Below are 72089 nucleotides of genomic sequence, written 5' to 3'. Positions count from 1 at the left end.
CACGAAGGGATCCATCGGGAAGACATGAACACTACGCTCTCACCGGGCTGGGGACTGGGAATAGCCTGCCTTTGAGTAGGCAACCTATGCAGAATTTCGGCGGTCAAGAACTTAGCCTCTCTCAACTTTAGCACGTCCTCCTCCATGACGGAAGAGGGCATCCATCGGCCTTGAAGGTCGGAACTGGACATTGTCGAAGGTCCGAAGCGCCTGGAATTTGGAGCCTAGGGTGTTGGACCTCGAGGCGACGGGCGAACTCGTTTGAGATTGGAAAAAAGGAGTAAGGCCTTGGTCTCTTTATAAGAGGTTGAATACCAGGAGCCCTCCCCGTAACCGTTTGGGACTCGCCTTTAATCGAGAAAACATGCTAACGGGCACGATTGGGTTACCCACGTCCGTATTGATGAGAATCCCGTAAAAGGGGGGTACACGATCTCTGCTTTGATAAGACGTCCCAAGGAAACCGCCTCGCAAAACATGCTGAGGTGGAAAAGTAAAAACGATTCGAGTAAAGGGCTTGGCCGTAGTGTGATGACGCACTGCGGAATACGTCGGCAGATTTGATTTGTGTCAATATTATTCTCTCTATGGCAATATGTGGAAACTTATTTTGCAGAGCCGGACACTACTCTTGGTTTTTACAATCTTCTATGAAGGACTTGGAGGAGGAACCCGCCTTGCAATGCCGAAGACAATTTGCGCGCCGGACTCGTCGTCATTGAAGCCTGCTTCAGGGGCTACTGAGGGAGTCCTGGATTAGGGGGTGTTCGGGTAGCTGGACTATACCTTCAGCCGGACTCCTGGACTATGAAGATACAAGATTGAAGACTTCGTCCCGTGTCTGGATGGGACTTTCCTTGGCGTGGAAGGCAAGCTTGGCGATGCGGATATTCAAGATCTCCTACCATTGTAACCGACTTTATGTAACCCTAACCCTATCCGGTGTCTATATAAATCGGAGGATTGTAGTCTGTAACATCCCAAAATTCTAAATTTTTGGAATGTTATAATAAATAGATAGATTTGATTGATTGTTTGAGTGACTGTCTGAAAGTGAGTGAAATTCGAAACTTTTTGAAAGTTAATTGAGAGGGAATAAAAGGACTTTCCCAAACTTTCATATTTGCTTTTTGATCTCCATGAATTCAAATTCTTTTCAAACACAAAACCCCAGAGAGAAGATGACATGACTTCTTCCATTTATTTAAATGACAAGGGGTGTTGAAAATATTTGAATTTCATTTGAAAATATTTTCAATTCTGAAACTTTATGCAACTCAATGATTTTCACGAGAGAAGATAAAATGACTTCTTCAAATTATATGAAATATGAGTTGGGAGTTTCAAAGAATTAAATTCAAAGTTCTTTTGAATTTATTTTTCAATTTGGAATGTTATACATTAGATCATCATGCATCTCTTATTTTCTTGCATTTGGTCGATCCTAGAAATTTCACACAACTCAAGGACCTTCGGAGAGAGTTGGAGATTTCGTTATTTTCATATTTGAGAGTTTTCTCGAATTTGAAAAGAGGATCATTTGATTTATTTATTTCATCTTCAAACAATTTTCCGTTATCCAAAAATATATAAGAGAGGGAATAATATGACTTTCCCAAAATTGAGGAAAAATGAAGATTTAATAAATAGATCAAGTTTTGGTTTTGCCGGAGTTTTATTTGCATTTTATTCGGATAGGGAAAAATGCGTGTTTTCAAAAATTGCATTTTAGGTCCGGAGAAAAGTTCATTTTGTTCGGCTCATTTTTAGGAGTCGGGGAAAATTTACTTTAGAATTTTTGGAGCCCGTTTAGATTTTCTTTTCTGTGTTTTTCTGCGCGCGAAACCATTTAAAAAAAAAACCCCGCCGGGCCAGCCGGGCCAAAGGCCCAGCCGCGCGCGCGCTAGCGCCAAGCGCCAGGCCGCCGCCGCCTTCGCTCGAAGCCGAGTCCCAGCGGGACTCTGGCCACCGTAGCCCCCCCCTCTTTCCTTTGTTTCGTTTTCTTTTTTCTTCTAGGACTCTTTTTCCTTCTCTTTTTCTTGTCCCCTACCCCAAGTAATCTCTCCCCTCTCCTATATAAATACCCCCATAGACCCCCCCCTCTCCTCACACCAAAAACCCAAACCCCCTCTCCTCACACCAAAAACCCAAACCCCTTCTCCTCCCCAAGCCGCGCCCCACCCCGCGCCACTCACCCGCCGCCGCCGCCCCTCACCCGCCGCGGCCCCTCACCCGCCGCCGCCGCCCCTATAGCGCCGCCGCCACCCTAGCACGCCGCCGTCGCCACCGTTCGCCCCGCCTCGCCGGAGGTTGCCCCGCATCTCTTTTCCTCGGATCGTTTTCTTCTAATCGTTCCGATTCTTTTCTTCTCTTCTGATTCGTTTTCTAGATCGGTTTTCCGTTCTTTTTTGTTTCTTTTCCCGAAAACCCTAGATCGGTTTTCGTTCTTCTTTCAGACCGTTCGTCTCAACGAACGTGATCACCGATTATTCCCGGTTAACGACGCCCGTTCGTTTAACCATTCATCTATTTCTTTTCGTCGGATTTATTCCGCGATCGCGATCTCAGATCCGATCTTCGTTCTAGTTTATCTTCTCGCCCGTTTATCGGAATCAGGTGATTCAAGCGCCTGGAGTTTCGTCTCGAAACCACCGTTCCGTCTAATCAACTTGAACAAGTTTTGCTATGGTAAAATTTGACCTAGTTTCAACTTGCTAGAACCGAGTTGTTTTCTTCCGCCGTTTGTTTTCCGTCGTTTGTTCGGTTCGTTCTTTCTTTGCAACCGGAGTTCTTAAGTTGAACTTTATGGTTCGTTCTCTCGTTCGAGTTTTACTTGTGCATTAGATGAGTACTTATTGTGTGGTTACTATTGATTGCTTACGATAGATTGACCGGAGTGTGACGAGTAGATCTATCAAGAGTTTTGAGTGCGAATCATCTTCATCAACATTGCAGGCAAGTTCACACTTTGATCATACCTTTTTTACAACCCAGTTTTATTGCATTAGATCAATCTTCGCACACTGCATGATTAGGATCTAATTAAATTGTGGGATGGGATGTAGATGAGGTAGTACCTATTACCTGTATTACTATGAAACCTTTGGGAGTTACTTCTACGTTTGCTTTTATGCCATGCTATGCTAGTAGACGTGGATTGGGTGAGTGATATCCATGACAGGTGTGAGTTGATAATTTTAATGGTTTATCTAAGGTGGCAACTTAAACACACATCTGGGTGGATTGAGGCACCTGATGTCTATCAGGACTTGCCTGTTTTATTTTGGACCGCCACCCAGGCTCAAAGGGATCATAAGATCTTTCATGCTAGAAACTTCCGTGTGCAGCCACAAGCCATTATGGGCTCTGGCATAGTTGACTAAGTTGTGCGAACTCTTATAGTGGTAGACTAGCAGATGTAGGGGATGTAGGTGTACCGGTCTACCCATCGTAAGGTGCTAGCGCTTCTGAAAGACTGTGTCTCGGTCATCCGTCTTCTCAAACACCCTGCAGTGGGAGAAACCAAATGGAGGCGATCGAGTCATGTGGGGAAAAGTGCGCAAACCTCTGCAGAGTGTACAAAGTAATCATGATTAGCCGTGTCCCCGGTTATGGACAACTTGAGTATCTAGTACTTGAATATCATTGTGAATCTCAACATGTTACTTCTAATTAATGTTGTTGGGTTTTAATTATTTTTAATTGGGATTGAGTGTCGGTGTACTAGAGTAAGGGGTACCCTAGTATCCCGAACTTGTGCACGGGCAGTCGCAGCATCCCGCGGCAAGGCTTGCCGGGTGACCGCCAAGATCCTCCGTGGTTCCTTTGGAGCCATTCAAGAACAAAGTGTCCAAGTCAAGAAGACAAGACCCCGGCAAGAGGAGCTTGCCGGGAAGGCTAACAAAAGCATACCAAGACCCCGGCAAGAGGAGCTTGCCAGGAAGGCTAACAAAAGCATCCCAAGACCCCGGCAAGAGGAGCTTGCCGGGAAGGCCACTCAAGGCATTTCAAGGAACTTGCCGCGGCGCACCATGCGTCCCGGCAAGGCCCGGTGAGCGACAAGCTCCCGGGCGCGACAAGACAACAACCGCGGCAGGCTGCTTGCCGCGGCAAGCCACCTCTCCGTGCCCGCGCTCTAGCGCATCCACCAATGTGTCGCTCTGGGGCCCCTCCAGGCGTACGTGGCGGAAGGCTGTGCAGCCAGGGGCGTGCGGTGGCAAGCGGCGCTGACAAGATCGCCATCGTGGCGAACGGTGGCGTCCCTGGCGGTCCCTTTTCGCACTGTTTAGGCGACACAGACGGGCATTTAAGGCCCTTGTCCCCTGCCGTTAGGGTTAGGTATGATACACTGTAGCAGGTAGCTGTGCCTACCACGGCACCTTTCCATTTTTGCCCTTTACCTCCGTTGCCACCTGTCGGTAACCCCTTGAGCATATAAAAGGAGGCCCGTGTGCAACGTAGAGGGGGGTTCGAACACTCACGCTCGGTCTCGCTAGCTGTTGGTGTGTACTGTAGCACTCCGCGCTCCCGAGCAAGAGATCAATACAAACCACAAAGCAGGAGTAGGGTTTTACGCATCCGTGCGGCCCGAACCTGGGTAAATCTCTCGCGTGTATCACCTCGATTTGCTCTTTGCACGATCTCCGCCCCCGCCGAACCGAAAGGGATCCGGTCCGCAGGTCCCATAGGTGTTCGTGGATCAGTACCCCGACATCTTTGGCGCGCCAGGTAGGGGGCGTCGAGGTTGTGTGAACCAGATCCGGCGCTCTCGCGAGCTAGATCTTCATCATCTTCATCGACATGCCGCCGAAGAAGAAGGTTTCGGAGGCAGCTGCTCCGTCCGCGCTGAGCCAACCACCGCCGGAGCAAACGGTTGGTGGGGCAGACGGCGGCGGAAGAACGGGCGTCGACAAGGAAGCTTGCGATGCTGCCAGGTCCAAGGACAAGGCTGCGCTGCCCATCGGCGGCGTAGCCGGCTCCCACAACGACCGGGCGCACTCCAAGACCTCGACGTCCGTGCATGCACCGCGCCCGTCTCAGGAGCCACGGGACCGGCAGCGTCATGGTACTCACGGTACCATGCGTTCGCTAGACCAAGATCGAGCTGGTGGCTCTCGGAGCGCTCAGGACCACCACGCACGTCAACCTGCTGGCGCGAGCGAGACTCGGTCGCCCGGACAGGATACTGCTCCTTCTAACGTGGTTAGAAGTCCGAGCATATCCCGCTCCTCGCACCGTTCGCCACCGCCACCCGCCACTGCAGCGGAAGCTTTGGCGCGAGCTCAGCTGCTCCTAGATTACCCTCCAACGGCGGACAAGATCGACGACTGGAGGGCCGCTATCCAGAGTCTCATCGGCTTCGCCAACGGCGACACTCCTCGGCAGCCGAGCACGTCGCAGCCGTAGCGAGTCAGCCAGGCACGAGCCGGTGGCGACAAGACCGGTGGGGGTGCAACCTCTGTGCACTCCCCACCCCGAAGGCCAAGATCGCCGACTCGCCGGATCCACCTCGACAGCGACTCCACCGCGTCGTCAGATCCGCGAGCTCGTCGCGATCAGCGCCAAGTTCTTCAAGAACGACAACAAGAAGACGCTCGTACTCGCATCGAGCGCTGGAGAGAAGCGCGGCGTCAATCAGACCAGCGCGCTGGGCCCTCTGTTGACATGCATGCGCCAGGGGAACCAGGCGACTTGCCGTACGCGGTAGGTTGCCCTGCGTTCACCCGTGAGCTGCGGCAAGTCCAGTGGCCCAGCACGAAGAATTTCAAACCAGATGTACCCGAGAAGTACGACGGCAAGACGCATCCGTCGGAGTTCCTCAGCATCTACACCATCGCGGTGCAGGCTGCTGGGGAGCGAGACGACAAGATCCTTGCCAACTACTTCCCGTTGGTGCTCAAGCCCAACGTCAGGTCCTGGCTCATGCACTTGCCGGACGACTCCATATCCTCCTGGGCAGACCTATGCCATCAGTTTGTTGGCGCCTTTACAGGCGGCCACAAACCTCATGGCCAAGAGAGTGATCTTCATCTGCTCGCCCAGAAGGAAGGAGAGCCCCTGCGCAAGTACATTCAAAGGTTCAGCCGGATATAGTATAACATCCCAGACGTCCACCCCGCCGCGGTCATCAGCGCGTTCCATCAGAACGTGCGTAACCGCAGGATGAGGGAGGAGATGGCGATGTGCAGGATCAGAGACGTCAGTGAGCTGTACGCCCTGGCCGACAAATGTGCACGTGCTGAGGAAGGGAGGAGACTCCCCGGAGAGAAGACCGGAGCGGAAGGATCTGACAGTGAGGATGCTGCCCCGGCAAAGAAAAACCGGCGGCGGAACAGGAAGAAGAAAGGCAAAGAGGTGCTAGTCGTTGAGCAGTCCGGCAATGAAGCTGGCGCCAAGAAAGCCAAAGTTGGTAGCTCCGGCAAGGATGTTGCCGTGTGCACCAACTGCCAGGCTGTGGCCGTCGCCGACAAGCAGGACGGCTCCGACAAGCAATATTGCAAGATTCACCGCACCAAGGGCCATGACCTCCAGAGCTGCAAGAAGGTCGAGCAGCTTGTCCAGCAGCAAAAGGCTGAGTACGAGCGGCGAGACAAGGAGAGGGCCCAAGGTGGTGCTGCAGAATCTGGCAAGAAGCGCGCCGGCCGAGGAGGACGCCGCGGCAAGGCCAAGCAGCGGCAAGGAGATAGACCTCCCCGCGGCCGCGACAACGATGAAGACGACGACGATGACGAAGACATGGATGATGTTGAGACCAGTGAGCAGGAGTTTCAGAAAGCCACAGAGGTCTTGTGCGTTGACGGCGGTGCCTCTCTGCATACTTCACACCGCCAACTCAAACAGTGGGTGCGGGAAGTAAATGCAACAGAGCCACCTGTCGAGTCCCGCAAGCTTCTGAAATGGTCCAGCACGCCTATCATCTTTGACATTGAGGACCACCCTGATCGCACAACTGTAGTCGGGTGTTTGCCGATGTTGGTCTCACCAACTATCCGCAACCTCAAGGTCACCAAGATGCTAGTTGACGGCGGGGCCGGCTTGAACCTGATCTCCTCCGTTGTACTCCAGAAACTCCAGATCCCTGACAGCGAGCTCGAAGAGACCGGCACATTCCAAGGAATCAACCCGGGAAGGAGCAAGCCGAAGGGGAAGGTCACGTTGCCAGTCACATTTGGTAGAGAGCTGAACTTCAGGACTGAGAGGGTCACATTCGACGTTGCCGATATTCCATTGCCTTACAATGGGATACTTGGCCGTCCAGCACTCGCCAAGTTCATGGCGGCCTTTCACTACGCATATAACATGCTGAAGATGCCAGGCCCAATAAGCGTCATCTCTGTCCCCGGCGACAAGAAAGATGCCCTTATCTGTGCCGACAAGATCTACCGGGAAGCAGCAACCGCGGCAGATCACAAGTCACTTGCCGCTGAAGCTCCTGGGGGGAAGAAGAAGACCAAGTCTGGCAAGAGTTCTGATGCCCAATCCGGCAAGCGCACCTCCTCGGAGTGCTGCGCTGCCGTCGAGGACGCACCATCGAGCTCCACCGGCAAGTGTAAGAAGACGATGGCAGCTCCACCAGAGACGAAGAAGGTGTCCACCAAGGAGGACGGCACTGGTGGTACCTTCACCATCAATGCCACTCTCGACCCTAAATAGAAAAGCGCGCTCGTTGCTTTCCTGCGGGCGAATGTCGACGTGTTTGCGTGGCAACCGTCTGACATCCCCGGTGTTTCCAGGAAAGTAATTGAGCACCACCTTGCCGTTTGTCCTCATGCGCGGCCCGTCAAGCAGAAAGTTAGGAAGCAGGCAGTGGAGCGCCAAGAATTCATTGCAGAAGAGATCAAGAAACTGGAAGCAGCAGGCCTTGTCAGAGGAGTGCTCCATCCCACGTGGTTGGCCAATCCTGTAGTCGTGCGCAAGGCAAATGGGAAATGGAGACTTTGTATCAATTTTACTGATGTTAACAAAGCTTGTCCCAAAGACCCATTTCCTTTGCCACGCATTGATCAGATTGTTGACTCCACAGCCGGATGTGATTTGCTTTCATTTCTTGACACATACTCAGGATACCATCAGATCTTCATGGCAGAAGAGGATGAGGAGAAGACCGCATTTATTACTCCATGTGGCACGTATTGTTTCGTACGGATGCCTTTCGGATTAAAAAATGCTGGTTCAACATTTGCAAGAGTAGTCCATGTCGCTCTTGAGCCACAAATACACAAAAATGTGGAAGCTTACATGGATGACATAGTGGTTAAGAGCAAGGACAGAGCAACTTTGATCCAAGATTTAGACGAGACCTTTGCAAATCTGCGCAAGATCAGCCTCAAGCTCAACCCAGAGAAGTGTGTGTTTGGAGTTCCCTCCGGCAAGCTTCTCGGGTTCTTTGTGTCTCAGCGGGGAATTGAAGCCAATCCCGACAAGATCAAGGCCATTGAGCAGATTGAAGCACCAAAGCGCGTCAAGGATGTACAGAGACTTGCCGGTTGTGTGGCTGCTCTCAGCAGGTTTATCTCTAGGTCTGCTGAGCGCGCCCTGCCATTTTTCAAACTGTTGAAAAAAGCAGGTCCAATGAAATGGACTCCAGAAGCGGAGGCTGCGCTGCAAGACTTGAAGAGATACCTGTCCTCCCCTCCAATACTTGTCGCACCTAAGCCACAAGAGAAGTTGCTGCTGTACATAGCAGCAACCAATCAAGTGGTTAGTGCTGCGTTAGTAGCGGAAAGGGAGGCAGATGACGAGCCTGCAACCACGGCAAGCACATCCAGCGACAAGCAGGGGGCTTCCCCGACAAGCTCCGGTCCTGACAAAGATGGATCTGCGCAGATGCACGAGGAGATACAGAAGAAGATGGTGCAGCGCCCAGTTTACTTTGTCAGTTCCCTTCTCCAGGGGGCTAGGTCAAGGTACTCTGGCATGCAAAAATTACTTTTCGGCCTTCTCATGGCCTCGAGAAAGCTGCGCCATTACTTCCAAGCGCATGAGATCACAGTTGTCACTCGCTTTCCGCTGAAGAGGATACTACAGAATCCAGAAGCGACAGGCAGGATTGTCGAGTGGGCACTGGAACTGTCAAGCTTTGGCATCAAGTTTGAGAGCACTTCAACTATTCAGAGCAGAGCATTGGCAGAGTTTATAGCAGAATGGACGCCAACGCCAGATGAAGAAATTCCAGAGACGAGGATCCCCGTCGATGAAGCTAGCAAAGAGTGGCTGATGTACTTTGATGGTGCCTTTTCGCTGCAAGGCGCCGGCGCTGGCGTGCTGCTTGTCGCACCCGCCGGAGAGCACCTCAAGTACGTAGTCCAGATGCACTTTCCCAAGGAGCAAGCAACAAACAATACTGCGGAGTATGAAGGCTTGCTTGCCGGTCTCCGGATCGCGGCAGACCTTGGGATCAAGAAGCTTATTGTCAGGGGTGACTCACAGCTTGTCGTCCGCCAAGTAAACAAGAGTTATCAGAGTCCGTTGATGGAAGCTTACGTTGACGAAGTGAGAAATCTAGAAGAACGCTTTGACGGCCTACAAATGGAGCATGTTCCAAGAGCTCAGAACGCCATTGCCGATGGCCTGTCAAAGTGCGCCGCACTTAAGTTACCTGTGGAACCAGGGATCTTTGTGCTCAAGCTGAGTAAGCCATCCGTAACGCCATCAACTGGACAGAGCAAAAAGAGGAAGTTGATCACTGGTGACTATTTGCCGGCAGAGCTTCCCGAAGCCGCCGCCAAGAAAGTCCCTAAGATCAACACCAAGAGTGCTGAGGAGCAGTCTGCTCCGGCAAGCCCTAGGGTTTGTTCCATTGTAGCAGAAGCTCCCGACAAGTTTTGCTCCGGCAAGCTTGCCGGGGAACATCAAGCTCCGGCAGAGGCCCAGGTTCTCGCCGTAGAAGCGGACGTTCCCACAGCCGCGGATTTGCCTTTAGTCCTTGTTGTCGAGCCACAAGCTCCAGCATGGGCACAGCAGATTGTCCATTTCCTTCAGACAGGAGAACTTCCCGAAGAGCAAGAAGAAGCGGAAAGAGTAGCCTGACAGTCAAGTATGTATCAGTTTGTCGACAAGACACTGTACAGAAGAAGACTGAACGGTGTGAAATTGAAGTGTATTCCCCGGGAAGACGGACAAAAGCTTTTGGCAGAGATATATGGAGGCATATGTGGTCACCACATTGGCGCAAGAGCACTTGTCGGCAAAGCATTCCGGCAAGGTTTTTTCTGGCCAACAGCCCTCCAGGATGCAACTGCACAAGTAACCAAGTGTGAAGCGTGCCAGTTTCATTCCAAGCAGATACACCAACCAGCTCAAGCTCTCCAGACGATTCCTTTATCCTGGCCATTTTCGGTCTGGGGGCTCGACATCCTCGGCCCCTTCCCCCGAGCTGTCGGGGGCTTTGAGTACTTGTACGTCGCAATCGACAAGTTCACAAAGTGGCCGGAAGTGGAACCAGTGAGGAAGGTGACCGCACAGTCAGCAGTCAAGTTCTTTAGGTCGATTGTTTGCCGCTTCGGGACCCCTAACAGGATAATCACCGACAACGGCACACAATTTACGAGCCGCACCTTCATGCAGTACGTCCAAGATCTTGGCGGCAAGGTCTGCTTCGCTTCTGTTGCTCACCCGTGAAGCAACGATCAAGCGGAGAGGGCAAATGCTGAAGTGCTGCGCGGGCTCAAGACCAGAACTTTCGACAGGCTGCAAAAGTGCGGAAGAAACTGGATCGAGGAGCTGCCGGTGGTTCTTTGGTCGATCAGGACGACGCCAAATCGAGCCACTGGCCAGACACCTTTTGCTCTAGTCTATGGAGCAGAGGCAGTTATCCCCACGGAACTCGTATACGGGTCACCTCGAGTGCTCGCTTATGATGAGCTCGAGCAAGAGCAGCTGCGACAAGATGACGCGCTGCTCCTTGAGGAAGACCGTCTTCAGGCTGCTGTGCGAGCTGCTCGCTACCAGCAAGCTTTGCGCCGCTACCATAGCCGCAAAGTTAACGCCAGAAGTCTCGAGGAAGTCGACCTTGTTCTTCGGCGTGTTCAGTCCGCCAAGAATTCCAACAAGTTGACGCCAAAGTGGGAAGGCCCTTACCGGGTGAAACGAGTCACAAGGCCTGGGGCTGTCCGCCTTGAGACCGAAGATGGCATTCCGGTGAGCAACTCCTGGAACATTGAGCATCTTCGCAAGTTTTACCCGTAAGGCGCGGTTGTCGGAACCTGTTCCGGCAACCACCTTTTGTACAAGTCTTGCCGCTGTTGCATGTAATCCTTTGTACAAAGCCGGGCGCAGACCCCGTGCATAAGTAAAGCTCATGTGCTCCGCACATTTTGTCGATTTTATGCTTTCTATTTTCTGGCATATATGATCTGACACTTTGTGCAGCACCTACCCCACGGTAAGCAATAACGAGCCGTAAAGCTCCATATCTGTATTGTCTCTTATTCCTTTTGAAAGCAAGGTTCCCCTCGCCCACAAGTTTGCCGGGGGGGAAAGGAGAAGACGATGGTATGGACCAAGCGTCGTTCAAGAAAAGTTTGGCCTTGTCGGGAAGCAAACAACAGAAAAAGTTAAGTTGCCAAAGTTTGAGCAATCAAATTTTTTAAATTTTAAGTTATCTCCCTTGAACAACCGCACTTTGTATGGAAAACCTGTGCGCGGAGGAACCGACTCGTAGCTAGTAGCGCCCTTACTTTGTTTTGAGTCCACTCAATAACTTAAGTGAGCTGCTAGGGCCCTTACTTTGTTTTGAGTCCGCTCAACAACTTAAGTGAGCCGCTAGCGCCCTTACTTTGTTTCGAGTTCGCTCAACAAATTAAGTGAGCTGCGACTAGCTGCGACAAGGTTTCTTGTCGGCTGCGACACCGCCAGCAGGCTGCTGACGTCCCGCACTCAGCGCTCGCGGCTCAGGTGCCTGCTCCGGCAAGTTCCCTAAAAGCGTAGGGTAAAAAGGCATACAAAGCAAGGAATCAAGTAAAGGGAATAGCATTGCAATCATTCCATAGAACCAAGCTATATTACAAAGATAGCTTGTCGCAGCTCTAATAGACTGTTTTCATGACATGACAAGCAGCGACAAGGAAAGAAGAAATGGGCGGCCTAATCTACGCGATCGCCTTCGACCCGCTTGATCCCGCTCACCTTGTCCACAATGGGTGCGACAAGGGCCTTGAGCTCCTCCAGATCAGCCTCCGGCGGCAAGGTCCTGAGGATGTTGGTGAGACGGAGGCCAGGATTGCGGAAGGCCACCTTCATCAACACCCTCTGGAGGGCTCCTGCGCAGATCTTGCGCGACTCGTCGGCCAGCTGCTTAGGGATCCTCTCCCGGAGTCGCTGGAGGGCTGTCGCCACGCCCTTGAAGAACAGGACGAGCTTGGCGCTGGGCTGGAGGTTGTCGTCGGAAGGATACCCAAGATCTTCCATCCCCAGCTGCGCCAGCTCCTTGTCGATGTCTGTGGCGGCATTCACCAGACTCTCCGTCCAGTGCGTCACAGTCTCCCTGAAGGCGTTCTGGGCGGCGGCAGCGCTCTCCAGCAGCGCCTTGTCGGCCTTGATTTCCTCCTTCAAGGCCGCCTCCCGCTTCTTGGCGCTGTCCAGAGTCTTGGTCGAAGTGGTTAACTTCAACTCAAGATCCACGTTGGAGACCTTGGCGGCGCTGAGCTCTCTGCCCTTCTCGGCGAGATCGGCTTCTAGCTGCGCCACCTTTGTCTTCAACTCCTCCTTGGCGGCCTCGGCGGCGGCGGCGGCATCCTCTGCTTGTTTGAGGGCTTCGCCGAGTTTTCCCTCGCGCGCGGCAAGCTCCTCCTCATGGGCATCGAGGTTGACCTTCCGCTGCGCCAGCTCGCCCTCCTCCGCGGCTAGCTTCACAGCGGCAAGACGTTTCCGCTCTTCGGCTTCGGCCTTCTCAAGGAGGAAGGCCTTCTGCGCTTCAGCGAGCTGCTCCCGCTCCTCCGCCAGGGATCGGAGGGCTTCCCGATGGAAACCCCCAAGCTCTTCCGCATGCCTTTCGATGTCAGCTCCCGCCTTCGCAACAAGTGCCTCGCGGGATTCCAGCTTGGCTTGCCGCGCGCGATAGAGCGACATCAGCTTCCGCAGCAGCCGCTCCTCTTCGGGCTCATTGCTGCTGTTGCTTGGCGCGTCGACCAACTTCAGCCCCGCGGAGGCAAGCACTTCTCCGTCGAAGACCTCCCCCTCGACCGGCGCTCTGGAGCTTGATGCCCAGGGAAGATTGATGAAGACGTCGTCGCCGGCCTTCAAATAAACGCCCGGCTGGGGCTCCTTGGAGCTTGGCGCTGCGGCTTCGGCGGATGGGTTGGCGGTCGGTGTAGCGCCTGGCGCTCCTGCGGCCTCTGGGCCGTCAGTACGACCGCCAGACTCCTCGCCGGTTGCTGCGGCGGTAGCCTTGGCGGTCTCTGCGCCGGCGGCGTCTCCAGCACCAGCTGGTTCGTAGGCGGCGACCTCGCTCTCCATCTGCTCCGCAGCGGATGGATCTGACGGCCGGAAAGGGGGAGAAGAGTCAAACAAAATCCAGCAAAAAACCAACAGAAAGAAGATCAAAAGAAGAAGGATCCAAGAGAAGTTTTGAAGCAAGGGGAGTACCTGCACCAAGCTCTGCGGTCGTGGTTTCCATCGTCGGGGGGCCGCTGGCGCTGTCCCTCACCGGAGAACCCTCCCTTGCCGGAGACTTCTCCCTCACCGGGAAGCCTTCCCTTGCCGGAGAACTCTCCCTTGTCAGGGGATTCTCCCTTGGCTCCTGGTGGGGCTGCTCGGCTCCTACACAAGTCAACAAGCAAATATTAGCAAAGACAAGTACCCAAGCGCGCCTCGCAGCAGAAAGTAAATCATGCACTTACGCTGGGGGCTGCCCTGGAGGAAAGTCGCCGGGTCCGGCAGGATTGTCTCGGGCGCGCCACCTGTTGTCGCAGTGGGCTCGTCCTCGATGACGATCACCGGGACTTTAGCCCTCTTTGCCGCTCTCTGGGCCAGAGTCCTAAAAAGGAACAAGTTCAGAAGAAAAGAAAGTGAGAAGCAAGACCAACAGCAAGAATTGAAGAAACGCAAATACAGCAAGAGAAGCTTACTCTTCTTCTTCTTCCTCGTCGGAGCTGAACGCGGAGAAGTCGAAGTTTGGCCCACGTCCGGCGCGAGGAGGCGGAGGAGTGGCTTCCCTTGGCCGCTTGGCGGGAGCAGTGGCGGTGGTCTGAGACGACCCCGCTCCAGCTGTCGGCGCGGCGGGAGCAGCGGCAGGAACTGAAGCGGTGGTCCGGCTAGACTCCGCTCCAGTTGCCGTCGCAGCATGAGGCGCTCCCGCGGCAACGGTGTTTGCCGCGGTGGAGCGTGTCACGCGGCGCGGCGACTGTTGACCCGCCTGCCACTCCGTCACGTCACCCGCCTTGCGGAGGCGCCTTCTTGGTGGGGACGGAGGCTCTGCTTGCGGAGAGCTGCCCGAAGAAGAGGAGGAGGAGGAGTTGATTTCCAACGAGCCACTTGTGTCCTTGGCAGGCTCGCTCGGCTCGGCGTCACGCCCGGCAAGCTCCTTCTTGCTGGCAGACTCCCCTCGCTCGGCACGGCTTGCCGCTTCTGCTGCATCGGCCTCCTCCATAGTGAACCCGAACTCACCCGCGGCTGCGGCTGCCGCTGCCTCCTCGAGCCTAGTGGCGATGAGCGCCATCTCTGCATCCGTGGTGTCGCGGGTGAGGCCGTCCTTCTCGTCGGGGCGGATTGGCACCTCCACCAAGTCGTCGAAGAACTGCTGCACTACGTCGTCTGTGGGCTCCTGCCAAGTTGGCACAATTCCGTGCGTGTCGCACTCCGGCATCATTGCACGGATGCGGTCGAGCGCAGAATTGTTGCACAACGGGACGACGCCCCCCGGCAACCTGAAGACCTCGGGATGCTGGGGGTCATACTTGAACAGCTCCTGCAGCATTGCGTTGAGCTCCAAGACTGTGAAGTTGTAATTGAGGCCTGGCCGCAGCCTCATGATGTCTGCCGCGTTCTTGAACTCCCAGGTTGGCCTCCCCCGTTCCTGCAGGGGGGCGATGCGGCGGCGAAGGAAATCTGCGCCTACTGCGCCAACAGTAAGCCCGGCAAGCCTGAGGCGCAGGATCCTGGTGACGGCAATCTTCAGCCTGTCATCCTCTGGGGCCACGTCACTCCAATCGCTGCCGCGAGCTACTGGGGTTCGGCGGTGGGTGGTGAATGGCTGCGGGCTCTCCTCATCAATCCAGCACCAATCAGCCCTCCACTCCTCCCACTTCCCGCGGAACTCTCCCTCCAGATAGGTCTCTTTCTTGCTGGCCCTTGAGATCCAGGCGATTCCGCCGGATAGAGCCTCTCCTCTCTCTACTCGGGGTATGAAAAAGTGGCGGAAGAGGGATACGTTGGGAAGGACTCCGACAAAGTTTTCGCAGAGATGTGCGAAAACTGCCATTGTCAGGACGGCGTTGGGGGTGAAGTCGAGGAGGTGGAATCCGTAGGTGTTCATGATGTCGCAAAAGAAATCAGAGAAGGGCGGGCAGAGCCCGCAGTAGAAGAACAATGCGAAGAAGGGGTACCCATTCGGAGCCTTCTTCCAAGCGGCGGCGGGGAGAACCTTTGTGCGCGGATGCGCGCGCGTCTCCACCGACCAGAACAGGTAGTAGTTCTCGCTCAGCTCCTTCGCGCCGAGCTTGGGGGGGAAGACGGACCGCTCCTTCCACAGCGCCGCGAGCCGCTGCGCTTCAGTCGACTTCACAGCCTTCCCCTTGTCGGCCTTTGGAGCCATGGCGGAAGCAGTGGAGGAGGTTGACGGCGTTGGTGGTGCTGGCGGCGATGGGGGGGCGGAGCGCTGCTCTCTCTCTCTCTCTTCTCAGCTTTGGGTAGGCGAGGAGGGCAGCGGAGATTTTTGAGATTGGAGACGGCAACGGGCGAATGAGTGAACTGCCCCTGTTTCCCCTGCTTATAAAGGGGGAGGGGGCAGACGTTCCGCATTTCCGAATAAAGAAACCCCCACGATCTCTCCCACGACGCCGCATTCAACGCGTGCCGTTCAGGGAGGGCGCAGTGGATACGGAGTGAGATACGGCATAACCTAGGCCGCGTGTGCCCGTGCCCTGTTTTGGGCCTGGCCCAACAGCGCTCGGCACCGTGTATGGCCCAGGCCCGGGGGCTCCTGTCGGTGTACTAGAGTAAGGGGTACCCTAGTATCCCGAACTTGTGCACGGGCAGTCGCAGCATCCCGCGGCAAGGCTTGCCGGGTGACCGCCAAGATCCTCCGTGGTTCCTTTGGAGCCATTCAAGAACAAAGTGTCCAAGTCAAGAAGACAAGACCCCGGCAAGAGGAGCTTGCCGGGAAGGCTAACAAAAGCATCCCAAGACCCCGGCAAGAGGAGCTTGCCGGGAAGGCCACTCAAGGCATTTCAAGGAACTTGCCGCGGCGCACCACGCGTCCCGGCAAGGCCCGGTGAGCGACAAGCTCCCGGGCGCGACAAGACAACAACCGCGGCAGGCTGCTTGCCGCGGCAAGCCACCTCTCCGTGCCCGCGCTCCAGCACACCCACCAACGTGTCGCTCTGGGGCCCCTCCAGGCGTACGTGGCGGAAGGCTGTGCAGCCAGGGGCGTGCGGTGGCAAGCGGCGCTGACAAGATCGCCATCGTGGCGAACGGTGGCATCCCTCGCGGTCCCTTTTCGCACTGTTTAGGCGACACAGACGGGCATTTAAGGCCCTTGTCCCCTGCCGTCAGGGTTAGGTATGATACACTGTAGCAGGTAGCTGTGCCTACCACGGCACCTTTCCATTTTTGCCCCTTACCTCCGTTGCCACCTGTCGGTAACCCCTTGAGCATATAAAAGGAGGCCCGTGTGCAACGTAGAGGGGGGTTCGAACACTCACGCTCGGTCTCGCTAGCTGTTGGTGTGTACTGTAGCACTCCGTGCTCCTGAGCAAGAGATCAATACAAACCACAAAGCAGGAGTAGGGTTTTACGCATCCGTGCGGCCCGAACCTGGGTAAATCGCTCGCGTGTATCGCCTCGATTTGCTCTTTGCACGATCTCCGCCCCCGCCGAACCGAAAGGGATCCGGTCCGCCGGTCCCATAGGTGTTCGTGGATCAGTACCCCGACATTGAGAATGCTGTCAACCATTCTCAATGTTTCACAACCACCATGATAGTAATTAATTTTATTCCTTTGCAGTAGGGAAAAATTGGCTTTTCGCAAAAACCTTATAACCATAGAGCTTTTCCACCAGCCAAATATGCATATAGTGATAGCCATTGTTCATCATTCTCTATGGTGTGAATTTGCCAGTACATTCAATGTACTGACCCGTTTCAGGCTGCAACGTCTCATGTTGTAGGTTTCTTACGACGAGTAAGTGATACGTTAGGGTTACGATTCTACACTCAACTTGGCCGTTGGTGTTGATGGGAACCCACAACCTTGTTGCTTCCGCTATTTGGATTGAGGTAATAGTATTTACATTACTTTATACATGTGATTTACCTCTGTTATAAATCCTTTGAGTACTGTGTGTGTCAGCATACTGATCCAGGGATGACACATAAGCACAGAGACTTGATCCATTCGGGTCGGGTCGCTACATAGTCCGTAGGCAATCAACTCCATACACAACAATCATACCATAGGCTAGCTTCTAGGGTTTAGCCTCCTTGATCTCGTGGTAGATCTACTCTTGTACTACCCATATCATCAATATTAATCAAGCAGGAGTAGGGTATTACCTCCATCAAGAGGGCCCGAACCTGGGTAAACAAAGTGTTCCCTGCCTCCTTTTACCATCCGGCCTAGACGCACAGTTCAGGACCCCCTACCCGAGATCCGCCGGTTTTGACACCGACAACGTCCCTCTCCGGCGGAGCTCCAGAACAGGCCCCAAGATGGGATCTCGTGGATACAGAAAGTTGCGGCGGTGGAATTAGGTTTTTGGCTCCTGTTCTGATCGTTTGGGGGTACGTGTGTATATATAGGAGGAAGAAGTACATCGGTGGAGCATCGAGGGGCCCATGAGGCAGGGGTCGCGCTCTAGGGGGGGCACCCCCCACCCTCGTGACCTCCTCTTTTGTTCCTTGGCGTAGGGTCCAAGTCTCCTGGATCACGTTCCCGAAGATTTTATTCCGTTTGGACTCCGTTTGATATTCTGTTTCTCTGAAACACTGAAATAGGCAAAAAAAACAACAATTGTGGGTTGGGCCTCCGGTTAAAAGGTTAGTCCCAAAAATAATATAAAAGCGGAAAATAAAGCCCAATATAGTCCAAAACAGTAGATAATATAGCATGGAGCAATCAAAAATTATAGATACGTTGGATACGTATCACTACCTCTTGAGCATTGCCTTGGTTTTCCCTTGAAGAGGAAAGGTTGATGCAGCAAAGTAGCATAAGTATTTCCCTCAGTTTTTGAGAACCAAGGTATCAATCCAGTAGGAGGCCGCGCACAAGTCCCTCGCACCTACACAAACAAATAAATCATTGCAACCAACGCGATAAGGGGTTGTCAATCCCTACACGTTCACTTACGAGAGTGAGATCTGATAGATATGATAAGATAATATTTTTGTTATTCTTATGATAAAGATGCAAAGTAAAATAAATGGCAAAGGAAATAACTAGGTATTGGAAGATTAATATGATGGAAGATAGACCCGGGGGCCATAGGTTTCACTAGTGGCTTCTCTCAAGAGCATAAGTATTTACGATGGGTGAACAAATTACTGTTGAGCAATTGACAGAATTGAGCATAGTTATGAGAATATCTAGGTATGATCATGTATATAGGCATCACGTCCGAGACAAGTAGACCGACTCCTGCCTGCATCTACTACTATTACTCCACACATCGACCGCTATCCAGCATGCATCTAGAGTATTAAGTTCAAGAGAACAGAGTAAAGCTTTAAGCAAGATGACATGATGTAGAGGGATAAACTCATGCAATATGATATAAACCCCATCTTGTTATCCTCGATGGCAACAATACAATACGTGCCTTGCTGCCCCTACTGTCACTGGGAAAGGACACCGCAAGATTGAACCCAAAGCTAAGCACTTCTCCCATTGCAAGAAAGATCAATCTAGTAGGCCAAACCAAACTGATATTTCGAAGAGACTTGCAAAGATAACCAATCATACATAAAAGAATTCAGATAAGATTCAAATATTGTTCATAGATAAACTTGATCATAAACCCACAATTCATCGATCTCAACAAACACACCGCAAAAGAAGATTACATCGAATAGATCTCCACAAGAGAGGGGGAGAACTTTGTATTGAGATCCAAAAAGAGAGAAGAAGCCATCTAGCTAATAACTATGGACCCGTAGGTCTGAAGTAAACTACTCACACTTCATCGGAGGGGCTATGGTGTTGATGTAGAAGCCCTCCGTGATCGATGCCCCCTCCGGTGGAGCTCCGAAGAAAGCCCCAAGATGGGATCTCGTGGATACAGAAAGTTACGGCGGTGGAATTAGGGTTTTGTCTCCGTATCTGGTGGTTTGGGGGTACGTAGGTATATATAGGAGGAAGGAGTACGTCGGTGGAGCAACAGAGGGCCCACGAGGGTGGAGGGCGCGCCTGGTGGGGGTGGGAGCGCCCCCCTACCTCGTTGATTGCTTGACGTAGGGTCCAAGTCCTCTGGATCATGTTCGTTCCGAAAATCACGTTCCCGATGGTTTCATTCCATTTGGACTCCGTTTGATATTCTTTTTCTGTGAAACCCTAAAATGGGCAAAAAAACAGCAATTCTAGGCTGGGCCTCCGGTTAATAGGTTAGTCCCAAAAATAATATAAAAGTGTATAATAAAGCCCAATAATGTCCAAAACAGAATATAATATAGCATGGAACAATCAAAAATTATAGATACGTTGGAGACGTATCATAACACAGGAAAGAATCCTTTCTTTGCCTGATCCATTTTGAACTTCTTCAAAACTTTGTCAAGGTATGTGCTTTGTGAACGTCCAATTAAGCGACTTGATCTATCTCTATAGATCTTGATGCCCAATATGTAAGCAGCTTCACCGAGGTCTTTCATTGAAAAACTCTTATTCAAGTATCCTTTTATGCTATCCAGAAATTCTATATCATTTCCACTCAACAATATGTCATCCACATATAATATTAGAAACGCTATAGAGCTTCCACTCACTTTCTTGTAAATACAGGCTTCTCCAAAATTCTGTATAAAATCATATGCTTTGATCACACTATCAAAACGTTTATTCCAACTCCGAGAGGCTTGGACCATTCCATAAATGGATCGCTGGAGCTTGCACACTTTGTTAGTACCCTTTGGATCGATAAAACCTTCAGGTTGCATCATATACAACTCTTCTTCCCGAAATCCATTCAGGAATGCATTCTTTGCATCCATTTGCCAAATTTCATAATCATAAGATGCGGCAATAGCTAACATGATTCAGACGGACTTAAGCATCGCTATGAGTGAGAAGGTCTCATCATAGTCAACTCCTTGAACTTGTCGAAAACCTTTCGCAACAAGTCGAGCTTTGTAGACAGTAACATTACCATCAGCGTTTGTCTTCTTTTTGAAGATCCATTTATTCTTGATGGCTTGTCGATCATCGGGCAAGTCAACAAAGTCCACACTTTGTTCTCATACATGGATCACATCTAAGATTTCATGGCCTCAAGCCATTTTTCGGAATCTGGGCTCATCATCGCTTCCTCATAGTTCATAGGTTCGTCATGGTCTAGTAACATGACCTCCAGAACAGGATTACCGTACCACTCTGGTGCGGATCTTACTCTGGTTGACCTACGAGGTTCGGTAGTAACTTGATCTGAAGTTTCATGATCATCATCATTAGCTTCCTCACTAATTGGTGTAGGTGTCACAGAAACCGGTTTCTATGATGAACTACTTTCCAATAAGGGAGCATGTACAGTTACCTCATCAAGTTCTACTTTCCTCCCACTCACTTCTTCCGAGAGAAACTCCTTCTCTAGAAAGGATCCATTCTTAGCAACAAAAATCTTGCCTTTGGATCTGTGATAGAAGGTGTACCCAACTGTCTCTTTTGGGTATCCTATGAAGACACATTTCTCCGATTTGGGTTCGAGCTTATCAGGTTTTAGCTTTTTCACATAAGTATCACAGTCCGATTTGGGTCGGTGCCAGTGACGTTGGCATCCGCAGACATCATTTTGTTCTCGAAGACGTTGTTGAAGAGTTTCTTCTCCCTACCCTGGGTCTCTCTGGCCCTCGGTCCGAGGCTCGTGTTTGGTGGCGAAGTCTATTTTTGTTTAATTGTTGCTTGTATTGGTCATTGAGACTTTTTGCTCGATTGTCCTTTAATCAACCTTGCCGTTGTGTGGTTTTTGGTCTAGTTTGTCTCATAAACCGGGTTAACTCTCTTCTTAACGAAATCACATGAGCACCCTGCCCTTTGACGAGGTTTCGTTAAAAAAATACTGAACAATATTGTTTTGTTGGGAAAGACACCTGCACAGTATTTTCCGTACGGTCTTTGGAGCTGTATTGTAAAATATGAACATGCTTTCCTTTTGGTGCGTCAAGCCGTTCAAATATGTGTCCTTGTTCCAACTGCATATATTATGACTATCAGCAATTCGGTATGATACCTCAATTGCTAATTAGTAGGTTGTTCATTTTCCTCTTGCGTAAACTAGATGCATCTGTTTTGATATAGTACTTTTTCCTCTCCCCCGCATCCTCATTACATATGGTTATATAATAGACAACTAATCATCTCATGTACTTTATTTATAAACAAGCTGACACTGAAATTCAACGGTTTACACATTTTCAAACCATTTAAGAAATCCTTGCTTAACCCATCTTAAGACCAACTTCAATGCGCCGACCCAGACGTATGTGGGATTTGTCCCCTTTTGGCTGTTTGGGTTGGTTGTAGGCTTATTGTCCGTCTGCGTCCGATCGGTGCGCCCAACAGGCTGACCCATTTTCCGTACGTGTCCAAAGCAAATTTACCTTTAAAAAGACCATCGGGCATAGTTCATGTCAGTGGCCATATCAGCGTCCACAGTTCATGCTGGCGGCCCATGCTAGTGGTCGGCATACATGCCAGCCTACAAAAACACACCATAGTTCATGGCGGCGCACATTCCAGCGGCCGGCGCAGTTGCCAGCACACAAAAAGGGTGGTAGTTCAACCACGCCATCTTGGTCATGGTCATGCCAGCAGACTTGCCGGCATACAAAAAATATGTCGCTCTCGGCCATAGATCAATCATCAAGCTCGAGCATCTCCTTTTGCATCTTCTCGAACTAAGGCCTCCTTCTCGGGGGAAACTTGCTCAAGTCCGGTGTCATGATCTCCACCTCCTTCATCATGCAAGCGAGCGCCACTTCTTTTGCTTTGGTCTATGCATTGGTCGCCTCTGTCTCGGGCTTCTTGGCTTGCATGTCGACCTTCATTTGTAGCTTCTTCGCTTGGATTTCCGCCTCCATCTCTAGCTTCTTTGCCTGTATGTAAGCCTCCATCTCGAGTTCCTTCTTTTTGTATGTCGATGTAGGCCTTCATTTGCTCTTTTTTATCTTGCCAACACTTCTCCTCTCTTGTTTCCTTTTGGGTCATCATGCCTTGCAAAGTTCCTTGCAAGGAAAATGTCGTCGCATCATGCTTCTACTCCTTGTTGGCATTGGTCTTTCCCCACGGCCGCTTCTCTCCCTCGCCATGGTTGGCGACGGCCTCCGGCCGTCCATTCTTCTTGAGGGTGACATATTGGTCCTTGAATTTCTCATCATTGTTAATGATCGTTCAACAATGGGTAAGGGTGAACACGTATTCCCATGTTGGGCCTTGAATCCAAAGCTCGAAATACCTACAGAACAAAATGAAGAAACCAATGTACATTCATATGCAAATGGACATGCAAGCATAAAACAAACGGCCTGCGATGCTCTCAAGGGTAGCACAAAATTTTGCACTCCTTTTGGTTAAGCCCCCACCTTTTGGAGATGGACACCCAACCACGCTTGCTCTCCAACTTGAAGGGCGGGAACTTCGTGCATTCATGGAATTGGGCATGAACTCTCAACCAAAAGGTTGAACCATTTTGCTCAGCGCCGATCTTGGGATCTTTTCCAATATCTCTCCAACATTTCGCAAATGAGATTGTCATCATCCTTTGTGTATGCCTTTGTCTGAATGCTTCACCGCTTCTTCCTTTGCACATTAGCTTGGTGAGTGAGCTCGTCGGCAAACAAAGCCTCCCCCTTGTTGTCCACTTCCTATTCTTCCTCTTGTCCGTAGTCATATGGGAACTCCTAGCCTGGCATGAAGGTGTCGGCCATGCCCTCTTGGCCTTGCATGAAGGTGTCGACCATGCCATCTTAGCGTGGCGTGAAGGTGTCGGCCATGCCCTCTTGGCCTGCCGTGAAGGTGCCGGCCATGCCCTCTTGGTCGTGAAGTGGCAACAAACGTCTTGGCTTTGGGTCTCATCGAGATCAAAGCTCGCGCCACCCACGCCGCCCACGTCACCCTTGAAAATAATGTTCTCCATAATGAAAACATTGGCCGGGTCATCATCCATCAACGATGGCATTGCATCGAACTGTTGTTGGGCATCGGGATGGTTGCCAACGGGGATCTCATGCGGTCGCTTCCTTTGCCCCACGGTGGACGACCCGTCGGCCATAGGTGTGGCGTTGAGGTCGATGGCCATGCGTGCGGGCATATGCGGTGCGATCACACTACCTTCAGGCGAGCAGTTTGCGGGAGAGGTTGATAAGCGGATGGCTTGCGCGTGGGGATGAAAACTGGGCGTCCACGGCCTGGTTGACATGCCTGCCGACTCTGCCTGTGATGGACGCTCTGTTGACGAGCCCGTGCTGGCCGCGACCATGGTGACAGTGGCTAGAATGGTCAGCTGGTTGTGGCCATGGATGAACCCTAGCAATAAAAGGGCCTGCTGCATGGCCTTGGTGACGGGGTTCTCGTTATCCATGACGGCGGCCTCCTATTGGGCGGTGGCAGCAATGGTGGCCACGTTGGCGGCTTCCAGCTTGTCGGCCCGCACCTTCCTCCGGCCAGCCCTCTTGGCCGACCGCATGGTCCGCTGCGTCAATGTATGCTACTTCTTGGCCTTGCTTGCCTTTCCGCGCATGGTGCGTGGCTTGTCGATGGTGGAGGCAAGGGTGGAGGGGCGGCCACCGTGACGGGGTTTGGCGTGTCGGCCATGGCGAGCGGGTGGGAGGGTTTTGGGGAGGGGCAAGGGGCATGGCGTGGATGTGCCACTGTGTAGCAGGCCAGGTGGAGGACAAGGGCGGGCGTCGCGCGCGTCCGCGCCATGTCTGTTGATGTCTACTACACAACCTTCTTCTTGTTGATGTTGTTGGGCCTCCATGTGCAGAGTTTTGTAGGACAGTAGCAAATTTCCCTCAAGTGGATAACCTACGGTTTATCAATCCGTGGGAGGCATAGGATGAAGATGGTCTCTCTCAAACAACCCTGCAACCAAATAACAAAGAGTCTCTTGTGTCCCCAACACACCCAATACAATGGTAAATTGTATAGGTGCACTAGTTCGGCGAAGAGATGGTGATACAAGTGCAATATGGATGGTAGATACTGGTTTTTGTAATCTGAAAATATAAAAACAGCAAGGTAACTAATGATAAAAATGAGCACAAATGGTATTGCAATGCGTTGAAATAAGGCCTAGGGTTCATACTTTCACTAGTGCAAGTTCCCTCAACAATAATAACATAATTGGATCGTATAACTATCCCTCAACATGCAAAAAAGAGTCACTCCAAAGTCACTAATAGCGGAGAACAAATGAAGAGATTATGGTAGGGTACGAAACCACCTCAAAGTTATTCTTTCTGATCGATCTATTCAAGAGTCCGTAGTAAAATAACATGAAGCTATTCTTTCCGTTCAATCTATCCTAGAGTTTGTACTAGAATAACACCTTAGGACACAAATCAACCAAAACCCTAATGTCACCTAGATACTCCAATGTCACATCAAGTATCAGTGGGTATGATTATACGATATGCATCACACAATCTCAGATTCCTCTATTCAACCAACACAAAGAACTTCAAAGAGTGCCCCAAAGTTTCTACCGGAGAATCAAGACGAAAACGTGTGCCAACCCCTAGGCATAAGTTCACGAGGTCACGGAACTCGCAAGTTGATCACCAAAACATATATCAAGTGGATCACGTGATATCCCATTGTCACCACAGATAAGCACATGCAAGACATACATCAAGTGTTCCAAATCCTTAAAGACTCAATCCGATAAGATAACTTCAAAGGGAAAACTCAATTCATCACAAGAGAGTAGAGGGGGAGAAACATCATAAGATCCAAATACAATAGCAAAGCTCGCGATACATCAAGATGATACCACCTCAAGAACATGATAGAGAGAGAGAGAGATCAAACACATTGCTACTGGTACATTCCCTCAGCCCCGAGGGTGGACTACTCCCTCCTCGTCATGGAGAGCGCCGAGATGATGAAGATGGCCACCGGAGAGGGATTCCCCCCTTCGGCAGGGTGTCGGAACGGGTCTAGATTGGTTTTCGGTGGCTACGGAGGCTTCTGGCGGCGGAACTCCCGATCTATTCTGTTCTCTGATGTTTTTAGGGTATATGGACATATATAGGCGAAAGAAGTCGGTCAGGGGAGCCACGAGGGGCCCACGAGGGTGGGGCGCGCGCCCAGGGGGGCAGGCGCGCCTCCCTGCCTCATGGCCACCTCGAAGCTTCCTTGACTTCAACTCCAAGTCTCCTGAATCACGTTCGTTCCAAAAATCACGCTCCCGAAGGTTTCATTCCTTTTGGACTCCGTTTGATATTCCTTTTCTGCAAAACACTGAAACAAGGGAAAAAACAGGAACTGGCACTGGGCTCTGGGTTAATAGGTTAGTCCCAAAAGTAATATAAAAAGTGTAAAATAAAGCCCATAAATATCCAAAACAGATAATATAATAGCATGGAACAATCAAAAATTATAGATACGTTGGAGACCGTATCAAGCATCCCCAAGCTTAATTCCTGCTCGTCCTCGAGTAGGTAAATGATAAAAACAGAATTTTTGATGTGGAATTCCTACCTAACATATTTATCAATGTAATCTTCTCTATTGTGGCAAGAATATTCAGATCCATAATATTCAAGACAAAAGTTTAATATTGACAAAAATAATAATAACTTCAAGCATACTAACAAAGTAATCATGTCTTCTCAAAATAACATGGCCAAAGAAAGCTATCCCTACAAAATCATATAGTCTGGCTATGCTCTGTCTTCATCACACAAAATATTTAAATCATGCACAACCCCGATGACAAGCCAAGCAATTGTTTCATACTTTTGATGTTCTCAAACCTTTTCGATCTTCACACAATAGATGAGCGTGAGCCATGGGTATAGCACTATAGGTGGAATAGAATGGGGGTTGTCGAGAAGACAACAAGGAGAAGATAGTCTCACATCAACTAGGCGTATCAACGGGCTATGGAGATGACCATTAATAGATATTAATGTGAATGAGTAGGGATTGCCATGCAACAGATGCACTAGAGCTATAAGTGTATGAAAGCTCAACAAAACAAACTAGTGTGTGTGCATCCAACTTACCTCACGAAGACCTAGGGCATTTTGGGGAAGCCCATCATTGGAATATACAAGCCAAGTTCTATAATGAAAGATTCCCACTAGTATATGAAAGTGACAACATAGGAGACTCTTTATCATGAAGATCATGGTGCTACTTTGAAGCACAAGTGTGGTAAACGGATAGTAGCATTGCCCCTTCTCTCTTTTTCTCTCATTTTTTTCATCATTTTTTCATTCATTTTTTTATTTGGGCCTTTCTCTCTTTTTTCTTTTGGCCTCTTTTCTTTTCCTTTTTTTTATTTTTCATCTGGAGTCTCATCCCGACTTGTGGGGAATCCTAGTCTCCGTCATCCTTTCCTCACTAGGACAATGCTCTAATAATGATGATCATCACACTTTATTTACTTACAACTCAAGAAATACAACTCAATACTTAGAACAAGATATGACTCTATATGAATGCCTCCGGCGGTGTACCGGGATGTGCAATGACTCATGAGTGACATGTATGAAAGAATTATGAACTGTGGCTTTTCCACAAATATGATGTCAACTACATGATCATGCATAGAAATATGACAATGATTAGGCGTGTCAGAATAATGGAACGGTGGAAAGTTGCATGGCAGTATATCTCGGAATGGCTATGGAAATGCCATAATAGGTAGGTATGGTGGCTGTTTTGAGGAAGGTATATGGTGGGTTTATGGTACCGGCGAAAGTTGCGCGGTACTAGAGAGTCTAGCAATGGTGGAAGGGTGAGAGTGCGTATAATCCATGGACTCAACATTAGTCATAAATAACTCACATACTTATTGCAAAAATCTATTAGTTATCGAAACAAAGTACTACGCGCATGCTCCTAGGGGGATAGATTGGTAGGAAAAGACCACCGCTCGTCCCCGACCGCCACTCATAAGGAAGGCAATCAATAAATAAATCATGCTCCAACTTCATCACATAACGGTTCACCATACGTGCATGCTACGGGAATCACAAACTTAAACACAAGTATTTCTCAAATTCACAACTACTCAACTAGCATGACTCTAATATCACCATCTCCGTATCTCAAAACAATCATCAAGTATCAAACTTCTCTTAGTATTCAATGGACTTGTATGAAATTTTTTATATTATTCCTAAAAGCAAATTTCCATGTTGTTCTAAAGGACTCTCAAAATAATATAAGTGAAGCACGAGAGATCAATTATTTCTATAAAATAGAACCACCGCCGTGCTCTAAAAGATATAAGTGAAGCACTAGAGCAAAAACTATATAGCTCAAAAGATATAAGTGAAGCACATAGAGTATTCTAATAAATTTAAAATCATGTGAGTCTCTCTCAAAGGGTGTGTACAGCAAGGATGATTGTGGTAAACTAAAAATCAAAGACTCAAATCATACAAGACGCTCCAAGCAGAACACATATCATGTGGTGAATAAAAATATAGCTCCAAGTAAAGTTACCGATGAACGAAGACGAAAGAGGGGATGCCTTCCGGGGCATCCCCAAGCTTAGGCTCTTGGTTGTCCTTGAATATTAACTTGGGGTGCTTTAGGAATCCCCAAGCTTTGGCTTTTCCACCCCTTATTCCATAGTCCATCAAATCTTTACCCAAAACTTGAAAACTTCACAACACCAAACTCAAAATATGAAATCTCGTGAGCTCCGTTAGCGAAAGAAAACAAAACACCACTTCAAGGTACTGTAATGAACTCATTATTGATTTATATTGGTGTTCAACCTACTTTATTCCAACTTATCTATGGTTCATACCCTCCTATACTACGCATAGATTCATCAAAATAAGCAAACAACACATAGAAAACAGAATCTGTCAAAAACAGAACAGTTTGTAGTAATCTGTAGGTTTCAAATACTTCTGAACCCAAAAATTCTAAAATAAATTTCTGGACATGAGTAAGTTTTCTATTAATCATCTGCCAAAAGAATTAACTAAATAACACTTTCCAAATAAAAATGGCATCAATTCTCGTGAGCGCTAAAGTTTCTGTTTTTTACAGCAAGATCAAAAGGACTTTCCCCAAGTCTTCCCAACTGTTCTACTTGGCACAAACACTAATTAAAAGCATAAAAACTCAATAATAACAGATGATAGATAAATTATTTATTGCTAAACAGGAGAAAAAGGCAAGGAACATAAATAAAGTTGGGTTGCCTCCCAACAAGCTCTATCGTTTAACGCCCCTAGCTAGGCATGATGATGTCAATGGTGCTCACATAAAAGATAAGAATTGAAGCATAAAGAGAGCATCATGACGAATATGACTAGCACATTTAAGTCTAACCCACTTCCTATGCATAGGGATTTTGTGAGCAAGCAACTTGTGGGAACAAGAATCAACTTGCATAGTAAGGTAAAACAAGGATAACTTTAAAACTTTAAGCACATAGAGAGGAAACTTGATATTATTGCAATTCCTATAAGCATATGTTCCTCCCTCATAATAATTTTCAGTAGCATCATGATTGAATTCAACAATATAACTATCACATAAAGCATTCTTTTCATGATCTACAAGCATAGAAAATTTACTACTCTCCACATAAGCAAAATTCTTCTCATGAATAGTAGTGGGAGCAAACTCAACAAAATAACTGTCATGTGAGGTATAATCCAATTGAAAGTTAAAATCATGATGACAAGTTTCATGGATATCATTATTCTTTATAGCATACGTGTCATCATAATAATCATCATAGATAGGAGGGATGCTTTCATCATAATAAATTTGCTCATCAAAACTTGGGGGACAAAAAATATCATCTTCATCAATCATAGCCTCCCCGAGATTGTGTCTTTGCATATCATTAGCATCATGGATATTCAAGGAATTCATACTAACAACATTGCAATCATGCTCATCATTCAAGTATTTAGTGCCAAACATTCTAATGCATTCTTCTTCTAGCACTTGAGCACAATTATCAGAATCCTTATTCTCATGAAAGATATTAAAAAGATTAAGCATATGAGGTACCCTCAATTCCATTTTTTTGTAGTTTTCTTTTATAGACTAAACTAGTGGTAAAACAAGAAACTAAAAGATTTGATTGCAAGATCTAAAGATATACCTTCAAGCACTAACCTCCCCGGCAACGGCGCCAGAAAAGAGCTTGATGTCTACTACACAACCTTCTTCTTGTAGACGTTGTTGGGCCTCCAAGTGCAGAGGTTTGTAGTATAGTAGCAAATTTCCCTCAAGTCGATGACCTAAGGTTTATCAATTCTTGGGAGGCGTAGGATGAAGATGGTCTCTCTCAAACAACCCTGCAACAAAATAACAAAGAGTCTCTTGTGTCCCCAACACACCCAATACAATGGTAAATTGTATAGGTGCACTAGTTCGGCGAAGAGATGGTGATACAAGTGCAAGATGGATGGTAGATAATGGTTTTTGTAATCTGAAAATATAAAAACAGCAAGGTAACTAATGATAAAAGTGAGCACAAATGGTATTGCAATGCGTTGAAATAAGGCCTAGGGTTCATACTTTCACTAGTGCAAGTTCCCTCAACAATAATAACATAATTGGATCATATAACTATCCCTCAACATGCAACAAAGAGTCACTCCAAAGTCACTAATAGCGGAGAACAAACGAAGAGATTATGGTAGGGTACGAAACCACCTCAAAGTTATTCTTTCTGATCGGTCTATTCAAGAGTCCATAGTAAAATAACATGAAGCTATTCTTTCCGTTCAATCTATCCTAGAGTTCGTACTAGAATAACACCTTAAGACATAAATCAACCAAAACCCTAATGTCACCTAGATACTCCAATGTCACCTCAAGTATCCGTGGGTATGATTATACGATATGCATCACACAATCTCAGATTCATCTATTCAACCAACACAAAGAACTTCAAAGAGTGCCCCAAAGATTCTACTGGAGAGTCAAGACGAAAACGTGGGCCAACCCCTATGCATAAGTTCACGAGGTCACGAAACTCGCAAGTTCATCACCAAAACATACATCAAGTGGATCGCGTGATATCCCATTTTCACCACAGATAAGCACATGCAAGACATACATCAAGTGTTCTCAAATCCTTAAAGACTCAATCCGATAAGATAACTTCAAAGGGAAAACTCAATTCATCACAAGAGAGTAGAGGGGGAGAAACATCATAAGATCCAAATACAATAGCAAAGCTCGCGATACATCAAGATCATACCACCTCAAGAACACAAGAGAGAGATCAAACACATAGCTACTGGTACATACCCTCGGCCCCGAGGGTGGACTACTCCGTCCTCGTCATGGAGAGTGCCGGGATGATGAAGATGGCCACCAGAGAGGGGTTCCCCCCTCCGGCAGGGTGCCGGAACGGGTCTAGATTGGTTTTTGGTGGCTACGGAGGCTTTTGGCGGCGGAACTCCCGATCTATTCTGTTCTTTGATGTTTTTAGGGTATATGGACATATATAGGCGAAAGAAGTCAGTCAGGGGAGCTACGAGGGGCCCACGAGGGTGGGGGCCCGCCCAGGGGGGCAGGCGCGCCTCCCTGCCTCGTGGCCACCTCGAAGCTTCCTTGACTTCAAGTCCAAGTCTCCTGAATCACATTCGTTCAAAAATCACGCTCCCGAAGGTTTCATTACGTTTGGACTCCGTTTGATATTCCTTTTCTGCGAAACACTGAAACAAGGGAAAAACAGGAACCGACACTGGGCTCTGGGTTAATAGGTTAGTCCCAAAAATAATATAAAAGTGTTAAATAAAGCCCATAAACATCCAAAACAGATAATATAATAGCATGGAACAATAAAAAAATTATAGATACGTTGGAGACGTATCATCTGCACTGACGCAAACCCGACTCGAATTTGGGTTGGAAATGGGTCGCGGGTGGACAAAAAACAGACACTCGTCCGTTTGCGTTGGCGCATTGGGCTGCATGTGGTGTCCGTTTCGATTCAAACAGACGCACGTGGGCATAATGTGTCGGCGCATTGGAGTTTCTCTAAGCGCCTAGAAGAGTCGGGAAGTAGATTGCAAGACCCGGCCAGGCTAGAGGAAGAAGTCATGAAGGAAGCACGTAGAAGGTCGGCAAGTGAGTTACAGGACCTGGGCGGGTCGGAGGAAGAAGCCATAGAGGTAGTGATAACGGTGTCGTACATTGGGACATACGTCTCGAGAAACAACCTAAACTAACACGACATCCAACATCTCCTATTTTAATATACTAGTGACGTCGCGAGCAACTAAGACAATGCCTTGATGAAAGGAAACAACGTTGTGACCCTGTTGCCATCTAATCCGAGGAACCGGACATAGGTTTTCTTCGAGTGCTGGGGGGAGGGGGCATGGATGTGATCCCAAGTACTACTGTTTTTTTGAGGGAAAAGCTATCATGGTGGTTTATATTTCTTGTGGGAAAAGGGCTACATCGTTTGAGAGTACATCAAGCAAAAAGTCCGGAGCCTCGTTCTGCCATACAATAGTTCTCGAGTGCTTCGACTTTGTAGCCAGCAAATCTGTCGCCATATTGGCCTCCCTAGGGCAATGATAGAAAGAAACATAAATAAAATTACGACATAACAAGGTACATTCCTCATAGATGGTTGCAGCTGGACCTAAGGAATTCCCTCCATGTTGCATGATTTCAATCACCTCCATACAATCAGCTCGGATCTCCACCTTGTTGCATCCAATACTGTTCGCGAGGATTAGCCCGTCCTTGAGGCCTCTAGCCTCCGCCATTGCTGCGTCCTTGACAAAGAGAACGTTGCATGCCGATGCCGCAATGAACACGCCCGTGGAGTCCCGTATAATGGCACCCGTTCCACCGGTGCCGCTATCTGCATCAAAAGAGGCATCAACATTTAAACTGACGAATCCTTCAGCTGGTCTTGTCCATCCATGCCTCTCGATCCGCCCTCCTCATTTCTTTTTAGCTCTCATGAAATTCTTGGTCAGCATTGCAATAGCCTGGGCCTTGCGAGCAGGCTCCTGAATGGTCTCACCATGGGTGAATCTCCGGCGTTCCCACCATATGTACCGCATGGCCACCGCCACTAGCTCCTTCCTGGATACATTCGGAAGCGACGGGACAGTGGCATTGGGCATCAACAACAAATATCCTAGAACCGATGCTCCTTCTGACTCAATTTCACATAGTTCGTTTATAGTAGAACTCAGGCCAAGCTTTGTCCAAATATCCTGCACCCTGTGGCAACTGAAGAATGCATGGCGAACACTCTCACAGTCTGACTCACAGATTGGGCAGTCCAAAGTTGTAATCATTTGTCGATTTGCCAAAACACCCCGGCAAGGGATTGCTCCATACAAAGCTCGCCACACGTGCACTTTAATTTTTTCCGGTACTCGCAGCTTCCATAGAATGCGCCAGACTGGACTAGTACTTGAGGACAATACTGAATTTGTTTGTCTCAACTTTCATCCATGTTGGTGATCCCACTCCATATGGTAAGCCGTCTTGACCGAAAGTTTTATTATAGTGCCATGAAACAAAATCCCCCATCATCCCCGTTGCAAGGGGTATATTCAGAATACGATTTGTGTCAATGGGCCAAAAGATATGTCTGATAAGTTCTTCATCCCAGTACCGATTCTCCATGTTAATCAACTTAGAAACTTTAGTGAGAACGATATTACCTCGTGGAGTCATTACCTTCCTGTTTGGGCTGCTAGCCACCCAAGGATCATCACATACGTTTATTTGTGTGACATCTCCCAATCTCCATATGTATCCTTTTTTGAAGGTCTGAACACCACTCCACAAGCTCTGCCAAGTGTAAGAACTCCCTTTCTTGAGGGGGCAATTCAGTAGGTCTCCATTCGGAAAATATTTTGCCCTCAATACTCTGGCACACAAGGAATCTGGTTCTGCTAACAATCTCCAGCACTGTTTAGCTAGGAGGGCCAAGTTAAAACAGTGAACATCTCTGAAACCCATACCTCCATTGCTCTTTGGCATGCACATCTTCCACTACGCGAACCAATGCATGTGCTTCTTCTCCTCATCCCCCCACCAGTACTGTGACATAGCGGTTGTTATCGCATTACAAATTTGTTTTGGAAGCTTAAAGACTAGCATGGCATATGAAGGAATGGCTTGTATGACAGCCTTCAACAACACTTCTTTTCCTCCAAAAGGGAGCATCTTCTCCTTCCATCCTCCGATCCTATTCAGAATTCTATCCACAATATGTTGGAAACAATCAATTCATTCTACCCTAACAATCGGGGGCAACCCCAAATACTTGTCCGTTATAGCATCTGCCATGATATTCAGAGTAGTGCACACCTCCGCCCTTACTTCTACCGTAGTACAAGGGCTGAAGAAAACGCTCGATTTGGCCTCACTTAACAATTGGCCCGAGGCAACACAGTAATCATCAAGGGCGTGGCGAAGGCTCGCGGCGTTGCTAGCATCTGCTCGCATCAAAATGAGGGAGTCATCCGCGAAGAGAAGATGAGAAACAGCCGGTGCATCCCGGCATACTCTCACTCCTATCAGATCACCAATCTCCTCCTCGTGATTAAGCAAACTTGAGAGGCCCTCCACACAAATTAGGAACAAGTAAGGTGATAGCGGGTCTCCTTGGCATAGACCTCGCGAAGGGACAAAAAAATCTGTGAGAGAGTTGTTAAAACAAACTTGGTACTTCACTGACCTTACACACTCCATAATGAGAGCAACCCAATCTGGTGTGAAGCCTAGCCGAAGCATGATTCTCTCAAGAAAAACCCACTAGACCCTATCATAGGCCTTATGCATGTCAAGTTTTACCGGACATATTCCGAACTTTCCCGTTCTCTTCCTCTTGATAGCATGATAAGATTCAAAAGCCACTAAGAAGTTGTCCGTGATCAAACGCCCGGGGACAAAGGCACTTTGATTAGGGGAAATAATCTTGGGCAACAAAATTTTTAGCATGTTTGATAGCAGTTTTGAACCTCCGGGTTCTCCACCTTTGGGATAAGAACAATTGTAGTGTTGTTCCATCCTTCTTGTATCTTCCTGTTATTTACTGTCAACAATACTTCATCAATTAAATCATCGCCAATTATGTGCCAGAATCTCTTATAAAACACCGCATGCAACCCATCAGGGCCCGGTGCCTTGAGGTCACCAATATTATACGATGCTCCTTTAACTTCCTCTCGGGTATAGGGCTTCATCAGGTCCTCATTCATCTCAGCAGATACCCTGGCTTTTACCTTGTCCAAGACACTTTGGTCCGGGTCTTGCACTTCGGAGGAAAACAGTCCACCAAAATAGCGCACCACATGCCCCTTAAGTTGGTCCTCATCCTCGATCCAGTCCCCCGATTCTCCTTTCAATTTCTTGATAAAGTTCTTCTTGCGCCTCCCCGTGGCTGCACGGTGAAAGAAATCCGTGTTTTGATCGCCACGGCAGAGCCAACCAGCACGTCCTCGCTGCATCCAGTATATCTCTTCTTGTTCAAGTAGGTTCTCGATCTGCAGGTGGAGTTCATGTTGTCGAGCCATAGCCTCGTCCGACAGCGGGCCCGACAGCACCTCATTCAGCTCTTTCTGAAGTTTCCTTAGCCGGGTTCGCGGGCCTTTTAGAGACTCTTTATCCCAAGTGCGCAAAGTAGCATGTATCTCCCCTGTCACTTGTGAGTAAGGCTCGGTCCCCCTGGCTTTTGCTCTATCCCAGGCCGCTTGAACTATCACCTCCACATCTTCCTCCGCAAGCCACCTTGCTTCAAATTTCCTCGGTCCCGGCGGACCCCTTGGTTGTATGCCTTGCTGGAAATCAGTATCAATTAGGATCGACCGGTGATCTGATTTATTAAACGGTTCATTAGAAACACCATAGGCTAGGAATAGATCAGCCCAAGAGCTACTCGAGACAGCTCTGTCAAATTGCTCCCAAATTCGGCCTCTACGCCAGCTGAAAATGTCTCCTGAATAACCGAGATCGTCAAGCCCGCAATCGCTCAGCGCATTGCTAAAAGCCTGCATACATCATTGGGGGCGTGCCGCCCCCCTTCTTTCTCATGAGCTTGCAAAATTTCATCAAAGTCTCCTCCCACTATCCATGGCAGATCAGCCAATGTGTGCAGACCACGCAAATATTCCCACGACAGGTATTTACGGTCACTACTTGGCTTGACGTAGAAACCTGTGAAGCGCCATCCCGCAGGTGTCGCCTCCTTTATTTGTATATCTATATAGTTTGCATGAACAGCCCGAGAAGAGACTCCCAAGCTAGATTGCCAAAGCATGGTCAATCCTCCACTTCTGCCGTCACTTTCCAAAACTTCCATCTCATCATACCCTAACCTCCTTCTTAGTTTCCCTGCCTTAGCTTTATCCAGGTGTGTTTCAGACAGGAACAACACATCTGGGTTTATTCGCTCTTGGATCCCCAAGAGCGCCCGAACTGCCGCAGGTTTACGCATCCCATGACAGTTCCACACGATGATTTTCATTGCGACCTGTCGAGCCCCTTCTCGGAGCTCGCCGATAAATTGTGGCTGGCCTCCATCACAGCCAAGTTGTCCTTCTTCGATCTCTTCGAATCGTGCGATGAAGTGTCAGTTTATCCAGCACTTCATGATCACGAAACAGCCAAGTTGTCCAAACTGCCAGTTTATCCAGCACTTCATGATCACGAAACAGCCACGGCCCCTCCTCCGTGACCCTCTTCCAATCTCCCAAACAGTTCACCGTCAGAGAGAATAGATTCTCACCTAATGGTTTGAAAGTTACACCCCGCGCTAGGTTCCAGGCGAGCCTCGTCGTATCATAGAACGACCCCTTGCTGAAGGGCTTGTTCGTATGCACCGTCGCCAGCGCCATGAACTCCGCTTCCTCGATCTCATCCGGGAAGTCCTCTTCAAAGATCAGATCGTCTTCCTCCCGCTCCTGCAACTTGAGTTTTCCGATCATCTCTTCAACCCCGATGGGTTTCCCCCCAGGGGCCACACTTCCCGCTGACGATTGCAAGCCCGATCCTGCCATAGCCAAACCCTAGCGAGATGCGTTTTCCGATCCACCAAAACCCTAGCAACCCAAGACAGGGACCAAGGCCGGGTAGATAGCGAGGCTATCCCCTTAATCAACCCGAGTACCAAGTCGGGGAGGATCGGGATTGGTGGTAGAGTCCGGAACAGCCTCACGGTGTCGCCACCGGAGGTATCTCAAACCCTAGACGGGAGCCGCCAGGGGACATCCCAAGTACTACTGCTTAGGCTGAGCTATTATGATTCACCATGATTTTGGCGATCCCAAGTACTGTTACTGTTATGTTGTACTCCTAAGAGTAGCACGTGGTAATTAACCACCAACCGAGATGGAGAAAAGTAACCACGGGCGAGTGAGATTAAAAATAGCAGCGTGGTACAACATCTCCAACGATAAACCACTCCCATTGCCCATGTTTGGAGGGAGGGAGCGTGGCCGACCTGGGCTGGACGACACACACAAAACGGACCCATTTCCCGCGGCGCGGCTGCAGCTCGCGCCATCCATCCACAGACACGTCCCTCCCCACCCCCCTTTCCTCTCCTCGCCTCCCTCGCAAAACCGTCTCCCCCGCCCCGAATCTAGCCAGCCAGCCAGCCAGCCACGCGCGCCCGCCAGCCACCGGGCATCCCTCCTCCCATCTCTCTCTCGCGCGCGGGGGCGCGAGGTCGGACGGACGGACGGACGGACGGCCGGCCGGTGTTTCTTTCTCCCCTTCTGACCTCGGCCGGCCCGCCGCACGTCGGCGTACGGGTACGTGCGCGCGTGCCCGCGGGATGCGGTGCTGACCCGTGCATGCCTGCGATGAGCGCGTGATGGCGCCGCCGTTCCTCAAGACCGGGCACGGCCGCGACTCCAGGTTCTCCTTCAGGCGGCGCAAGTCCGGGAAGGCGTCGTCCACGCCCTCCTCGCCGCTCTCCTCGGTCTCGTCGGAGGACGTGGCCCTCGACCCGGGGAGCCCCACGATGGAGCCCTCGTCCAAGGCCCAGACGCTGCCGTGCGCCAGGCGGATGCTCTCCAGGAGCAGCTGCGGGTCCAGGGGCAAGCTTTCGGTCGACCTCATCCCGCCGCCGCTCGCCGGCGGCCCTTCCGACGGACCAAGGCCGTCCACGTCCGCCGCGCCGCCCCAGAAGCCCCCTCCACGGCCCGAGGGCCCGCCTTCAGGTTCGTCGCCGCTCTTCATCTCTAAGCTAGCGTCCCGGTGAATGCGGATGATCGTCCCGGTCTTGTTCCACGAATGATTTGCTCCGGTGGCCGATCCATTCCAATTGCAGACACGGACATGGTGAAGGAGAAGTTCTCCAAGCTGCTGCTGGGGGAGGACATGTCCGGCACCGGCAAAGGGGTCTCCTCGGCTCTCGCTCTCTCCAACGCCATCACCAATCTTGCAGGTAATCACTCCCTTTCCTTTCAATTCTTTCCATTTTGTGCCACCGCCAATATAGCAGGTAATCACTCCCCTACCCTCATGTTTCAAAGGCCTGTAGTGCGAGCTAAATTAATGGAATTTTTGGTGTGTGAAAAAATGGGTCTCAGAAATGAGAGTACTTGTCACCACAAAATCCAAACGAAAGTAATTGGTTAAATGATTTTAATCCTCAAAATAAATTAGTGGACATTAGAGAAAACACTTATTTGTACACGAGACAATCTTCGACCCCGCGAATGAGTACATGCACGACTAAATCGGGAGCCCTAGCCCTATCACGTGCTTGATGCATGATTTATGGATTTCAAATCATTTCAATTCGTGCTTGGTTTCTTGTGGAAAATCTTACCACTTATGTATCCTTTCTCGTGGTGGCACGCTGTTGCAGCTTCCGTGTTCGGTGAGCAGCGGCGTCTCCAACCGATGGCCCCTGAGCCGAAGGCTCGGTGGACAAAGGAGATCGACTGGCTTCTCTCTGTCACCGATTTCATCGTCGAGTTCGTTCCTTCACGCCAGGTGGCTGAGGATGGCAGCACCATGGAGGTCAGAAACAAACCCCTACCCCTGTTTTCATTACACGTGCTTGTTTATATATGGTTGTGTGCATCAAGAAATGCAGAGGCCGGGGGTATTCCTCCTTTTCAAAAAAAAACATGATTGTACAATGTGGTTAGGGTCCTACAAAGAAAAATAAATTGGTTAGTGAAGACGTACAATGTGGGTTGTGCCTACTGGAGCCTTAGGCGGTCACACTTTTTTTTTTTGCCTTACTTAGGGCCTGTACTATGCAACCTCGTTATGCAAATCGAATTACAAGTTTACAACTAATTACAATAGTACATTTTTATTCTTTTTCGACAAGCAGGTTATGATAACTCAGCAACGCAGAGATCTGCTGATGAACATCCCGGCATTGCGCAAGCTTGACGGAATGCTCCTTGTAATATAGAATTCCACACCCTTCTCTGAATTGTTTACGAGATTGATGTGAAGATAGCTGAGTTGCTAATTTGTTACCGTTGCGCATTTCTGCTGTCGAACAGGACTATCTCGATAGTTTCGGCGACAAGCAGGAGTTTTGGTATGTGAAGAAAAATGACAATGAATCGGAGAAGGGCGACGCGGCGGAGCAGAGTGACAAATGGTGGCTCCCGACGGTCAAGGTCCCTCCCGAGGGTCTGTCAGACTCCACGAGGAGATGGCTTCAGCACCAGAAGGAGCTCGTCAACCAAGTCTTGAAGGCAACAATGGCCATCAATGCTAATGTTATCATGGAGATGGATGTTCCAGAAGCATACATGGAGTCTCTGCCTAAGGTGATCCATAAGAACACAAGGACGTTATTATACAACAATCACATTTAACTTACTTGACTACATTACTGAGATCTCACATGACAATATCCTCTTACTCTTATGCTTTGTAGAATGGGAAATCCACCCTTGGGGACTCGATGTACAAGCTTATAACCGACGATTATTTCAACCCCGAAGAACTCATAGCAACGGTTGACCTGTCGAACGAGTACAACATTGTCGATCTGAAGAACCGGATTGAAGCGTCGGTCGTCATTTGGCAGAAGAAAATGCAGAGGGATGGCAAGTGGGGCCATGGCGTTAGCCACGAGAAGCGGGGCCGATTCGAGGGGAGGGCGGAGAACGTTCTTCTCCTACTCAAGCACAGGTTTCCAGGGATTTCCCAATCAGCTCTGGACATCAGCAAAATCCAATACAACAGGGTACCCACAATTCTCACTTTGTTTTCGGAATTGCTACAGTGCCTTTTCATTACTCTTTTTTAGAAAAGGAGTACCTTTTCATTACTATATATAATGCCAACTACATACATTTGTGTTTCCGTACGTGTTGTTTTTGCAGGATGTTGGGAGTGCCATTCTGGAGAGCTACTCAAGGACGCTCGAGAGCCTAGCCTACACCGTAATGTCCCGCATCGAGGACGTTCTCCACGCCGACTCCCTCACCCAAGACCCCAAGCAAGGGGACTCGTTGCGGATGCCGAGCTTGACATCCGATGACACGGACACGGTGGTCCAAGACGCCAAGGACGAGATGGGGAGGCTGGGAAGAATGGAGCCGGTTAACTCGACATTGTTCGACCTCGTGGGGCCTCGGGACGGCACCATCGAGACCATGATACTAGAATCACAGGATCCCCAGGGCAAGAAGCTGAGCAAGGTCTCCAAGATCGGCACCAAGAGGTACTCCTACCTGGACAAGCTTGAGAACCTGGGCGGAGCACGGAGCCCCATATCTAGACACTAGTGGCGCGCTGCCGTAGGGGGTGGCGGGGAGGGGAGGTGGGGTGGGGGAAGACATATGTGCCAGATCATTCGGACCAAAATGCATGTAAATATGTGTTGAGAGCATTGTGATCGATCAGGGTGCACTGTGACTTGTGAGGTTTATGTAAGCTTTCGGACACCTGTCTGTATCTCCATTGTGTTCGACCCCCAGTGGAAATTTGGTGCAGAGGCCAATATGATGTGCTGCTGATGTGTGACCCCCCCTTATCTACAAGAACTAAATAATGTTGAGATTTTTCACACTGAGCCTGAGAAATGGACATGTAGTTTTCTAGCCTGCTTCTGTACTAGTTAACCTTGACCTCTTCCAGACCCTGTTTTCCGTGCAATGTTTGTTAAGCGTAGCCTTTCCAGTGTCTTGTAGGAGTGTTATAATGTCAGTTGGATTTTTGCATAAAATCGACGACGCAATGTATGCTTGATGGTATTTATCAGACATTAACGAAACAAGCGGGGTAAGAACTAATATCCTGCCGGCAGCAGCAACAACTCTTAGTTTCGAATTATTTGTCGCAGAAATGGATAGTAGTTCCGGACGGAGGGAGTATGTACGTGTGCAGCTGTGCACGCAGAGCGATGAGTAGGCCGGCCGGACAATACATATTGGCTCGAAACAGGCTTTCGCCCCGCTTTTTATATATAAAGCACAAACCAAACCCAGGGAAAGAAGTATAGATCGGCACTGTACCCGTACCATCGCACACATTAGGCAAGTACTCCCTCCGTTCTGGATTACTTGTCGCAGGTATGGAGGGAGTAGTAATTTAAACCGCCAGTACAGCAAAAACATGGTACTGCAAAAAACAGTACTGGCAATCGTCAAAGAGCAAATGATCTACTAGTAGTAATTGCATGCATCATGCAAGCAGCATCTTCCCAATTACTGATACGAAGTAGTACAAAGATCAAGTATCAACAGAGGACATAGATAGGGCCATAGGGGGGAATCCATCAGATCCATGGTACACAAGCACGAGGCGAGAGGAGGAAGAAGGCCTTGATTGCAGATCTACTTAGATCTTGCCACGTGGCCCCGGGGTGGGGGGCAGCTGGGGCCCCTTCTTGATGGGGAGCAGGTCGGGGGAGGCGGTGGCGCTGACGTAGGCGAGCAGGGAGCCGCCGCCGAGCAGCAGGACCTTGAGCAGCAGCCCTCGCTTGGTGAAGGGCGCGGCGAAGGTGTTGAAGAACTTGCTCTGCAGGCCGTTGTAGGGCGACGCCGCGTCGCTGCCGTACAGGTCCCACTGCCCCGTCGTGTTGGCGATGTCGTCCAGGTCGAAGTAGACGCTCTTCTCCCCGTACTTGGCCACCACCGCCGCCCCGCGAGCCCTGCGTTCATGCCATGTCAGTTGAGCCACGCGGTGTTGCTCTCGATCGATGGTGTGCGTGCTGTCGAACTCGTGTTGGGTGGTACCTGCGGGTGGAGCGGGAGACGGCGGCGGAGGCGGGCCGGACGGCGAGCTTGCGGCCGGAGATGGAGCTGCCGGCCAGGCCCCGCACGGCGACCGGCTGGACGGCGACGAGCGACGCCATTGCGATCGAGCTGTACGTGCGTATACCGTGGGCGTGTCCTGGTTCTGGAGCTGCGGGGTACGTGCACACACTTTGATCAGTGGATGCTGTTAAGGATTTGAAACGGCTGGCCGTCGATGAGGTTTGTGTGGGAGAGGCTGCGCGCGGCCGACGCCCATAGGGAGGGCGCCACGCGGCCGCTTCCGGATAGGCCTATCCTGACCCCCTGACACGGTGGCGGGGTGACATGGCGCCCCGCTTGCTCCTGGCTGAGTGGAGGAGATCTCGCCGTCCGTTCGTGCGTGCGGTCGACGGGATCGCTCGTAGAGATACTGTGGGCCTACGAGGATTGCTAGGACAGCGCGTGCACGGGCACCGGCACGGATCATCTTTGCTCAAGGAAATTAAAGAGAGATCGATATACACCAACACATTGATTTCGTTCGTTAAATGGCGAGGGTGTGTACACCAACACAACGTGATGCCCATACGGCCGGGCAAGATCGAGATCGTGATGGATACATTAGCACATTTTTTATTAATCTAATCCACGAGTAGATAATAAGCATGATATGCAACTCATATACCGATACATAAGCATGTGAGTACGTGCAGTACATAGAACCGAAATATCTATGAACACAACATATATGGCCAATACATGAAGGAGCATGTAGGGATGAACAAATTATACCATTCGATTGGCCAGGCCGATGCAGCAGGGCCAACAGCAGCCTCGGCGTTGTCCGCGACCTTCTTCTTGGCGATTTCGTCATCGGCCATGATGTTGACGCAGGGGAAGTAGTGGAAGCAGAGGAGGATGGAGACGGGAAACGATCGGGAGCAGTCATGCCGAGACGCTCCCAAAAACCTTATCGCCCTTCTCTCGAGCAGGATCTTGAAGGATAGGGTTCCGAAGGCACCTGCTCTCTGGAACAACCGTGCACGCGGTCGTCGGGATGGGAACGTTGGAAGCAGCATAGTGAGAGAAAAAGTAGATGGCGTCTAGGGTTGCACGAGAAGAGAGTGAGGGTGTCCCGGCCACACTGGCCAACTCTTCTAATATATAGGTTGTTGGGTGTTGGGGAACGCAGTATTTCAAAAATTTCCTACGGTCACGCAAGATCTATCTAGGAGATGCATAGCAATGAGTGGGGAGAGTATGTCTACGTACCCTCGTAGACCGAAAGCGGAAACTTTATGAAACGCGGTTGATGTAGTCGAACGTCTTCACGATCCAACTGATCAAGTACCGAATGTACGACACCTCCACGATCTGCACACGTTCAGCTCAGTGACGTCACTTGTACTCTTGATCCAGTTCAGGCCGAGGGAAAGTTTCGTCAGCACGACGGCGTGATGACGGTGATGATGAAGTTACCGACGCAGGGCTTCGTTTAAGCACTACAACGATATGACCGAGGTGGAATTCTATGGAGGGGGGCACCTGTGACACCCCGAGACCGATGTGCCAGGTGTCTTCCAGTTATTCGATGTTGTTGCCTTGTCATTTGCTTGCGTGTTGCATTTCATCATGTCATCATGTGCATTGCATCATCATGTTTTCAAAACTTGCATCCGTCCGGGTTCCCCCAGTTCCGTCCGTTGTCCGTTCTGAGGCCAACCACACTCGCACGCGCCCGCGGCACGTCCGAATTATTATTTTATAAGTGGCCGTAAAATGTTCTCGGATTGGGTTGAAAGTTGGCATGTGGTCTTATTATAGTGTAGATAGACCGCCTGTCAAGTTTCATCGCATTCGGAGTTCGTTTGATAGCCCAACCGTTAAACTATAGCGGCATTATAGCCGGTCTTTTCGTCGGACGTTTTCGGTCTCCGGAAACAGTCGCCGGGTCTCTCTCTTCTCTTTTCTCAGCCTGAGGCCTTCTTCACAGTCCACTACCACCGCCAGGCCCAACCTAACCTCTCCCGTCAGCCCGCGGCCCTCCTCGCGCGCGCGTCCAAAAGATGTCCCGGACCCGACCCAGACACATGTCACCGTTGGATCCGGAACAACCCCGAACATCTACAAAACGTTTTCGTTTTCTTATTTGGACTCCCTAGCTATTTTATCCGCGATCGTCCGTTTGCGATCGTAGGGTCGAGATAGCCCCTAACCTAATCTGTGATGTATATATTTAGTCTACCCCTAGTCCATTTTGAACCTAACCCCTTTTTCCTAGGGATCCTCCTAGCCGCCGCCCCACTGTATCTCCTCTATTTCCGTGCCCAACCAACCACCGCGCTCCGTTCCTCGATCCCGAGCCGCCGTCCCGTGTGCTCGCCAGCATCGTCGCTCCGCCTCCCGCTGGCGAGATACACCACCGGAGCACCCTCGAGGAGAGCCCGCCACTGCAGATGAGCCCCGCCGCTCGCTCCCTTCCTCCCGTCGGTCTTCTCCTTCCTACCTGCTCTCACGATCTCACTCTCTCTCTCGCTCTCTTTCCCATGGCTCTACAGGAACCACCACCGCCGCTCGCGTACATCGTCACCGGTGGCGCCAGATCTCGCCGGGAAGGGGCTCCCCGCGCCCGGATCCGCTACCCTCGCCGGTTTTGCGCCTGAGCTAGCCTCCTCTGCATCTACATCGCGCCCAGCCGCCAGATCCTTTGCTCGTTGACCGCATCGCTGCCCAAACCGCATGCGTCCTCTGCTTCCAGGACGAGCAGAGCAGCTCGCCCGACCCCTCGCCCGTTGACCGATCCTGCTGGGTCACAGCCACCCCAGGCCCAGCGCCCCCCTTTCGGCCTCACCTCACCACCGACCGGCCCAAGGCCCGCTGTGAGCAGCCCCAGCCTCCCCTGTGCACCTCTGGGCCTGCCAGTTTCGGCCCATTCCATTTTTTTTCTGGCCTCTGTGTTTTTGCTAATTATCCGTAGGATTGCAGTTTTACAGAAAAGCCCTTGTTGATCATGCATTTAATAATTCCACAACCGTGCGTCGGATTGAAATGTTTTATATATGAAAGTTGCTTAGAATTTTGTCTAGTTTAATAATATTCAACTTTCATGCATGTTTGAAATATTTAAAATGTTGTTTGGTTAAATTTGCTCCTATGTCATGCTAAAATACTTTAATTCATAACTACAACCGTAGCTCGGTTTTAAACAAACTTTATATGTAAATGGGGTGGAAAAATACCTAGTTTAACATGGTGGCTTTACTTTGCATGTTTAACAACTCTAAAATATTGTTTAGGGCAGAACAGTATCAAATCTATAATATGCTCATGGGGATTTTTCCGGACTTGTTGTTTGTTGTTCCGGCCTCATTTAAACTTGACTAGATAGGTAGTTCTACTTTGCTTCACCTCTTGCCATGCTAACAACATTGAATATTGTTGGGTACATAAACGAGATCGAACTAAATAACTTGAATGTGGTGTTTCGTCAATATGCAACGGAGTTGCATGTTGAGCTCCACTTAATTTGTAGGATTGTTTGTGCATTTTTCCATGCCATGCTTCATTAAACCGGACATGCATCATACTTGATTGTGCATCATGCCATGTTTATGTGGTGGTTGTTTGCTTTCTTTCCGGTGTACTTCTTCTCGGTAATCCGGTAACGTTGCGTTTGTGAGGATCCGTTGGCTACGTCCGTTTGTCTTCTTCATGGACTCGTTCTTCTTCCTTGTGGGGTCTCAGGCAAGATGACCATACCCTCGAAATCACTATCTTTACTTGCTAGATGCTCGCTCTTTTGCTATGCATATGCTACGATACCTACCACTTTCTTATCATGCCTCCCATATTGCTAAGCCAAACCTCTAACCCACCTTGTCCTAGCAAACCGTTGTTTGGCTATGTTACCGCTTTGCTCAGCCCCTCTTATAGCGTTGTTAGTTGCAGGTGAAGATTGGAGCTTGTTCCATGTTTGGAACATGGTTATTTTGTTGGGATATCACAATATCTCTTATTATATTAATGCATCTATATACTTGGTAAAGGGTGGAAGGCTCGGCCTTATGCCTGGTGTTTTGTTCCACTCTTGCCGCCCTAGTTTCCGTCATATCGGTGTTATGTTCCCGGATTTTGCGTTCCTTACACGGTTGGGTTATAATGGGAACCCCTTGACAGTTCACCTTGAATAAAACTCCTCCAGCAAGGCCCAACCTTGGTTTTACCATTTGCCACCTAGCCTCTTTTTCCCTTGGGTAGGCCTGCCCAAGGGTCATCTTTATTTAAACCCCCGGGGCCAGTGCTTCTCTAAGTGTTGGTCCAACCCAGAGCACCGTGCGGGGCCGTCCCTTGGAAACTTGGGTTATGTTGGCTCCCGTACGCTTAGCTTATCTGGTGTGCCCTGAGAACGAGATATGTGCAGCTCCTATCAGGATTTGTCGGCACAGCGGGTGGTCTTGCTGGTCTTGTTTTACCATTGTCGAAATGTCTTGTAACCGGGATTCCGAGCCTGATCGGGTCTTCCTGGGAGAAGGAATATCCTTCATTGACCGTGAGAGCTTGTGATGGGCTAAGTTGGGGCACCCCTGCAGGGATTTGAACTTTCGAAAGTCGCGTCCGCGGTTATGGGTAGATGGGAATTTGTTAATGTACGGTTGTAGAAAACCTGAAACTTATCTTAAATAAAATGCATCAACCGCGTGTGTAACCGTGATGGTCTCTTCTCGGCGGAGTCCGGGAAGTGAACACAGTGTTGGAGTAATGTTTGACGTAGGTTGTTCTAGGATCACTTCTTGATCATAGATTCTTGACCGTGCTTTTGCCTTCTCTTCTCGCTCTCATTTGCGTATGTTAGCCACCATATATGCTAGTCGCTTGCTACAGCTCCACCTCATACCTTTTACCCTACCTATAAGCTTAAATAGTCTTGATCGCGAGGGTGTGAGATTGCTGAGTCCCCGTGACTCACAGATACTTCCAAAACCAGTTTGCAGGTGTCGATGATATCGTGCAGGTGACGCAACCGAGCTCAAGGAGGAGTTCGATGAAGATCTTGTCCATTGTGTTGTTTCGTTTCAGTCGATCAGTAGTGGAGCCCAGTTGGGACGATCGGGGATCTATGTAGCATTTGGGGTAGTCTTCTTTTATTTTGGTTCCGTAGTCGGACCTTGAGTGTATCTGGATGAATGTAATGTTTTATTCATGTAATTGTGTGAAGTGGCGAATGTAAGCCAACTATGTATCTTTTTCCCTTATGTATTACATGGGTTGTGTGAAGATTACCTCACTTGCGACATTGCTTACAATGCGGTTATGCCTCTAAGTCGTGCTTCGACATGTGGGAGATATAGCTGCATCGTGGGCGTTACAGCACCGCACACGGCTAAACACTCAACTTGTGTGTCTTTTCGGACGGCCCTTGATGACCCACAAGTGTAGGGGATCTATCGTAGCCTTTTCGATAAGTAAAGAGTGTCGAACCCAACGAGGAGCATAAGGAAATGATAAGCAGTTTTCAGTAAGGTATTCTTTGCAAGCACTGAAATTATCGGTAACAGATAGTTTTGTGATAAGGTAATTTGTAACAAGTAACAAGTAATGAAAGTACATAAGGTGCAGCAAGATGGCCCAATCCTTTTTGTAGCAAAGGACAAGTCTGGACAAACTCTTATATAAAATAAAGCGCTCCCGAGGACACATGGAAATTATCGTCAAGCTAGTTTTCATCACGTTAATATGATTCGCGTTCGGTACTTTGATAATTTGATATGTGGGTGGACCGGTGCTTGGGTACTGCACTTACTTGGACAAGCATCCAACTTATGATTAACCCCTATTGCAAGAATCCGCAACTACAACAGAAGTATTAAGGTAAACCTAACCATAGCATGAAACATATGGATCCAAATCAGCCCCTTACGAAGCAACGCATAAACTAGGGTTTAAGCTTCTGTCACTCTAGCAACCCATTATCTGCTTATTACTTCCCAATGCCTCCCTCTAGGCCCAAACAATGGTGAAGTGTCATGTAGTCGACGTTCACATGACACCACTAGAGGGATGACAATATACATCTCATCAATATATCGAACGAATACCAAATTCACATGACTACTTATAGCAAGACTTCTCCCATGTCCTCAGGAACAAATGTAACTACTCACAAAGCATATTCATGTTCATAATCAGAGGGGTATTAATATGCATAATGGATCTGTACATATGATCTTCCACCAAGTAAACCAACTAGCATCAACTACAAGGAGTAATCAACACTACTAGCAACCCATAGGTACCAATCTGAGGTTTGGATACAAAGATTGGATACAAGAGATGAACTAGGGTTTGAGATGAGATGGTGCTTGATACGTCTCCAACGTATCTATAATTTTTTATTGCTCCATGCTATATTATCTACTGTTTTGAATGTTTATGAGCTTTATTATACACTTTTATATCATTTTTGGGACTAACCTATTAACCCAGAGCCCAGTGCCATTTTCTATTTTTAGCCTATTTTAGGGTTTCAAAGAAAAGGAAAATCAAACAGAGTCCAATTGACCTGAAACTTCACGGAACTCATTTTTGGAAGGAAAGAAGCCCAGAAGACTTGGAGTGCACGTCGGGGATCTGCGAGGAGGTCACGAGGTAGGGGGCGCGCCCTCCACCCTCGTGAGCCCCTCGTGGCCCCCCCTGACGTACTTCTTCTGCCTATATATCTCCATATACCCTAAAAACATCTGAGAGCACAATAGATCGGGAGTTCCGCCGCCAGAAGCCTCCGTAGCCACAGAAAACCAATCTAGACCCGTTCCGGCACCCTGTCGAAGGGGGAATCCTTCTCCGGTGGCCATCTTCATCATCCCGGTGCTCTCCATGACGAGGAGGGAGTAGTTCCCCCTCGGGGCTGAGGGTATGTACCAGTAGCTATGTGTTTGATCTCTCTCTCTCGTGTTCCTGAGGTGATACGATCTTGATGTATCGCGAGCTTTGCTATTATAGTTGGATCCTATGATGTTTTCTTCCCCCTCTACTCTCTTGTAATGAATTGAGTTTCCCCTTTGAAGTAATCTTATCGGATTGAGTCTTTAAAGATTTGAGAACACTTGATGTGTGTCTTGGCAGTCTTGCCGTGGATATCTGTGGTGACAATGGGATATCACGTGATTCACTTGATGTATGTTTTGGTGATCAACTTGCGGGTTCCGCCCATGAACCTATGCATAGGGGTTGGCACACGTTTTCGTCGTGATTCTCCGGTAGAACTTTGGGGCACTCTTTGAGGTCCTTTGTGTTGGTTGAATAGATGAATCTGAGATTGTGTGACGCATTTCGTATAATCATACCCACGGATACTTGAGGTGACATTGGAGTATCTAGGTGACATTAGGGTTTTGGTTGATTTGTGTCTTAAGGTGTTATTCTAGTACGAACTCTAGGGCTGTTTGTGACACTTATAGGAATAGCCCAACGGATTGATTGGAAAGAATAACTTTGAGGTGGTTTCGTACCCTACCATAATCTCTTCGTTCGTTCTCCGCTATTAGTGACTTTGGAGTGACTCTTTGTTGCATGTTGAGGGATAGTTATGTGATACAATTATGTTATTATTGTTGAGGGAACTTACACTAGCGAAAGTATGAACCCTAGGCCTTATTTCTACACATTGCAATACCGTTTACGCTCACTTCTATCATTCGTTACCTTGTTGTTTTTATAATTTCAGATTACAAATACCTTTATCTACTATCCATATACCACTTGTATCACCATCTCTTCGCCGAATTAGTGCACCTATACAATTTACCATTTTATTGGGTGTGTTGGGGACACAAGAGACTCTTTGTTATTTGGTTGCAGGGTTGCTTGAGAGAGACCATCTTCATCCTACGCCTCCTACGGATTGATAAACCTTAGGTCATCCACTTGAGGGAAATTTGCTATTGTCCTACAAACCTCTGCACTTGGAGGCCCAACAACATCTACAAGAAGAAGGTTGTGTAGTAGACATCAGTGCTGGTGAAGATGTTGATGGAGATTGACCCCCTCCCGATGAGAGGATCGTTGGTGATGACGATGGCGATGATTTCCCCCTCTCGGAGGGAAGTTTCCCCGGCAGAATAGCTCTGCCGGAGCCCTAGATTGGTTCCGCCAAGGTTCCGCCTCGTGGCGACGGAGTTTCTTCCCGAAAGCTTTCTTATGACTTTTTTCTCAGACGAAAGACTTCATATAGCAGAAGATGGGTATCAGAGGGCCACCAGGGGGCCCACGAGGTAGGGGTGGACCCAGGGGGTAGGGCGCGCCCCCACCCTCGTGGACAGGGTGTGGGCCCCCTTTGGTGGCTTCTTTCGCCAGTATTTTTTATTAATTCCAAAAATAACTCCCGTGAAGTTTTAGGACTTTTGGAGCTGTGCAGAATAGGTCTCTAATATTTGCTCCTTTTCCAGCCCAGAATTCCAGCTGCCGGCTTTCTCCCTCTTCATGTAAACCTTGTAAAATAAGAGAGAATAGGCATAAGTATTGTGACATAACGTGTAATGCCAGCCCATAATGCAATAAATATCGATATAAAAGCATGATGCAAAATGGACGTATCAACTCCCCCAAGCTTAGACCTCGTTTGTCCTCAAGCGGAAGCTGATAACGATAAATATGTCCACATGTTTAGAGGTAGAGGTGTCGATAAAATAAAATACGGACATGAGGGCATCATGATCATTCTTATAACAGCAACATATATGGATATTGTCATATTATTTCTTATGCTCGAGTAATAATCTATTCACAATGTAAAGTATGAATCAGAAACCTCATTGAGAACCAAGAAACTATAATCTCAGTCATTGAAGCAATTGCAATTTATCGTAACATCGGAAAGAGTCAATATAAGAGCTTTTCAGCAAGTCCACATACTCAACTATCATTTAGTCTTTCACAATTGCTAACACTCATGCAATACTTGTGGGTATGGAGTTTTAATCGGACATAGAGAAAGATATGGGCTTATAGTGTTGCCTCCCAACCTTTTACCTCAAGGGTAATGTCAACAATAATGATTCATGCTAACTTACATCCAATTGGGTATATATATCAAGATCTTTCCAACACAAGGTGCTTACCAAAGGATAAAATATAAAAAGGAGAGGTGAAAATCACCATGACTCTTGCATAAGGTAAAAGTAAAAGATAGGCCCTTCGCAGAGGGAAGCAGAGGTTGTCATGTGATTTTATGGTTGGATGCACGAAATCTTAATGCAAAAGAACGTCACTTTATATTGCCACTTGTGATATGAACCTTTATTATGCAGTCCGTCACTTTTATTGCTTCCATATCACAAGATCGTATAAAGTTTATTTTTTCCACACTAATAGATCATACATATTTAGAAAGCAAAAAATTTTATTGCATGCACCGATGACAACTTACTTGAAGGATCTTACTCAATCCATAGATAGATATGGTGGACTCTCATGGCCAAACTGGTTTTAAGGGTATTTGGAAGCACAAGTAGTATCTCTACTTGGTGCAAAGAATTTGGCTAGCATGAGAGGGAAAAGCAAGCTCAACATGTTGGATGATCCATGACAATATACTTTATTCAGATATAAGAAAACAAAACCCATTACATTGTCTTCCTTGTCCAACATCAACTCTTTAGCATGTCATACTTTAATGAGTGCTCACAATCATAAAAGATGTCCAAGATAGTGTATTTATATGTGAAAACCTCTCTTTCTTTATTATTTCCTATTAATTGCAACGATGACCAAAACTAAGTTTGTCAACTCTCAACAATTTTAATCATCATACTCTTTATATGTGAAGTCATTACTCTCCATAAGATCAATATGATCTCTTTATTTCTTTTTATTCTTTCTTTTTCTTCAATTCCCTCATGATCATAGCAAGATAATCAAGCCCTTGACTCAACACTAATCTTTATTATATATAGCTCACGGACTCGATTACATATAAGGATCAAGAAGCAAAACTCAAAACTAAATCATATTAAAACTTTATTCTACTAGATCAAGATATTACCAAAAGGATCAAACTAAGAAAAATGGTAAAGATAGGAGTGTGATGGTGATACGATACCGGGGCACCTCCCCAAAGCTTGGTAGTTGCCAAGGGGAGTGCCCATACCCATGTGATTATATCTCTTTTGCCTGTGAAGGAGATGGAGTTGTTGATGATGTAGGCTTGTCGTCCCTCTTCGAAGGCATAGGCTCACCATCATAGAAGGATGATCGAGTCTCCGGGATCCTTAAATCTGCAGCCAAACTCATCCTCTTGAATATATATTCATACTCACAGTTTTGATTTTGCAGGTCGTAGATCTGGGCTTGGAGGTGCTCGATTTTCTCATGAAGCTTGAAGATGGCCTCCCCAATGTCCTTGGCGTCCAGCTTGTGGTTGTTGGTGAACTCTGTGATCATTATGTGATTGGAGTCGAGTCCACGCTCCACCATCTCCTGACACTTGAAAACTTGTTGCTCCATTGCGTCGAGCCTTGTCTCCACGCTTCCGGTCCTCCTTGGTCCCTCAACATCGCAGATGTGCAGCAACCCCTCACGCATCTCAATGGTTTGAGGATGTTGCAGCACTTCCGCGAGGTAGGGGTTGATGACCTTCTCGAAGAACTTGTCCTTGGGGGCACTTGGAGACGTCATGGTGATCTAGATCTGTCAGAAAAACAGCTCGAAACAAGAACAGAGGATATTTGCGTGGTACGGTGGTTAAAACCTTCGAGAGATTATATACTGATTTTTTACCGACCATAAGAAGTATCGTGCAAGAAAACGGAGTCCGGAGAGCGCACGAGGTGCCCACGAGGCAGGGGGCGCGCCCAGGGGTAGGGCGCTCCCTCCACCCTCGTGGAAGCCTTGTGGAAGCCTCGTGTCCTTCCCGGACTACTTCTGGAGTCGGTTTACTTACCGTACCACATACCTATTCCTTTTCGGAGTCTGAAACATTCTGGAAAGTGTCTCTTATGTATTCCTCCGGGGTTACGGTTTCAATAACATTAGTTTCAACATTTATGGGATTACCTGAGATATAATGTTTGGTTCTTTGACCGTTCACCACCTTCGAATTTGTGCCTTTGAAGTTGTTGATTTTTATGGCACCGGAATGATAGACCTCCTCGATAACGTAAGGACCTTCCCATTTAGAGAGAAGTTTGCCTGCAAAAAATCTTAAACGAGAGTTGAATAGCAACACGTAATCACCTACATTAAACTCACGCTTTTGTATCCTTTTGTCATGCCATCTTTTAACTTTTTCTTTAAACAGTTTGGCGTTCTCATAGGCCTGGGTTCTCCATTCATCAAGTGAGCTAATGTCAAATAACCTCTTCTCACCAGCAAGTTTGAAATCATAATTGAGCTCTTTAATGGCCCAATATGCCTTATGTTCTAATTCGAGAGGTAAGTGACATGCTTTTCCATAAACCATTTTATACAGTGACATACCCATAGGATTTTTATATGCAGTTCTATAAGCCCATAATGCATCATCAAGTTTCTTGGACCAATTCTTTCTAGATCTATTAACAGTCTTTTGCAAAAATTAATTTGAGCTCTCTGTTACTCAATTCTACTTGACCACTAGACTGCGGGTGATATGGAGATGCAATTCTATGATTAACATCATACTTAGCAAGCATTTTACGAAAGGCACCATGAATAAAATGTGAACCACCATCAGTCATTAAATATATAGGGACTCCAAACCTCGGAAAAATAACTTATTTAAGCATCTTAATAGAGGTGTTATGATCAGCACTACTAGTTGGAATAGCTTCTACCCACTTAGTAACGTAATCAACAGCAACTAAAATATGTGTATACCCGTTAGAGGAAGGAAACGGTCCCATATAATCGAAGCCCCAAACATCAAATGGTTCAATAACGAGTGAATAATTCATAGGCATTTCTTGACGTCTACTAATATTACCAATTCTTTGACATTCATCACAAGATAAGACAAACTTACAGGCATCCTTGAAGAGAGTAGGCCAATAAAAACCGGATTACAATACCTTATGTGCAGTTCTATCTCCAGCATGGTGTCCTCCATAAGCTTCGGAGTGACACTTGCGTAGGATCTGTTCCTGTTCATGCTCAGGTATACAACGTCTAATAACACCATCTACTCCTTCTTTATAAAGGTGTGGGTCATCCCAGAAGTAATGTCTTAAATCATAGAATTTTTTTGCCGGTATGTGAAACTAGGTGGTATAAATTTAGCAACAATGTATTTAGCATAATCAGCATACCATGGAGCAGTGCGAGAAGCATTTATGACACTTAATTGTTCATCAGGAAAGCTATCATCAATAGGTAGTGGGTCATCAAGAACATTCTCTAACCTAGACAAGTTGTCTGCAACGGGGTTCTCAGCTCCCTTTCTATCAACAATATGCAAATAAAATTCTTGTAGTAGGAGAACCCATCTAATAAGTCTAGGTTTAGCATCTTTCTTTTCCATAAGATATTTAATAGAAGCATGATCAGTGTGAATAGTTATTTTAGAATCAACAATATAAGGTTTGAACTTATCACAAGCAAATACAACTGCTAAGGATTCCTTTTCAGTAGTAGCATAATTTCTCTAGGCATTGTCTAGAGTTTTACTAGCATATTGAATAACATTTATTTTTTTATCAACTCTTTGTCCTAGAACAGCACCTACAGCATAGTCACTAGCATCACACATGATTTTAAATGGTAAATTCCAATCAGGTGGCTGAACAATAGGTGCAGAAATCAAGGCTTTCTTAAGTATTTCAAATGCTTCTACACAATCATCATCAAAGACCAAAGGAATATCTTTTTGTAATAGGTTGGTCAGAGGCCAGGAAATTTTTGAGAAGTCCTTAATGAACCTCCTATAAAAACCGGCATGACCAAGGAAACTTCTTATACCTTTGATGTCCTTGGGACACGACATCTTTTCAATAGCATCAACTTTAGCTTTGTCAACTTCAATACCTCTTTCAGAAATTTTATGCCCCAAGCCAATGCCTTCATTAACCATAAAGTGGCACTTCTCCCAATTCAAGACAAGGTTAGTTTCTTCACATCTCTGCAAAACTCGATCAAGGTTGCTCAAGCAATCATCAAAAGAGGATCCATAAACAAAGAAATCATCCATGAAAACTTCACAAATGTTTTCACAAAAGTCAGAGAATATAGCCATCATGCATCTTTGAAAGGTAGCAGGTGCATTACATAAACCAAAAGGCATGTGTCTATAAGCAAAGGTACCGAAAGGGCAAGTAAAAGTAGTCTTTTCTTGATCATCAGCTGACATATGTATTTGAGAGAAACCAGAGTAACCATCTAGAAAGAAAAAATGTGTATGTTTGGATAATCTTTCTAGCATTTGATCAATGAAAGGCAAAGGGTAATGATCTTTTTAGTAGCTTTATTTAATTTGCGGAAATCAATCACCATCCTATAACCTGTAATAATTCTTTGCGGAATCAATTCATCTTTACCATTAGGAATGATAGTAATACCTCCCTTCTTAGGGACCAAATGGACATGACTTACCCACTAACTATCAGCAACGGGACAAATTATACCTGCTTCAAGGAGCTTTAATATTTCCTTTCTTACCACTTCTTTCATCTTAGGATTTAGCCGTCGTTGGTGATCAATAACTGGTTTGGCGTCTTTCTCCAAATTTATTTTGTGTTGACATAGAGTGGGACTAATGCCCTTAAGATCATCGAGAGTATATCCAATAGCAGCATGGTGCTTCTTCAGAGTTTTCAATAATTTCTCTTCTTCATGCTCTGAAAGGTTAGCACTAATAATAATAAGATATATCTTCTTTTCATCAAGATAAGCATATTTAGGAGTATCAGGCAATGGTTTAAGCTCAAACACGGGATCACCCTTGGGTGGAGGAGGATCCCCTAGGATTTCAACAGGCAAGTTGTGTTTCAGAATAGGTCCCTGTTTAAAGAATACTTCATCTATTTCCCTTCTTTCATTCATATACGTATCATTTTCATGGTCTAGCAAATATTGTTCTAAACGATCACTAGGAGGCACGGAAATAGAAGCAAGACCAATAATTTCATCTTTACTAGGAAATTCCTCATCACGGGGTTGTCTACTAAATTTAGCAAAATTAAACTCATGAGACATATCACCCAAACCAATAGTAACAACATCCTTTTCGCAGTCTATCCTAGCATTAACAGTATTCAAGAAGGGTCTACCAAATATAATGGGACAAAAGCTATCTTGTGGGGAACCAAGAACAAGAAAATCAGCAGGATATTTAACCTTCCCACACAAGACTTCAACATCTCTAACAATCCCAACTGGTGAAATAGTATCTCTATTGGCAAGTTTAATGGTAACATCAATATCTTCTATCTCAGCAGGTGCAATATCATGCATAATTTCTTCGTATAAGGAATGAGGTATTGCACTTGCACTAGCACCCATATCACATAAGCCATGATAAGAATGATCTCATATTTTAACGGAAATAACAGGCATGCCTACAACAGGTCTATGTTTATTTTTAGCATCAGGTTTAGCAATTCTAGTAGATTCATTGCAGAAGTAAATAACATGCCCATCAATATTATCGGCCAAGAGATCTTTAACCATAGCAACACTAGGTACAACTTTAATTTGCTCAGAGGGAGTAGGTGTTCTAGTATTACTCTTACGAACCACAGTTGAAGCTTTAGCATGATCCTTTATTCTAACAGGGAAATGTGGTTTCTCAATATAAGCAGTAGGAACAACAGGATCATTATAAGTGATAGTCTTTTCTTCAACTTTAATAGGTGCAACCACTTTTACTTCAATGGGAGGATTATATTTAAACCACTTCTCCTTAGGGAGATCAACGTGGGTAGCAAAGGATTCACAGAAAGAAGCTACTATCTCAGAGTCAAGTCCATATTTAGTGCTAAATTCACGGAAAGCATCGGTATCCATAAAATATTTAACACAATCAAACTTAGGTGTTATACCTAACTCCTTACCTTCGTCGAGGTCCCAATCTTCAGAGTTGCGTTTAATTCTTTCCAATAAATCCCATTTGAATTCAATAGTCTTCATCATAAAAGATCCAGTACAAGAAGTACCGAGCATGGAGCGATTACTGAGAGAAAGATGAGCACAAAAATTTTGAATAATCATTTCTCTTGAGAGCTCATGATTGGGACATGAATATAACATTGACTTAAGCCTCCCCCAAGCTCGAGCGATGCTTTCTCCTTCGCGAGGCCAAAAATTATATATATAATTACGATCACGATGAACAAGATGCATAGGATAAAACTTCTGATGAAATTCCAATTTCAATCGTTTGTAGTTCCATGATCCCATATCATCAGATAGCCTATACCATGTCAATGACTCTCCCTTCAAAGATAAAGGAAAGACCCTCTTCTTGATAACATCATCGGGCATACATGCAAGCTTAAATAATCCACAAACTTCATCCACATAGATTAAGTGTAAACCGGGATGCAATGTTCCATCTCATGCAAAAGGATTAGCTAGCAGTTTCTCTATCATACCCAAAGGAATTTCAAAGTAAACATTTTCAGTAGGTTTAGTAGGTTGAGGAGCAACTCTTTGCTCTACTGGTCGGGGTGAAGATACCCCGAACAAGCCCCTCAAAGGATTATGTTCCATAGTAACAAGTGACAGTAAATTTCAGCACATTATATAAATTTTTCCTTACCAAATTCCACCTACCAAAGGCGCTTCACTCCCCGGCAACGGCGCCAGAAAAGATTCTTGATGACCCACAAGTGTAGGGGATCTATCACAGCCTTTTCGATAAGTAAGAGTGTCGAAACAATCAAGGAGCAGAAGGAAATGATAAGCAGTTTTCAGTAAGGTATTCTCTGCAAGCACTGAAATTATCGGTAACAGATAGTTTTGTGATAAGGTAATTTGTAACGAGTAACAAGTAATGAAAGTAAATAAGGTGCAGAAAGATGGCCCAATCCTTTTTGTAGCAAAGGAAAAGCCTGGACAAACTCTTATATAAAGTAAAGCGCTCCCGAGGACACATGGAAATTATCGTCAAGCTAGTTTTCATCACGTTCATATGATTCGCGTTCGGTACTTTGATAATTTGATATGTGGGTGGACCGGTGCTTGGGTACTGCCCTTACTTGGACAAGCATCCCACTTATGATTAACCCCTATTGCAAGCATCCGCAACTACAACAGAAGTATTAAGGTAAACCTAACCATAGCATGAAACATATGGATCCAAATCAGCCCCTTATGAAGCAACGCATAAACTAGGGTTTAAGCTTCTGTCACTTTAGCAACCCATCATCTACTTATTACTTCCCAATGCCTCCATATAGGCCCAAACAATGGTGAAGTGTCATGTAGTCGACGTTCACATGACACCACTAGAGGGATGACAACATACATCTCATCAAAATATCGAACGAATACCAAATTCACATGACTACTTATAGCAAGACTTCTCCCATGTCCTCAGGAACAAACGTAACTACTCACAAAGCATATTCATGTTCATAATCAGAGGGGTATTAATATGCATAATGGATCTGTACATATGATCTTCCACCAAGTAAACCAACTAGCATCAACTACAAGGAGTAATCAACACTACTGGCAACCCACAGGTACCAATCTGAGGTTTGGATACAAAGATGGGATACAAGAGATGAACTAGGGTTTGAGATGAGATGGTGCTATTGAAGATGTTGATGGAGATTGACCCCCTCCCGCTGAGAGGATCGTTGGTAATGACGATGGCGATGATTTACCCCTCCCAGAGGGAAGTTTCCCCAGCAGAACAGCTCTGCCGGAGCCCTGGATTGGTTCCGCCAAGGTTCCGCCTCGTGGCGGCGGAGTTTCTTACCGAAAGCTTGCTTATGACTTTTTTCTTGGACGAAAGACTTCATATAGCAGAAGATGGTATCAGAGGGCCACCAGGGGGCCCACGAGGTAGGGGTGCACCCAGGGGGTAGGGCGCGCCCCCCACCCTCGTGGCCAGGGTGTGGGCCCCCTCTGGTGGATTCTTTCGCCAGTATTTTTTATTAATTCCCAAAATAACTCCCGTGAAGTTTCAGGACTTTTGGAGCTGTGCAGAATAGGTCTATAATATTTGCTCCTTTTCCAGCTGCCGGCATTCTCCCTCTTCATGTAAACCTTGTAAAATAAGAGAGAATAGGCATAAGTATTGTGACATAACATGTAAGGACAGCCCATAATGCAATAAATATCGATATAAAAGCATGATGCAAAATGGACGTATCAGCCCTCAAAGGGCGCGCCCAAAGGGGGCAGTCCTACTCCCAGTAGGAGTGGGTTTCCCCCTTCCTAGTAGGAGTAGGAGAAGGAAGAAGGAGAGGGAGAGAAGGAAAGGGGGGCCGTCCCCCCACCCCAATTCGGATTGGGCTTGGGGGCGCACACTCCACCTGGCCGCATCTTCCTCTCTTCCACTAAGGCCCAATAAGGCCCATTGACTCCCCCGGGGGGGTGGTTCCGGTAACCTCCCAGTACTCCGGAAAATGCCCGAACTCATCTGGAACCATTCCGATGTCCAAACATAGCCTTCCAATATATCAATATTTATGTATCAACCATTTCGAGACTCCTCGTCATGTCTGTGATCACATCCTGGACCCCGAACTACCTTTGGTACATCAAAACACATAAACTCATAATACTGATCGTCATCGAACGTTAAGCGTGCGGACCCTACGGGTTTGAGAACTATGTAGACATGACCGAGACTCATCTCCGATCAATAACCAATAGCGAAACCTGGATGCTCATATCGGTTCCTACATATTCTACGAAGATCTTTATCGATCAAACCGCATAACAACATACGTTGTTCCCTTTGTCATCGGTATGTTACTTGTCCGAGATTCGACCATCGGTATCATCATACCTAGTTCAATCTCATTACCGGCAAGTCTCTTTACTCGTTCTGTAATGCATCATCCCGCAACTAACTCATTAGTCACATTGCTTGCAAGGCTTATAGTGATGTGCATTACCGAGAGGGCCCAGAGATACCTCTCTGATACATGGAATGACAAATCCTAATCTCGATCTATGCCAACTCAACAAATACCATCAGAGACACCTATAGAGCATCTTTGTAATCACCCAGTTACGTTGTGAGTTGTGACGTTTGATAGCACACTAAGTGTTCCTCCGGTATTCGGGAGTAGCATAATCTTATAGTCATAGGAACATGTATAAGTTATGGAGAAAGCAATAGCAATAAACTAAACGATCATAGTGCTAAGCTAACGGATGGGTCAAGTCAATCACATCATTCTCTAATGATGTGATCCCGTTCATCAAATGACAACTCATGTCTATGGTTTAGGAAACTTAACCATCTTTGATTAATGAGCTAGTCAATGTAGAGGCATACTAGTGACACTTTGTTTGTCTATGTATTCACACATGTACTAAGTTTCCGGTTAATACAATTCTAGCATGAATAATAAACATTTATCATAATATAAGGAAATATAAATAACAACTGTATTATTGCCTCTAGGGCATATTTTCTTCATTGGGTAGATCGGCATGGGCTTAGGCCCACGACCGAGTCCGCGAACAGCCCATGGTTCAACGTCTCTGACAGTGGCACTTCTGTTAGCGACTTGTTAACCATTTCTGACTGGTAAAAATAAAACACATAGATGTGAACTCGGTTCGGCTCATTCCTACGGCGCGTACGTGCGTGCATCGTGATGAGGCGGGAGGCGCGTGTACAATTACTCTTTCTAAGCTCTCAATGACAGGTGATAAAGCAACTCTCCACAACTCGCAGTACGTTATTAAACTTCGGCATTTTCTATTTGGCGCCCATTATTAAACCCGGTGCACACGCCACTCCCTTCTAGGCTCGGCCCATTTAGTTTTTTTTAACCTTCAAAAAATAATGTGTCGTATTGGGGATTTGAAAGCACTCATGTTTGTTAGAAGAAGAAAAAAAGCAGCGCTCTTGTTTATGTGCAACCGCACCAACCAACTGAGATAGCCTATCTGTAGTGTATGTTCAGTTAGTTTTTTTCGTTTTGTTTTTATGCACGTTTTCACTCAGTGTTTTCTTTTCCATTTTTCCTTTTTTGTTTTCATTCTCGTTCTTTCCAATAGTTGTTCTTTTATTTTTCTCTACTATTAAAGGGGGATCGAACATCGTGATGGTTCGACCTCCCACCCACGCATCGACAGAAGCTATCGATACGTCCTCCCACACACGTCTCCCGCTCTCGTACGATTTCCATGCAGAAAAAAGTCTACCGAGAAAATCCACGTTCCAAAGCAGCAAAAAACTATAAGACACTAGTAGAAAAAGGACCTAATGTGAGACACATTAGTCCCGGTTCGATTTTGGCCCGGTACTAATGGCACCATTAGTGCCGGTTCGAACGGCTATGCATTAATGTCGGTTCGTGTTGAACCTTTAGTACCGGTTCGTGCCACGAACCGGTGCTAAAGGGGTGGTGGTAGGCTGGCGTCAGGCCGGGGCCCCATGATCACCTTTAGTACCGGTTCGTGGCACAAACCGGTACTAAAGGGCCAACCTTTAGTACCGGTTCGTGCCATGAACCGGTACTAAAGGGGTCTGACCTATAGTCCCGGTTGGAGACACAAACCAGGACTATAGGGCAATTTTCAAACTCTACCCCCCCCCCATGTATCGCCATTTCAGTTTTGAAAAAATGAAAAGAAAATGATAAAAACTTCAGAAAATAAAATCCTTCGAGAGGTAGTTATATTACTACACCTACTAGTTATGAAAATTTGAAAACTTAAATTTGGACATGTTTTGCAAAAAGTGTAGGGAAAATGTAAAACGGCTATAACTTTTGCATACGATGTCGAAAAAACGTATAATATATCAAAAATTTCAGCACAAAAATCCGCATCCGATTTTGACGGCCTACAGCTTGTTTGCAATTTTTTAGAATCCTCAAATCCAAAAGGAAAAAAAGGTATGCTCAAATTTTAGTTTTTTTAATTTTGGTCAAACTACTTATTCAAGAAGTATTAATGTTACTACATAATTATTCAAGAATATTAGTGTTATTAAATAATTATTTCAATTTTTTGAATTTTGGTCAAATCTGGTCAAACTATGGTAATTGTGGTCAAACTTATTCAAGAAGTATTAGTGTTACTAAATAATTACTGTTTTTTAGAATAATAGTTTCAAACTCAAATGGTGAAACGAGTGACCTAATGCTCAAGCTAAACTGCTGAGGGTTAATAAGATTGACAGCTTACATTTGTCAGGAAAACAACAAGTGCAGACTTGGAAAGTAGGGGGGATAGATCTCTGAAGTTAAGCGTGCTCAGGCTGGGGGAGTGAGAGGATGGGTGACCGACCGGGATGTTAGACGATTTGGAATGAGTGATCCACGCTTGAGCAGTTAAGAGGGGTGATTAGAGACTAAATCATCAAATAATTCAATTCAAAAAATTGAAAATCAAAAAAATCAAAAAAATTTCCAAAATTTTCAAAAAAGAAAATTCAAAAAAACCTTTAGTACCGGTTGGTAACAGCAATCGGTACTAAAGGTCCCCCATGCCACGAGCTCTCGCCACATGGTGGGCCTTTAGTGGCGGTTCGTGCCGAACCGGTACTAAAGGGGTGGGCCTTTAGTGCCCACACTTTAGTGCCGGTTACAGAACCGGCACTAAAGGCCCTTACGAATCGGTTTTAAAGCTCCGTTTTCTACTAGTGAGAGGAAAACCTGCACGTCCTCCACTTCTCCCACGATCTCAATCTGCAGAGGATCTCTCTCTCGAACCGGAACCACCCCGGCACCTGCACTCTCCCGCTCCTGCCTCTCCTATGTTGCCCATCTCATCCCCAATCCGATCTAGGGATCAGCCTCAACCCACCCATGTCCATGGCTCGTGGCTCGGGAGGACACCTGCGGTCCTCAGGCCATTGGAACGGCGCCCTTGTCCTTGTCCTTGCCCAGTGACTATATCGTCCATGTCCTTGGCTCCTTGCAGGCAGGCACCTTGAGGACGACCCAGCGCGTGGTCTCACAAGACAATGCTGTAAGGGCATCGGCGGGGCATGGTAACAGTGGCACGCAGCAGTCGATCAGGGCTGCGAGGGCGAGGGCCATCAGTGCAGATGCCGCGGCGGTGGCCGCTTCATCACGGCTGAGTGCGACATTGACCAACCCAGTCGTGAGAGCGTGGGCCATCGCTGTGGTGACGAACCCTAGCTCGGAGGAGGAGTCAACCACTATGAGGATTGTTCAGAATTCAACAACACTACTCGTTCCTATAGCAGTCACGGGTTGGAGATGGAGAGATGTTTGAGAAGTGTCCTCTTGCCTCCAGTATTGTGAGGTGGTTCTTGGTGATTTCCATATTGGTCCTTTTGCAATGTATTGAGCATTGTTTCTTCTTCTTGTTATTAGCTGCCATTTGAGATGCGAGGAAAAGAACAGTGGTGATGCACAACCAAAGAGTCATAGCCCAAACTCTACACAGCGCCCCACAATATAAGTGAGGTCTTTTCTCCCTTTCTGAATTCTAAAACCTTGCACTTCTATGTATATATGAACTTCTTCTTACTTATTACTACAATATTTGAAACTTTGCATTGTAAGGTATATGCACCGGTATTCAACAGTTGTTCTTTGATCCATCTAATATAAAATCAGCACTTTCTATTGCCCATTCCCCCCTCTTTTGATCACACAATTCCGTACAAATTCTTTTTGGTGTATCTTGCCAAACAGACCTAATTCAGGAAACAGGAACTCAATACGTTTGTTGATACAAGAATTAGGACTGAGAATTATGTATAAAAATTCCTTGCAGAATCTGTTGGAAATATGCCCTAGAGGCAATAATAAAATGGTTATTATTATATTTCTTTGTTCATGATAATTGTCTATTATTCATGCTATAATTATGTTATCCGGAAATCGTAATACATGTGTGAATACATAGACCACAACACGTCCCTAGTGAGCCTCTAGTTGACTAGCTCGTTGATCAAAAGATGGTCATGGTTTCCTGACTATGGACATTGGATGTCATTGATAACGGGATCACATCATTAGGAGAATGATGTGATGGACAAGACCCAATCCTAAGCATAGCTCAAAAGATTGTGTAGTTCATTTGTTGTAGCTTTTTCGAATGTCAAGTATCATTTCCTTAGACCATGAGATTGTGCAACTCCCGGATACCGTAGGAGTGCCTTGGATGTGCCAAATGTCACAACGTAACTGGGTGACTATAAAGGTACATTACAGGTATCTCCAAAAGTGTCTGTTGGGTTGGCACGAATCAAGACTGGGATTTGTCACTCCGTATGACGGAGAGGTATCTCTGGGCCCACTCGGTAATGCATCATCATAATGAGCTCAATGTGACCAAGTGGTTGATCACGGGATCATGCATTACGGTACAAGTAAAGTGACTTGCCGGTAACGAGATTGAACGAGGTATTGGGATACCGACGATCGAGTCTCGGGCAAGTAACGTACCGATTGACAAAGGGAATTGTATACGGATTGAATGAATCCTCGACATCGTGGTTCATCCGATGAGATCATCGTGGAGCATGTGGGAGCCAACATGGGTATCCAGATCCCGCTGTTGGTTATTGACCGGAGAGTCGTCTCGGTCATGTCTGCATGTCTCCCAAACCCGTAGGGTCTACACAGTTAAGGTTCGGTGACGCTAGGGTTGTTGGGATATTAGTATACGGTAACCCAAAAGTTGTTCGGAGTCCCGGATGAGATCCCGGACGTCGCGAGGAGTTCCGGAATGGTCCGGAGGTGAAGATTTATATATAGGAAGTCAAGTTTCGGCCATCGGGAAAGTTTCGGGGGTAATTGGTATTATACTGGGACCACCGGAAGGGTCCCGGGGGTCCACCGGGTGGGGCCACCTATCCCGGAGGGCCCCATGGCTGAAGTGGGAGGGGAACCAGCCCCTAGTGGTCTGGTGCGCCCCCCTTGGGCCTCCCCCTGCACCTAGGGTTGGAAACCCTAGGGGTGGGGGGCGCCACCCTTGCCTTGGGGGGCAAGGCACCCCCTTGGCCGCCGCCCCCCCCCTAGGAGATTCGATCTCCTAGGGCCGGCGCCCCCCCTAGGGACCCTATATATGGTGGGGGGGGAGGGCAGCCGCACCCAAGCCCCTGGCCTCTCCCTCTCCCTCCCGTGACACTCCTCCGTCTCCCTGTGCTTGGTGAAGCCCTGCCGAGATCACCGTTGCTTCCACCACCACGCCGTCGTGCTGCTGGATCTTCATCAACCTCTCCTTCCCCCTTGCTAGATCAAGAAGTAGGAGACGTCTTCCCAACCGTACGTGTGTTGAACGCGGAGGTGCCGTCCATTCGGCACTAGGTCATCGGTGATTTGGATCACGTCGAGTACGACTCCATCAACCCCGTTCTCTTGAACGCTTCCGCACGCGATCTACAAGGGTATGTAGATGCACTCCTCTCTCCCTCGTTGCTAGATGACTCCATAGATTGATCTTGGTGATGCGTAGAAAATTTTAAAATTCTGCTACGTTCCCCAACAATGGCATCATGAGCTAGGTCTATGCGTAGTTACTCTGCACGAGTAGAACACAAAGCAGTTGTGGGCGTCGATATTATCAATTATCTTGCCGTTACTAGTCTTATCTTGATTCGGCGGCATTGTGGGATGAAGCGGCCCGGACCGACCTTACACGTACGCTTACGTGAGACTGGTTCCACCGACTGACATGCACTAGTTGCATAAGGTGTCTGGCGGGTGTCTATCTCTCCCACTTTAGTCGGATCGGATTCGATGAACAGGGTCCTTATGAAGGGTAAATAGAAATTGGCAATTCACGTTGTGGTTTTGGCGTAGGTAAGAAACGTTCTTGCTAGAAACCTATAGCAGCCACGTAAAAACTTGCAACAACAATTAGAGGACGTCTAACATGTTTTTGCAGCAAGTGTTTTGTGATGTGATATGGCCAAAAGGATGTGATGAATGATATATGTGATGTATGAGATTGATCATGTTCTTGTAATAGGAATCACGACTTGCATGTCGATGAGTATGACAACCGGCAGGAGCCATAGGAGTTGTCTTTATTTATTTATGACCTGTGTGTCAACATAAACGTCATGTAATTACTTTACTTTATTGCTAAAGCATTAGCCATAGTAGTAGAAGTAATAGATGACGAGAGAACTTCAAGAAGACACGATGATGGAGATCATGGTGTCATGCCGATGACAACGATGATCATGGAGCCCCGAAGATGGAGATCAAAAGGAGCAAATGATATTGGCCATATCATGTCACTATTTGATTGCATGTGATGTTTATCATGTTTTACATCTTATTTGCTTAGAACGACGGTAGCTTAAATAAGATGATCCCTCGTAATAATTTCAAGAAAGTGTTCCCCCTAACTGTGCACCATTGCGAAGGTTCGTTGTTTCGAAGCACCACGTGATGATCGGGTGTGATAAATTTTAACGGTCGAATACAACGGGTGTAAGCCAGATTTACACATGCAATACACTTAGGTTGACTTAACGAGCCTAGCATGTACAGACATGGCCTCGGAACACAGAAGACCGAAAGGTCGAGCATGAGTCGTATAGAAGATACGATCAACATGAAGATGTTCACCGATGTTGACTAGTCCGTCTCACGTGATGATCGGACACGGCCTAGTTAACTCGGATCATGTTTCACTTAGATGACTAGAGGGATGTCTATCTGAGTGGGATTTCATTGAGTAATTTGATTAGATGAACTTAATTATCATGAACTTAGTCTGAAATCTTTACAATATGTCTTGTAGATCAAATGGCCCATGTTGTCCTCAACTTCAACGCGTTCCTAGAGAAAACCAAGCTGAAAGATGATGGCAGCAACTATACGGACTGGGTCCGGAACCTGAGGATCATCCTCATAGCTGCCAAGAAAGATTATGTCCTAGAAGCACCGCTAGGTAACGCACCTGTCCCAGAGAACCAAGACGTTATGAACGCTTGGTGGTCACGTGCCGATGATTACTCCCTCGTTCAGTGCGGCATGCTTTACAGCTTAGAACCAGGGCTCCAAAAGCGTTTTGAGAGACACGGAGCATATGAGATGTTCGAAGAGCTGAAAATGGTTTTCCAAGCTCATGCCCGGGTCGAGAGATATGAAGTCTCCGACAAGTTCTTCAGCTGTAAGATGGAGGAAAATAGTTCTATCAGTGAGCACATACTCAAAATGTCTGGGTTGCATAACCGCTTGACTCAGCTGGGAGTTAATCTCCCGGATGACGCGGTCATTGACAGAATCCTTCAGTCGCTTCCACCGAGCTACAAGAGCTTTGTGATGAACTTCAATATGCAGGGGATGGAAAAGACCATTCCTGAGGTATATTCAATGCTGAAATCAGCGGAGGTAGAAATCAAAAAGGAACATCAAGTGTTGATGGTGAATAAAACCACTAAGTTCAAGAAAGGCAAGGGTAAAAAGAACTTCAAGAAGGACGGCAAGGGAGTTTCCACGCCCGGTAAGCAAGCTGCCGGGAGGAAGCCAAAGAATGGGCCCAAGCCCGAGACTGAGTGTTTTTATTGCAAGGGAAGTGGTCACTGGAAGCGGAACTGCCCCAAATACTTAGCGGACAAGAAGGCCGGCAACACTAAAGGTATATGTGATATACATGTAATTGATGTGTACCTTACCAGTACTCGTAGTAGCTCCTGGGTATTTGATACCAGTGCGGTTGCTCACATTTGTAACTCAAAGCATGAGCTGCGGAATAAGTGGAGACTGGCGAAGGACGAGGTGACGATGCGCGTCGGGAATGATTCCAAGGTCGATGTGATCGCCGTCGGCACGCTACCTCTACATTTACCTACGAGATTAGTTTTAAACCTCAATAATTGTTATTTAGTGCCAGCTTTGAGCATGAACATTGTATCAGGATCTCGTTTAATTCGAGATGGCTACTCATTTAAATCCAAGAATAATGGTTGTTCTATTTATATGAGAGATATGTTTTATGGTCATGCTTCGATGGTGAATGGTTTATTCTTAATGAATCTTGAGCGTAATGTTACACATATTCATAGTGTGAATACCAAAAGATGTAAGGTTGATAATGATAGTCCCACATACTTGTGGCACTGCCGCCTTGGTCACATAGGTGTCAAACGCATGAAGAAGCTCCATGCAGATGGACTTTTGGAGTCTCTTGATTACGAATCATTTGACACGTGAGAACCATGCCTCATGGGTAGAATGACCATGACTCTGTTCTCAGGAACAATGGAGCGAGCAACCGACTTATTGGAAATCATACATACTGATGTGTGCGGTCCGATGAGTGTTGAGGCTCGCGGTGGCTATCGTTATGTTCTCACCCTCACTGATGACTTGAGTAGATATGGGTATGTCTACTTAATGAAACACAAGTCTGAGACCTTTGAAAAGTTCAAGGAATTTCAGAGTGAGGTTGAGAATCAACGTGACAAGAAAATCAAGTTCTTGCGATCAGATCGTGGGGGAGAATACTTGAGTCACGAATTTGGCACACACTTAAGAAAATGTGGAATAGTTTCACAACTCACGCCGCCTGGAACACCTCAGCGTAATGGTGTGTCCGAACGTCGTAATCGCACTCTATTGGATATGGTGCGATCTATGGTGTCTCTTACCGATCTACCGCTATCATTTTGGGGCTATGCTTTAGAGACTGTCGCATTCACTTTAAATAGGGCTCCGTCAAAATCCGTTGAGACGACCCTGTATGAATTATGGTTTGGGAAGAAACCTAAGCTGTCGTTTCTAAAAGTTTGGGGATGCGATGCTTATGTCAAGAAACTTCAACCTGAAAATCTTGAACCCAAATCGGAAAAATGCGTCTTCATAGGATACCCTAAAGAAACTATTGGGTATACCTTCTACCTCAGATCCGAAGGCAAGATCTTTGTTGCCAAGAATGGGTCCTTTCTAGAGAAAGAGTTTCTCTCGAAAGAAATAAGTGGGAGGAAAGTAGAACTTGATGAGGTATTACCTCTTGAACCGGTAAGTGGCGCAGCTCAAGAAAATGTTCCTGAGGTGCCTGCACCGACTAGAGAGGAAGTTAATGATGATGATCATGAAACTTCAGATCAAGTTGCTACTGAACTTCGTAGGTCCACAAGGACACGTTCCGCACCAGAGTGGTACGGCAACCCTGTCTTGGAAATCATGTTGTTAGACAATGGTGAACCTTTGAACTATGAAGAAGCGATGGCGGGCCCGGATTCCGACAAATGGCTGGAAGCCATGAAATCCGAGATAGGATCCATGTATGAAAACGAAGTATGGACTTTGACTGACTTGCCCGATGATCGGCGAGCCATAGAAAATAAATGGATCTTTAAGAAGAAGACAGACGCAGATGGTAACGTAACCATCTATAAAGCTCGGCTTGTTGCTAAGGGTTATCGACAAGTTCAAGGGGTTGACTACGATGAGACTTTCTCACCCGTAGCGAAGCTGAAGTCCATCCGAATCATGTTAGCAATTGCCGCATCTATGATTATGAAATATGGCAAATGGACGTCAAAACGGCATTCCTTAATGGTTTCCTTAAGGAAGAATTGTATATGATGCAGCCGGAAGGTTTTGTCGATCCTAAGAATGCTGACAAGGTGTGCAATCTCCAACGCTCGATTTATGGGCTGGTGCAAGCATCTCGGAGTTGGAACATTCGTTTTGATGAGATGATCAAAGCGTTTGGGTATACGCAAACTTATGGAGAAGCCTGCATTTACAAGAAAGTGAGTGGGAGCTCTGTAGCATTTCTCATATTGTATGTGGATGACATACTGTTGATGGGAAATGATATAGAATTCTTGGAAAGCATAAAGGCCTACTTGAACAAGTGTTTTTCAATGAAGGACCTTGGAGAAGCTGCTTATATATTAGGCATCAAGATCTATAGAGATAGATCGAGACGCCTCATTGGTCTTTCACAGAGTACGTACCTTGACAAGATATTGAAGAAGTTCAAAATGGATCAGTCAAAGAAGGGGTTCTTGCCTGTATTGCAAGGTACGAGATTGAGCACGGCTCAATGCCCGACCACGGCAGAAGATAGAGAAAAGATGAGTGTCGTACCCTATGCCTCGGCCATAGGGTCTATCCTGTATGCTATGTTGTGTACCAGACCTGATGTAAACCTTGCCGTAAGTTTGGTAGGAAGGTACCAAAGTAATCCCTGCATGGAACACTGGACAGCGGTCAAGAATATCCTGAAGTACCTGAAGAGGACTAAGGATATGTTTCTCGTTTATGGAGGTGACGAAGAGCTCGTCGTAAAGGGTTACGTCGATGCTAGCTTCGACATAGATCTGGATGACTCTAAGTCACAAACCGGATACGTGTATATTTTGAATGGTGGGGCAGTAAGCTGGTGCAATTGCAAGCAAAGCGTTGTGGCGGGATCTACATGTGAAGCGGAGTACATGGCAGCCTCGAAGGCAGCACAAGAAGCAGTCTGGGTGAAGGAGTTCATTACCGACCTAGGAGTCATACCCAATGCGTCGGGCCCGATGACTCTCTTCTGTGACAACACTGGAGCTATTGCCCTTGCCAAGGAGCCCAGGTTTCACAGGAAGACCAGGCATATCAAGCGTTGCTTCAACTCCATTCGTGAAAGTGTTCAAAATGGAGACATAGAGATTTGTAAAGTACATACGGACCTGAATGTGGCAGATCCGTTGACTAAACCTCTCCCTATAGCAAAACATGATCAACACCAGAACTGCATGGGTGTTCGACTCATCACAATGTAACTAGACTATTGACTCTAGTGCAAGTGGGAGACTGTTGGAAATATGCCCTAGAGGCAATAATAAAATGGTTATTATTATATTTCTTTGTTCATGATAATTGTATATTATTCATGCTATAATTGTGTTATCCGGAAATCGTAATACATGTGTGAATACATAGACCACAACACGTCCCTAGTGAGCCTCTAGTTGACTAGCTCATTGATCAAAAGATAGTCATGGTTTCCTGACTATGGACATTGGATGTCATTGATAACGGGATCACATCATTAGGAGAATGATGTGATGGACAAGACCCAATCCTAAGCATAGCTCAAAAGATCGTATAGTTCGTTTGTTGTAGCTTTTTCGAATGTCAAGTATCATTTCCTTAGACCATGAGATTGTGCAACTCCGGGATACCGTAGGAGTGCCTTGGGTGTGCCAAACGTCACAACGTAACTGGGTGACTATAAAGGTACATTACAGGTATGACGGAGAGGTATCTCTGGGCCCACTCGGTAATGCATCATCATAATGAGCTCAATGTGACCAAGTGGTTGATCACGGGATCATGCATTACGGTACGAGTAAAGTGGCTTGCCGGTAACGAGATTCAACGAGGTATTGGGATACCGACGATCGAGTCTCGGGCAAGTAACATACCGATTGACAAAGGGAATTATATACGGATTGATTGAATCCTCGACATCGTGGTTCATCCGATGAGATCATCGTGGAGCATGTGGGAGCCAACATGGGTATCCAGATCCCTCTGTTGGTTATTGACCGGAGAGTCGTCTCGGTCATGTCTGCATGTCTCCCGAACCCGTAGGGTCTACACACTTAAAGTTCGGTGACGCTAGGGTTGTTGAGATATTAGTATATGGTAACCCGAAAGTTGTTCGGAGTCCCGGATGAGATCCCGGACGTCACGAGGAGTTCCTAAATGGTTCGGAGGTGAAGATTTATATATAGGAAGTCAAGTTTCGGCCATCGGGAAAGTTTCGGGGGTAATTGGTATTGTACTGGGACCACCGGAAGGGTCCCGGGGGTCCACCGGGTGGGGCCACCTATCCCGGAGGGCCCCATGGGCTGAAGTGGGAGGGGAACCAGCCCCTAGTGGGCTGGTGCGCCCCCTTGGGCCTCCCCCTGCGTCTAGGGTTGGAAACCCTATGGGTGGGGGGCGCCACCATTGCCTTGGGGGGCAAGGCACCCCCTTGGCCGGCGCCCCCCTAGGAGATTGGATCTCCTAGGGCCGGCGCCCCCCCCCTAGGGACCCTATATATAGTGGGGGGAGGAAGGGCAGCCGCACCCAAGCCCCTGGCCTCTCCCTCTCCCTCCCGTGACACTCCTCCGTCTCCCTGCGCTTGGCGAAGCCCTGCCGAGATCACCGTTGCTTCCACCACCACGCCGTCGTGCTGCTGGATCTTCATCAACCTCTCCTTCCCCCTTGCTGGATCAAGAAGGAGGAGACGTCTTCCCAACCGTACGTGTGTTGAACACGGAGGTGTCGTCCGTTCGGCACTAGGTCATCGGTGATTTGGATCACATCGAGTACGACTC

The 72089-nt window shown here is 47.4% G+C and overlaps 2 protein-coding genes across 2 annotated transcripts; one reads left to right on the top strand and one right to left on the bottom strand.

Annotated features, from left to right (window-relative positions):
• The first annotated feature begins 36998 nt into the window (after positions 1 to 36998).
• LOC125528791 (rop guanine nucleotide exchange factor 9-like) lies at positions 36999 to 41138 on the top strand. Its single transcript, XM_048693231.1, has 7 exons — positions 36999 to 37729; positions 37840 to 37956; positions 38383 to 38537; positions 38860 to 38934; positions 39038 to 39310; positions 39421 to 39732; positions 39872 to 41138. The coding sequence occupies exons 1-7, from the start codon at positions 37381 to 37383 to the stop codon at positions 40274 to 40276; spliced, it is 1686 nt and encodes a 561-aa protein (XP_048549188.1). The 5' UTR covers positions 36999 to 37380; the 3' UTR covers positions 40277 to 41138.
• A 15-nt stretch (positions 41139 to 41153) lies between these two features.
• On the bottom strand, positions 41154 to 41983 carry LOC125528800 (photosystem I reaction center subunit VI, chloroplastic). The gene is made up of 2 exons (XM_048693240.1): positions 41729 to 41983; positions 41154 to 41643 (listed from the first exon to the last, which is right to left on the bottom strand). The coding sequence occupies exons 1-2, from the start codon at positions 41845 to 41847 to the stop codon at positions 41331 to 41333; spliced, it is 432 nt and encodes a 143-aa protein (XP_048549197.1). The 5' UTR covers positions 41848 to 41983; the 3' UTR covers positions 41154 to 41330.
• Between the last annotated feature and the right edge of the window lie 30106 nt (positions 41984 to 72089).

The sequence above is a fragment of the Triticum urartu genome, chromosome 1 (genome assembly GCF_003073215.2).
Source record: "Triticum urartu cultivar G1812 chromosome 1, Tu2.1, whole genome shotgun sequence".
Lineage (NCBI taxonomy): Eukaryota > Viridiplantae > Streptophyta > Magnoliopsida > Poales > Poaceae > Triticum > Triticum urartu.
The sequence above is the reverse complement of the archived record's forward strand: the minus strand, read 5'-3'. Positions and strand labels throughout refer to the sequence as shown.

Excerpts from the sequence above, each read along its gene's own strand:
- LOC125528791 (XM_048693231.1), top strand. The coding sequence starts at position 37,381 with ATGGCGCCGCCGTTCCTCAAGACCGGGCACGGCCGCGACTCCAGGTTC. Across the intron at positions 38,538-38,859 it reads AGGATGGCAGCACCATGGAG|GTTATGATAACTCAGCAACG; the intron begins GTCAGAAACAAA and ends TTCGACAAGCAG. Across the intron at positions 38,935-39,037 it reads AGCTTGACGGAATGCTCCTT|GACTATCTCGATAGTTTCGG; the intron begins GTAATATAGAAT and ends GCTGTCGAACAG.
- LOC125528800 (XM_048693240.1), bottom strand. The coding sequence starts at position 41,847 with ATGGCGTCGCTCGTCGCCGTCCAGCCGGTCGCCGTGCGGGGCCTGGCC. Across the intron at positions 41,644-41,728 it reads GTCTCCCGCTCCACCCGCAG|GGCTCGCGGGGCGGCGGTGG; the intron begins GTACCACCCAAC and ends GCATGAACGCAG.